Here is a 72,089-nt window from a genome sequence, read left to right on the forward strand (position 1 = left end):
AGAGTAGAAATCGGAGTCCGGAAGCCTTCGGAAGAGTTCAGGTATGGCTCTAGTAGCTCTTTTCTTTTCTTTTGTAAGCTTTGTACTTTATTTAGAATACTCTTGTTTATACATTTATGGTATTGAAATACTTTCTGAGTATATGAATGCCAACTTTACATTATGTTCGTGTTGTACTGATTATACTGCTAGCTTATTTGGGAGATGCTTTGGTGCGGGTATGATGTTTGCATATGCAACTACTCTATGTCATGACGATGATATTAGAGTAGTATTTGGTAGTTTAGGCGTGGTGTCTAGATTACGGGATATCATTATTTGGGGTTATATGTTGCGGATGAGAGGTGGGCCGCTGATGGTGACAGCTTAGTACGGGTATTCCTCCGCGCGTGTATATAGTCCTAAGTTATTTTCCTGGGGAGGGTACTCCTCCGTATTTAGCCCCGGTTGTTTGGTCATGACGGGCTGTCGTAAGGAACTCGGTAGTCAGGGGTGGCTTCTCGAAGTACCAGGAGGGCATCGGATAGAGGGTATTAGCTAGTATATCAGATAACTAGAATGTATGTATACTATGTATACTAGAAGTATAGGAATATATTCTCTTTCTCTTTTCTTTCCACTTAGCTTAGATATTTTAGTATGAGAATAGTAGCTTCCTGCTTGTGTGTCACTCTACCCTTGAATTATCTTAACCCCTGCTTGGACTATGATTATTACGAGTAACATATAAATTATTAGTCAAGTTCTCTCTACCATGATCTTCCCACGGGATTAAATAAATACGATACCCTTGGAATACTCTCGGGTGAAATGCTACAATGGTATATCTGTGCGCTTGCGGATGAACTCTGTAACCATAATATACCAGGAGTATTTCTGTGCCATTGCTGGGAATTATATTTCTAGTAATGTCGTTAAGAAATACCAACAATGGCTCCATGAAGAAGGGCTTCGAGGGCCTCGTGCGGGAGGAATCCTCCTTCGATTAAGAACTACCCTTCTATGGGGATTTTGTTAGTGACAACTAGGATTGGCAAGGGGAGGGTCAGGGGCAGGTTGGGCCAGAAAGCTCTCGCCCCCGCTCCCCAACTTCTCTCCCCGACCCGGCCCCGCAGAGATGGTCAGGTGAAAAACATCACCCGTCCCCGCCCACGCAGGGGACCCGGCGGGTGAGCGGGCCCCCTGTACCACCTGGCTAGGCCTCTGGGGTGACGATTGACGAGCGAGGACATCGCTACCATCGCCGCCGGTGCGCCGCGCCTTGCCGCCGATGACGGTGCACCCTCCCTGGCCGCCACAGCCACGAATGAACCATCGCCGCCGCGGATGCGCCACTGAGTGGCCACGCCACCGCCCGCGTGTGGTCGCCGCTATCCGTGCGTGGCTATCGTCATAGCTCGCGTGTGGCTGCGAGTGGAGTGATGGCTGGGTGGGGTAGGAAGGGAAATGAGGATAGGGGTAGGGAAGAATAGATGATGAATTAGGGTTAGTCTAGATGACCTTTTTAGGCTCGTAATATGATTGTATTAATAGTCTAATATACATCCTCTGAGGATCCGCAGGTGGCTATCCTCACCCGCCCCCACCCCCACTCATGACCAGGGCTCTGGCCCCGATTCCCCGTGGGTAGAAATCAGTCCCCACCCCTGCCCCCGTAGGGGTGGGTCCCCGGCCCCACAGGGGAAATTGGCACCCCTAGTGACAACGCTGAGGACCCTGACTGCTCGTCCTCATTGTGCAACTACTTCATCTCATTGTGCTCCCTTTTATGTTTTGCGTTGGAACTTCTCGTTTTTTTTTGGGAAAGGGAAATGTGCGGGAGTTCGTGATGTAGGACCTGTGAGTTCCATTTTTTTTTGGGAAAGGGAAATGTGCAGGAGTTCGTGATCTAGGACCTGTGAGTTCTTGTTGGATCGAAACATGGACTCTTGTGTGCAATGTAGCTAGCTTATTGTTGTTTATGTAGGGCCTCATATGTGATGAAGTTCTTGATTTGTTTTTCCATGAAATGTAATGGATGTTCTTGATTTTGTTGTTTTCTTCCATGGCTTCTTGATCTATGTCTTGGATGTGGATCTCCAGGGATGTTGGGCTTGAAACACTGGCTCCCTTTTTTTTCTCGTTGTAGGCCACATAGGTGCTAATTTTAAAACCGGCAAACAAAAACATGGCTCATTAGTGTTGCTTGTATGATGCCGGTTGCAGAAACAGGCACCTATATATACTTGCAGACTAGCATCTATCTATGTATTTGTAGTAGTGAAATGAGCTGGGAGTATTACACTATCAATCTAAAATAGGATGTGTCTTGTGGGGTTTTCTATTGTCCATGTTGGAGTTCAGGGGATTTGGCCTGAATTGGAGACGATGAATCTCGGCAGTTATCCTTATTGAAGAAGCAAGCATTTTAATAAATGGGGCACTCTCTGACCCAATTAAGCCAGCAAGGGGACTGAGGCAGGGTGATCCTTTATCGCCTTTGCTCTTCGTGTTAGTAATGGATCCCTGCAAGCCATGGTGAATCGAGCGAAGCAGGCAGGGTTGTCACCACTGAACGCAAGAAGGCAATTGCCCCCCATCTCGGTGTACGCTGACGATGCGGTCCTGTTCTTCAGGCCAACGGCCAGCGAAGCCAGCACGATTTAAGGACCGCTGACTCTGTTTGGTGAGGCAACGGGCCTCAAAACGAATTTCTGCAAGAGCGCGATCACACCGATACCGTGCAGCGATCAGCAACGGGCGATGGTTGAGTCTATCCTTTCTTGTCGACTAGGCCTAGGCCTCCCGCTAGAAACAAGGAAACCAACAAAAACTGAAGTATAGCCGATCCTTGACAAATTAGCAAAGAAAGTTGCTGGCTGCAACCAAAGATGTTATCCGTCGACGGCAGACTTTGTTTGATCAAATCAGTGCTCATGGCCCTACCTATTCACTACATGTCGGTCCTGCAATTGCCGAGATGGGCAATCAAAGACATAGAGCAAAAATGCCGTGGATATCTATGGAAGGGGCAGGAAGAGGTGAGTGGCGGACATTGTCTGGTCTCATGGCGGAAGGTGTGCTCTCCAGTGGAGAAAGGCGGTCTCGGTGTGAAGGACCTGAATTTCTTTGGTCAGGCCCTAAGGTTGAAGTGGCATGCTAAATGACTGGAACAGAAGGATAGGCCCTAGACGATGGCAACTTTCAGGACTGGGAATGATGTGGAGATCATCTTTCGCTTGGTGGCAGAGTACTTCATCGGTAATGGTGAGAACACTGACTCCTGGACAACAAACTGGACCGGGAAGGGATGCTTTGCTTGGCGGTGGCCGATCCTGCACTCTTATGAGGGGCACACTAGGCTTTCGGTCGCTAAAGCCCTATGCAACAATCGATGGGTCCGCGGGTTACAAGGGGCGTTCTCCAATGAGGATGGGCGAGTTTTTCCAACTATGGGATGAAATTCATGATGTGCCGCTGCTCCCCTCGGCGGATGAGATCAGGTGGAAACTGACGAATGACGGGCAGTTCTCGGTGGCGTTGGCCTACGACATGTTCTTCATGGCAACAGAGAATTGTCCCTACAGCGAGCTGCTATGGCGCTCCAGGGCCCCCTCGCGCGTCCGCTTCTTCACGTGGATCACGCTAAAGAATCAGTGCCTCACTGCTGACAACCTTGCCAAGCGGAACTGGCCACATGACGATCTTTGCCCGCTCTATCAGCGACAAGACGAGGACTGCCATCACCTGTTCGTTGGCTGCGATTACATGGTGGCGGTGTGGAGAATTATCAGGAGATGGTGCAGTGCTAGCTTCGCAATCCCGGCAGATGAGGAGAACACCCTGTCTGACTGGTGGCTGGCAACAAGACGTCGTTTTCGAACGAGCTACAGGACGGATTTTGACAGTGCATTCATGCTAATTTGTTGGTTGATTTGGAAGGAGCTTAACGCAAGAGTTTTTCAACACGTGTCCAAGTCACCGGAACAACTTGCGGAGGATATAAAACAGGAAATTGCTATTTGGAGGGTGGCTGGGATTTTCTTCCAATTTCACGAGTAATCGCCATGTCTGTCTGCGGGGTTTTGCCCTGCCTTCCTTTTTCGTTCTTGGCTGGCCGGAGATCTTCCTGGCCGCCAAGACATTGTAATGTCGTTGTAACATTTTACTGTATTTTTCTTCCCAAATTTTAGTGAAATTGGTGGTTTCACTCACACAAATACTGATATGGTTGTCCAACCAGAACTTTTGGATGAGTCCAGCTTGTCACTCTCCCCTCCCCTCCCCTCCCCTCCCTCTTCATCCTTCTTCCTCTGTGAGCTTCAGTGTTTTCTGTCCTTTCCAGGCTTCTTCGTCGTCCCTGATATCCATCTCCATTGCACATATTCTCATGAGCTAGGGCAATATGCCACTTTGTAAAAAAAAAAAAACTAACTTAACTCACGGTCAATATATGATTAGCTTGGAACACATAAATACCGTAGGATTTTGCAGGTGAATTAAAAAAAATACATATCCTATGTGTTCTTTCTTTTTTTTTTCAGAATGAAGAAGATAACTAGTTTGAAGATCATAATGTTCCAAATTTTTTAGAATTCCATTTGAAACAGTTCAAATATGAAATAAACGAAAAAAATAAATGCCTGAGAAAAGACATATTTTCTTTAAATTCATGGCTCATGTACAACACACGCACACACCGTGCATTACTAGAGGATTGATTTTTCTCGACGCCGTCCTCTTTTGTTTCCATGCGGTTCGTAAGTGGAACCGCACGGAAAAATAGGGGACCGGGCATCGGGCTATTGCCCACCGTGCGGTCCTCCTAAATGAACCGCACAGAAAAATTAACCGATTTTTCCGTGCGGGCCTATCAAGAGAGCCGCACACAGAAATAATCATCCCTCCTTTCTCTCCTACCCACTTCAAAATTTTCCTTTTTCCACGCCTCGGTCCCATCCCTCTCTTTTATTCGCTCAGTGCTCTCTCTCCTATTCTCTCCTCATGTGCGCCCCTCATATACTCTCCTCACTCCTCTCTCCTCTCTCCTCTCCTCCCGCGGCGACAGAGACAACGGCGCGCGGCGAATGTAGGCGAGGGTGGCGGCCCGCGGCGACGGCGACGGCGACGATGGCTGCCCACGGCGAAGACGACGACGACGGCGACGGCGGCGGGTGTAGGCAATAGCGGCGACCCGCGGCGACGGCGACGGTGGCTGCCCGCGGTGAAGGCGACAATGGCGTGTGGCGGGCGTAGGCGATGGCAGTGGCCCCCCGCGTGGATCCGGCGGCGGCGGCCACCCCCCGCGCGGATCCAGCGGTGCGACGGCGGCGGCCGCCGCCCCCCGCGTGGATCCGGCGGCGACGGCCACCCCCCGTGCGGATCTAGCGGCGGCCCTCCGACGATGGCGACGACGACAGGAAGGCGGTGACGACGACGGAAAGGCGACGGCGACTATGGGAAGACGACGGCGACGACGACGGGAAGGCAGCAGATCTGGCCACGGCGACTGCGACGACGACCAGAAGGCGGCGGATCTGGCCATGGCGACGGCGACGATGACGGGAAGGCGGCGACGGCTAGGGTTAGGGTTTTGTTTTTTCAATTTTTTTTTCGATTTTTTATTTTTGCGTGCGGGCGACATAAGCACCCGCATGCGAAAATCAGATTTTCGTGTGTGGTTGCGCCGCCCGCACGCACAAATAGCGCTTTTCGCAGACGAACTGCTCCAGACGGGCTGAAGCTCCGCACGCGAAAATCCGTTCGACCGCACGGGAAAATCTTCTGTGTATGAGTGGTGGCACACGCTCAAAATATTTGTCAGGGATAAATATACTCCCTCCATTTTTAAATATTTGACACCGTTAACTTTTTAGCACATGTTTGACCGTTCGTCTTATTCAAAAACTTTTGTGAAATATGTAAAACTATACATATACATATAAGTATATTTAACAATGAATTCGAACGGTCAAATATATTTTAAAAAAGTTAATAGCGTCAAATATTTAGAAACGGAGGGAGTATGAACCTCATAAAAATTTCTATGGAAGCACAGCTACATTTGTATAAACATGATCACCGACATCTATTATATAATTAAAAGAATAGAAAAAGAGCCTCCACGTTCGCTCTCATGGCCTAGAAATTCTCACATTAATCGGAGAAAAAGAAAAGGCAGAGTCCATATAGAAATACAATTTAGAAATAGCTGAAATTTGGAATTAAAAAACAACATATAGAAATACAATTTAGAAATAATTGAAATTCGGAATTAAAAAATAAAAAATATTAGAAGAGGAGAATAGAGTCCATATAGAAATACAATTAGGAAATAACTGAAATTCGAAATTTAAAATAAGGAATATTAGAAGTAGAGTATAGAGTCCATATAGAAATACAATTAAAAAAAATAGAAATTTGGAATTAAAAAATAAGGAGTATTAGAAGTAAAGTATAGAGTCCATATAGGAATTTAAAACTAACTAAAATTCGGAATAAACATAATAAAATTAAAAGTAGAGTTTTGAGTCCGTATAAAAATACAATTTACAAATAACTAAAATTCGAAATTAAGAAAAACATGGGAAGAAGAGTTTAAAGTCAATATAGGAATACAATTTAGAAGTAAATGAAATTAAAAATTAAAAATTAAAAAATATTGAAAGATGAGTTTAGAGTCCACATATAAATACAATTAGAAATAATAAAAATTCAGAAATAAAAATAAATAATATTGGAAGAAGAGCCTAGAGTCTATATAGAAATACAATTTACAGAAAATTCGAAATTAAAAAAAATATTAAAAGACGAGTCTAGAGTTCATATAGGAATATATATAATTTACAAATAACTAAAATTTGATATTAAAAATAATTAATAACTAACACGTATATAAAATATAATATGAATATTACACATTTGTAGTTTCGTAAAGTTATTGCAAAATTTAAAATTATGATGTTATTTTAATATATTTAAATAATATAATGAGAAAACATATATGCTATTATAAGAGAGAAAATATAACGATACTAGCCGCGCAATCTGCGTGGGCCACCACCATGCTAGTTACTACTTATTACAATAGCTTTGTGCTGTTGCTGTCTAAAGCTGACCAATTAATTTTGGAGCACACATAAATCTTGTAATTAAAGAATTTTCAGGTGTTTCAGTGAACAAGTGATCAAAAATATTTCCTCAATAGTTTTCCGAACTAATATTGTACGGACACCATAAATATGGACTTCATTACCATATCCACACGTAATCGAAACCGTCCGCATCTGACAGTGAAGGAAAGAGAACAGAGGCCATGGCGTCTCTCCCGGTGCCAAGCGTGCAGGCCATGGTGGCGGCCATCGGCATCGACCATGTTCCACCCAGATACCTCCGCCCCACGGACGCCGACGAGCCGGTCGCTTCTGACGGCGGCGAGGCGGAGATCCCCGTCGTCGACTTCTGGAGGCTGCAGCTCGGCGACGGCGACGAGCTGGCTCGCCTCCACATTGCCTGCCAGGACTGGGGCTTCTTCCAGGTTAATTTGATACTACTACCATTAGCATGCAGCTTCATTCTACACATTGACTTCATCCTGTGTTCTTTCCCCAGTTTTTCCCTGACTCACCTCTCTCGGTTTTTACGCGCACGCTTTTCAAACTGCTAAACGATGTATTTTTTGCAAAAGAATTTCTTCTAGGTTAATTTGATACTACCAGCATTAGCATGCGCAGCTTTATTCTCCCACATTGACTAATTAGATATGGTTAATTTTGTTTGCTTGCTGCAGCTGGTAAACCACAATGTTCCAGAGGATGTGGTGGAGGGGATGAAGGCCAGCATCAAGGGATTCTTCGAGCTGCCTGCGGAGACCAAGAAGCAGGTCGTTCAGGAGCCAGGGCAGCTGGAAGGCTACGGTCAGCTGTTCGTTGTGTCTGAAGATCAGAAGCTCGACTGGGCTGACATCCTCTACGTGAAAACGCAGCCGTTGCAGGACAGGAACCTCAGATTCTGGCCTGACCAACCTGCCGGCTTCAGGTATATATCTCTATCTCTATCTCTTCTATACTATTATAAAAATTAAAGATGTTTTTATCGGTATTTGGTACATCATCCGTATTTAAGTCAGTTTTTAAGTTCGTTCGCTTTTGAAAATACAGATCCGTACATGAGTCGGATTTTAAGTTTATTTGCTTTTAGAAATACAAAAGAAATCATATAAGAAATTTCTTTAAAAAAAACTTGCATGCTAACTTGAGATAAAAGTCGGACTCCTAATTGCAGCTTATGATTTTCTAAAAAAAAAATCCAAGCGAATTATTACAATGAATTTTATTCTAGCTAAACCGTATAACAATAATAAGATTAAAAAAAATAGTATTCACCCGTTGCAATGTACGGACATTTTTTTTTCTAGTATACCCATAATACCATAAACGTCTCGTCTCATGCTCTGATCGATTTTGCCATTTCTTGTTTTTGTTTACCTGCAAAACTGAACTGTATGCATACTGTGTGGCGTTGATCCTTCAGAATGGCACTGGACAGATACTGCGCGGCTGTGAAGATCACAGCGGATGGCCTTCTGGCTGCCATGGCGACCAACCTGGGAGTGGAGTCGGAGGTGATCGCAGAGAGATGGGTGGGTGGAGTCCAGTCGGTGAGGGTGCAGTACTACCCTCCGTGCGGTCAGGCGGACAAAGTAGTCGGCATCTCTCCTCACTCTGATGCTGATCTGGTGACCATTCTCCTCCAAGCGAACGAGGTGGATGGCCTGCAGATCAGGAGAGGCGGGGCTTGGCTTCCCGTCAGGCCTCTGGAGGGCGCTCTCATCGTCAACGTGGGAGACATTCGTCAGGTATGACTTTCTTTGGTCAGGCAGGCCCTAACATTACGGACTTTTGGAGACGCATGATGAGATTGAAGTAGATGCCTTTCGCAGATAAAAAAAGGCATGTTCCCTTTACTCTCAACTAGCTGGTGGCCCGCACAATTACGCGGCTAGCATCCACACAAATTATATATTTTTTTAATATATGATTTTACTTAAAATTTATTACATATCTATCTCGTTGTATTAAGACTTCGAAAGACCAAATTATATCATCCATATGTTTCTAATTTTATAGTTTTAAAAGTTACACCAATTGCTACCTCTTACTTTTATCATCTCTTTCTTTATTTGCTTGTTCGATCAACCACTGTTTTCTATTCATTCTCTTTGAAACCTTTAGAAATTGGATCTTATAGTTTTTAGAGTTTATTGTCTCGTTGGATTTCATTTTTATAATTTATAGAAGTCCTGTCAAAGACTACCATTATACTCCACTACGGCTCGTCCACTGCCTCTTCTCTTTATTATCGATGAGATTTTAAAAATCAAACATAATTATCGTTTGGGATCATACTTTCTTTTCTAGAAGTACGCCAAAACGTTAGCGGCTCTGCTACTATACTCATCTATGGCTGGTCTGCTACCTCTTTTTTTTTTATCATTGAGATTTTAAAATCGAATATGACTATCATTTTTTTTTACTTTATGAAAGTCTCGAACCTTTAAAAATTGCAACCTGTAGTTTTTAGAGTTTATTGTCTCGTTGGATTTCATTTTTTATAATTTCTAGAAGTCCCGTCAAACGCTTCATATACTCCTCTACGACCCATCCACCGTGTACTTTTTATTGTCATTGGGATTCTAAAAATTAAACATAACTATCGTTGGAATTCTTTTTTTACATGTCACACCATCCATCAGCGGCTTTGCAACTATAGTCATGTATGACCCGCCGACTGTCTCTCCTTTTTTTTGTTGTCATTGAGATTTTAAAAATCGAATAAGATTATCAATGGGGTTTATTTTTTTACTTTCTAGAAGTCTTGCCAACCACCTTGACCGGTTGCTTCGTGGCATGCCCGTCGTCCCTCATTTTAATAGTTATTAGAATTCTATTTGATGTTTTATTAATAGCTTTTAGATGTCCCATCAAACACCACCATTCTACTCTTTTATATACATGTTACTTAACTAATATTATCATGTGTTTTAGATGGTCTTTTCTTTCACTAGTCTTTATTTTTTTATTACCAATTTTAGTTATTTGTAAATTGTATTCCTAGTTGAAATCTTAATTTTCTTTTTCTAATTTTAGAATTTATTTTATTTTTTATTTCGAATTTTAATTAATATCGTATTGTGTTCTTTTATTTTTTTTATTTTTTATTTTAAATTTCAGTTGTTTCAAAATTGTATTCCTATTTGAACTCCTTTTATTTTGTCTAATTTCGTATTTTATTTTATTTTTACTCCTAGTTCTAATTTATTTCGTATTGGGTTCTTATATAGACTTTTCTTTCAATATTGCTTATTTTTAATTTCGAATTTCAGTTAATTTTAAATTGTATTCCCACGTGAATTCTTCTTTTATTTTTATTTTTCCTAATTTCTAATTTTATTTTATTTTTTATTCCGAATTTTAGTTAAACTCATATTGGGTTTTTATATCGACTCTTCTTTCCATATTGCTTAATTTTCATCCAGAATTTTAGTTATTTTTAAATTATATTTCTACTTGAACTCTTATTTTATTTTGTTTTTGTTAATTTTGGATTTTATTTTATTTTTTCTTCCGAATATTAATTAATCTCGTACCGAGTTCTTATATGTACTCTTCTTTAAATAATGCTTATTTTTAAATCCGAGTTTTAGTAATTTTTAAATTGTATTTCTACTTGGAATCTCCTTTTCTTTTTTTTCTGATTAACGTGGTAATTTCTAGCCCCCACAATGAACATGGTGCCTCCTTTTAAAGCTGTCTTAATAATATAATAGATAGATATATTTCAACCATTACTGCAAAATAGGTTTTTGCAAACGCTCAAAATGCATTTTCACAAGCGGTTGGGCGGGCCGCATGGAAGAAAAGGTCTACAAAAATCATGATTTCCGCTTGCGGCTTAAGCCGACCGCATGTGAAAAAGAATAATCACAAAAACAAATAAAATTTCTAAAAATTGAACAAATACACTACTGCCGCCGCCGTCCTCATCCTCCAGTAGCCACCGCCATCATCGGCGTCGTCCTCCACCCGTTGCTGCCGCCCTCGTCGTCATCCTCCTCCCTTCATTGGCAGCGGCGGATCGCAGCGGGGAGGGAAGCGGCCACTGAATAGGGGCAGGGGAGGGAAGCGGCCGGCTATTCGGGGCGGGGGAGGGAGGCGGCTAGCGGCTATTCGGGGCGGGGGAGGGAGGCGGCTAGCAGATCTGGGTGGGGGAGGGTGAAGGCCGCCAGATTGGGGTAGGGGAGGGTCGCCGCGTTGCCCACACCCGCCCACGCCGTAGCCCTCGCCAGCTGTCGCCGCTGGAGTCCGCGCCCACCGAGCCACGCGAGGCAGTGGCGGCAGCGCCCGTTCCCAGCACCTCTTCGTCGGCCATGCCACCCACCACCCAGCATGCCCACTCCTTTTCGGTGTGATAAAGAGAGGAGAGGAGAGGAGAGGAGAGAGAGGGTGAGAGGAGAGAAAGAGATAGAGGGAGAGGTGAAGTGGAAAAAAATGAAGTGTTGAGAGGGAAAAGAGAGAGCAGGGGAGAAAATATCTATGGAGAAGAGGATGGTATTTTCGTATGCGGACCACTTAAGTGGTCCGTTTGTAAAAATAGTTTTTTGCATGCGCCCCCCTTAAGAGGACGGTATTAGAAAATAGACTAATTTTTCAGCGGTGCCGGGGGAGGGAGCAGGCGGAGGAGGGATGGGCGGCCGTGGCGGCGCCGTGGCGGAGCTGAGCGGGAGGCTACGGGAGCGGACGCCGTTCTCTCCGTCGAAGTGGGATGGATTGGTCCGGCCAATTTTGGCGGACCGTTTCATCGCGGATCAAAGAGGAATATTCCTCTCCAGGGATCATCCCATCCCACTCACCTTCCAACCAAACACTCCTAAAATGGGTTCATCCCATCCTATCCCATCTCATCCTTGCAACCAAACACTACCTAAGTGGTCTGTCCACGAAAATAGCTTTTTGCATGCGGACCTTTTAATAAGCCCTATGCATAAATAGAGCTTGTTTTTTACAGACTGACTAGTTACAGCCTACTTGCAATCTATAGGGGTCATTGTATAGAAAAATCGTTTTTTATAGTGAACCCTACTAAATTTTTGTAAGGTAAACTAAATATTGGTAATTCTGAAAGTTTCCACTTAAAAATCCCCATCAAAAGTTGGTCGAAACATAACCAAAGCTATCAAAATTTGATAACGCCAAAATATGCCATAATTTGGCATTACTAAATTTGCTAAGGTTGATTTTGGTAACAATGTGAACAAGGCTATTTTTTTTCTTTTGGTTGCAAATATGAATCTAATATTTATTGCGTTGTAGAATAAAAGTATTGCAATTCAAAATCCATCCTACGAGTATCTTTACGGTGCTCTCTAGTGATAGTATTCTGCTACTAGCATTATGACCAGTAGAAATATTAACAAACTGGTGATTTATGAATTCTACTACCAATAATTGAGTTGGTTGTATAAATAAATATTATTATTAGAATAGAACATATAAATAATCTAGATTGATGGAACTAATACCAGTAGAGCACATTATATACTAATTTTTGTCATAAGTTTGGTAACAGAATAACAATATTTTCTAGACTACATATTGCAGTTGCACTACCAATACTATTAGGATTTAAATAATGAACAAAATCATCCTAATTAACTGTCTGATTTGATCCAACGTGAAACTGAAACTGACGTCCTTTCTATGTCGTCCATGGGGTCTGTCCATGTTTGCATGCACAGGTCTTCACTAATGGGAGGTACAAGAGCGTCGAGCACCGGGTTGTTGTGGATGGGAAGAAAGAGCGGCTGTCGATGGCGACCTTCCATTCTCCAAGCAAAAACGCCATTGTAGGTCCTCTGAGCGAGATGGTGGAGCATGAAGACGATGCTGCTTATACAAGCATGGACCATGACGAACTTCTGAAGCTCTTCTTCGCCAAGAAGCTGGAGGGGAAGAACTTCTTGAACCCGATAAAGAAGCTGAAGAACAGCGGCTGACCAAAGGAGTGGAAAGGAGACTTGCTCTGCTTGCAACATGTGTCTGTCCAAAACAGGACATGTCCTTCACTTTTTTAAACACGTAGTTATCAAATTGTTTGAAAAATTAAATAAGATTTGTACAGTATATATCTATTGTCCGAGTTGTTTTAGTAGACAGTCAAATGATTCTTTAAATACTCAATGTAATATTTGTGGTAGAGGTTGAGACTTTACTAAAATCAGTAGGATGTTGATATGTAACATGTGTTTCACTTATTGTTCGATGCAACATCTTCAAATAAGGAGTAAAATATAATTGTCTAAACAATTAGTTCCACATCCATGTAAAGACAGTGAAATATTAAAATACATGTAACATTTAAAACAAAGCTCGTGCAACATCCAAAACAAATTGTTCAACATTCCTAGTAAAGAGAGTAGCACAAGTGGGCGAGTTGTATATTTGTTTGAGCCTGCGACTGCGAAGGTGGTAAAAGGTCTGTAGATACTGATTTTAGCATTTCCGGTATATATAATGCTGTCCCTTTTGTGCATTTTATGTAGCAGTGTGACTTAATTGTAGGGAAATTTTGATTATTTAATTTGACATACCTTCAAAATTTTATTTCTACTTTTTCATTTTTTATGCCACTAATACCATGTCGGCAATTTAGTAAGATCCCATTAAACCCCATAATTTACTCTTACTTTTTAGGTACAGTTTTAGTTCCTTCTTAAGTGCACAGTATGTGCATTTTATGAAACCAATGAGACTAAATAATTAGTGCGGAAAATTTTGACATAAATTTTGAAAATAAAAAAAATACAATACATTAAAACTTTTATTTGAAATTTTAATAGACAATGGATTTTTTTTAACGAGAGCATTCATAAAAAAAATATCGTGAGCATTGCTAGTCCTATCTTTATATAAATGCTCCTTATTTTTTATGACTTTTTAAAAATAATAAAATAAATTCATATTTTTTATTTCATTATCTAAAAATAAATTATATCATAAATAATATATAGCACAACAAACCCATAACTATAATATTCTCACGCGACAAACTTTTACATTTTCAATAATGTAATTTATAAATTTCTATGTTCATCCGAAGAAGAGTAAAATGGTTATTTTTGTAGAAATTAGCATTCAACTGACGGGAGGGCCATGAAAGGGATCAAAATGAATTTTTTTTTGTGTGTGTGTGTGGGGGGTATACAAGAAACTAAACAAAATTTAGGGGTATATAAGCGATTTTTCTCTTTCTTTTATGTACCTTGTGTGTACTCTCCCTTTGATAAATGCAATATAAAGTAGTGTGTGCGAGTATACGTCTTCGATATAATCGAAAACAACAAAGTACTTTCTCCTTTTTTAAAAAATATATGATGCTAATGGTATTTGGACTTAAAAGATTAGTGTTAATATGAAAAATATAAGTCATGCATTACATTTGATGATAAAAACAAGACACAACGAAATAAATGATAGTTACACAGTTCTTGTAATAAGAGTAATGCACAAACATCATGTTCTTGCTAGATTTAATTGGGTAATTGGCCTATTTAAATTAAATTAAATAAATCCTAAGGCCCATTAAATACAAAGAAAAATGTGTGTGTAGTCCCACAAGGGAAATTAACAGCTAGATGAATCAATTGAACTGGTGAAAAAAGGTTTACACCAATTGTGAAGATGGAAAAAGACAAGAGGTAAGTCACATGCGCGCGCGACGCGCTGGGCGGCCTAGGCCTAGTTTTTCCGTTTAGTCTATATGGCTGTTGTTGGAGTAATCGAACTGCTTACAATTGATGGTTGGTTTTTGGAATAAATGACGAGCTAGGTTTTCATTGCACAACTATTAATTGTTGACGTAATCTTAAGTGACCCTTGCCCTTCGTCTTTGCTTGTTACCCAAATTGGAGTAAACATGGAGTGTAAATTGATCGTTGTTATGCGAGTAATAAATTGTCCATTGGTGTTCCTCTTCCTGGCTTTTCCTCTTCGTATTCTTGACTAATCCTAAAAAAGGATTGGTTACTCATCATGCTTACTCACCATGAGAGAGACACACGAATCTCTGAATCGAACTAGTATCATTGCTATGATCCTCCCATCCAAGCAAGTGTGTGCACACGTGCTGGGAGAACAGTCCTTCAGAACCCCCGCCTCCCTGATTTTGTAGCGACAGAAGGTGAATCAGATTTTTCGGAAGGGCATCATGCAACTGCTTGCTGGTGCCTTTGAACGACTACATCGACTACTTCCTCCTCATCATGGCAGGTTCGTGAGAACGGGAATGGGAACAACAACGATTCTAATGGCGGGAACGGCAACTGTAGCGGTTCTCCTTTCACTACAATTGCGGCACCTGATGTTATTCTCCTCTTATATTCCTTTTTGCTGATTCCGTTTTTTATGCACATAGGAGTTAGATATGCTTGTTTCTATGGTGTAAGCCTTATTATTGAGGGTAATCAGTTTATGCATTGTTAATGACATCATGGTTTATGTTTACGTCATCATGATTTATGTTGTTTATTTCCGAACTAAATATTATATTGACTATTTCTTTCAAAAGTTTTAATGTCAACAACGTTATATATTTAAAAACAAAATGCGATAACGGAGGTTGTATTTGCTAGTAAGATAGTATACACAGTAGGAAACTCACTTTCGATCCTTACAACGCTAAACTAATGGTCGACAACTTGGCATAGATCAGGGGCGGACCCTCCCTTGTGGCATGCTATGGCATTGGCCATAGCTAGATCACGGTGCGAATACCCCCGTACACCCCGCTGCTTCATGATCGTCCAGTGCTAGGGAGGCCATGGCTGCGTGCGCGAGGAGGCGACATGCAGCGGCGCGATTGGATGGGGGAAACGATGTTGGGCCGGATGGACTCAGCCCATCTATCCATTAGACATCAGGCATTTGTGGGCCATGAGTCATGACAGAGGTGAAAAGAAATATGATGCCCCAAATCCCAATTACTCTCTCCGTCCCAAAATATAAGAAGTTTTAGAGTTGGACACGGTTATTAACAAGTAGGTAGAAGTGAATGGTGAAGGGCTGTGATTGGATGAGTAGTGGAGGAAGGTGTAAAAGGTAAATGGTGGAGGGTTGTGATTGGTTGGGAAGAGAATATTAATTGATGAATAACTTGCTATATTTTGAGACAAATTCTGATGGCTAAAAGTTGTTATATTTTGGGACGGAGGGAGTATATTACACCTATGTACTGCTAATTTGCATTATTTGTAGTGAACTACTGGTTGATGGTCCAATTATTACTGTATTTTCTCTGTTTCCTACAAATAAGATCGGTGCAGTACGGATAAGGGTTATGGCTCATAAACATGTTCATGTTGTTTTGTGGTTAACAAATGGAAAAAGTATGAATTGCTCCACTGAACTATCAAGGTCGATCGAATTACCTATCTATACAAATCGGATAAATATCCCCCTCGGCTCAATCTGGAGTGGTTTTAGTTTTACATGGTATTCCAGTCATCAATTTTGTTAAAAAAATTGTGTGGGCCCAACATGTAAGGCTCTCCTCCCTCTCTCATTCCTCTCTAACCTCTCAATCTCTCTCTACTTTTATCTCTTCCTCAATCCCTATCCCGCCCTCTCTCTCCTTCATCCCCTTGATGCAGCGAGTGGTGGTGGTCGGCCGGCAAGGCGCGTATGGTGGCGCGCGGGGGCGGGCCGTGGGCGGCAACGCGAGATGCGGAGGCGGAGGCCGGAGCTGGGTGGCAAGTGGTGGCGAGCACGGCTGCGTGGCTCCGGCTGGCGCCGAGCGATTTTGAGCGCGACGAGGAGGGGAACTGGCAGAAACCGGCGAGGAGCATCACCATCGCCATTGCTCACTGCCTGCCACCACGCGCTGCCCGCCACCGCATGCCACCGTGCGCACCTGTGCCCAAGAGAGAGATTAGGAAGTGGTTAAGAGGAGGTATGACATGTGGGTCCCATCAATTTTTTAAAAAGAAAATGCTGACTGGATTGCCACGCATACGCCACATAGACCTAAACTGCTCTGGATTGGGTCGAGGGGGGTAATTCGTCTAACCTGGACCAGGAACCTTTTAATATAAAGATAATTGTTTTGCACTGAGTACTGAATATTCTGCAAGCATTATGCAGTTTCCTAAAACGAATCATCCGATAAACCAAAGCAGATGAAACAGTACCGCATTTATAGAGAAAAAATGTTTTCCCTATGTAGTCCTACCTGTCTTCCAGTTGTAGTAATCTATTCTGAGTGTAAGAAGGACCCAAACTTCAGCAAAATCACCCTTCTATTTGTATTCATGCCTTACAGTTATAAAAGGTTTTCTTATTTTCTTTTTTTTTACCAATGCTTTCATACTTAGCTTCATTATAAAATCATTTCTAACAAAGCCACTAAACATTATATACTTAGCTTCATTATAAAACCAAAAATCATTATGATAATTTTATGGAATTTGTAGACATGAATTTTGGACGTGGTAATTTTTGACTTAGTTATTTTAGACTTAGGAATTTTTAGACTTAGGCATTTAGGACTTTTTTAGATTTCTATGTGTTGATATATATATATACACATATATATATACACATATATATATATATATTTATATATATATATATATATATGTGTGTGTGTGTGTGTGTGTGTGGATGTGGATGTGGATGGGGTTGAGAAATTGATATTGTAAATTTGGATGTGGCTATGAATGTCAATGAATTTGTGTGAATGTGAATGAATGTGGCTATGAATTTGTATAAGTTGATGAATGTGAATGTGATTGTAGTTTCTATTATTGTGTGATTTGTATGTGAAATTGGTAGGTCCTGCTATTTTTTTTTCTTGCCAACATATACGTGCCGGTTTCTTGTTACAAACCGACACCTATAGTACTTGCCATATGTTCAAGCTATTCAACAACCGACACCTATATGATACTTATAAGCGCCGGTTGTTTTAAATAACTTTCACCTATAAGATCAGCCACGTGTCATGTTAGTTTACAATCGACACCTATAATTCTATATAGGTATCTGTTCTTGGTAAAAACTGATATTTCTTATAGGTGCTGGTTCAACAACCGACACAAGTGACCGAAGTCATTAGTACCGTCTACTGGGTGCTGGTTGAAAAATCCGACACCTAAGAGAGTTTCCTAGTAGTAGTGATACATACTCCCTCCATACTCATAAAAAAAGTCGTTTAGGACATTGACACGGTCTCCAAAACACAATTTTGACTTCTTGTTTCTATAAAAATATTTATTGAAAAATGATATATGTATACTTTTATGAAAGTATTTTTCAAGACAAATCTATTCATATAAGTTTTACATTTTCAAACTCAACAACTTGAGAGTTATTCATGATTTACATTCCCAAGGTTTGACTTAAACATTGTCCTAAACGACTTCCTTTACGAGTACGGAGGGAGTAACTAATAATTTACCACATCCCCTGGGTATTATAAAAAGGAAAAAATACGTATTACCCCCTAAACAATCACTGTCGTTCGAATTAGCCCTCTAAACTTCAATACTAGTTATTTTTAACCCTAAACTTTATAAACCAGATGAATTACCCACCTATGTCGATCGAGGGCAGTTTTGATCCCACGTGGATGCATACATGGCAATCTAGTCAGCAAAACAAATAAAAAAAGATATGGGCCCACTTGTCAGCCAAAACAAATAAAATATGGTGGGACCCACCTCTCTCTTACCCCTTTCCCTTCCTCTCAATCTCTCTCTCAGATGTCGCTGGGAGCGGCGACAAGGTGGCCGGCGATGGGCGCGGTGGGCGGCGGACGTGGTGGGGGTGCGGCGGGGGCGCAGCGGGCGGTGGGCGTGGCGGAGAGCGGGCGACGGGCGTGGCGGGGGCGGGCGTGGCGGGAGCGCAGCGTCACGGTGGAAGTTGTCGCACTCGAGGCGGAGGTCGTCGTGGCGGGAGCGAAGGGCGGCGAAGTGGCGAGGGTGTCGGCGGCTGCGTCCACAAAGGCGATGCACGAGATGGAGCTGCAACGGAGGGCCGCGAGCGCTGCTCACCCCTTTCCCCTTTCCTTTTCTTCCAACTCCCTCCCCTTTCCTGAAGTGCAGCGACGGTGGTCCGGTCAGCTGTATGTACATGAGGCAGGCGGAGAAGGCGGCAGCGTCGGCGGTGGTCCGGTCAGCTGTATGTGCATGAGGCAGGCAGGCAGGCAGCAGGTAAGGTGTTGATGAGAGAGAAGAAGAGCATATTGTGCAACTAGGAGTAGGTAGGAGGTGTAGCCGGCTGCTCCTCGTCTTTGTAGTAGTTGTAGGTGATGAAGATGCCGTCGTTGAAGCACTCGCGCGGGCGCAGCCGATCCTAGTGAAGTTGGGCCTAACCATGAAGGCGAAGTGGCCGCACTCGTGGAAGTCAACGCCGGCAGTGCAGTTGCCGATGTCTCTGTCGTACAAGTGCTCCTTGTCACCCCAGCATCGCACGGCGTCGGAAGCCCTGGCATTCCAGCCGTTCCTGCAGATGTAGAGGCTCTCAACGAACCTGCTGCCGATGGAGTGGCGGATCTGGCAGTCGCGGCGCATGGAGTTGGACCACCGCCTCTGCCGCCAGCCACGCGGGCGATCTCCGCCTCCGCAGACGGACTCCCGGGCGAGCTCCGCCTCCGCCTCCGGCCGTCCGAGCGTGTGCGCCTCCTCCGAAGCCGGCCGTCCGAGCGCGTGGGCGAGATGGCGAGAGAGAGAGAGAGAGGGGATTGGGTTGACGAAGGGATATGACAGGTGGGCCCCAGGGGTTATTTATTATTATTTTTGACTGGATTACCACGTTGGCGCCATGTGTACAAGTTGAAGTCAAAACCGGTCAAAACAGTGTTGAGGGGGGTGATATGTCCGGTATGAATAGTTGAGGGTGTAATATGTCTGGTTTTGTGGTTCAGGGGGTAATTCATACGGTCACAATTGTTCAGGGGGGTAATTCGTACTTTTCTCTTGTAAAAATATCTCAAGGGTTGTTGAGAAAATACGAATGCTAGTTAGAAGTAAGTGATGGCGTATCTAACATTCTTAGAAAGGTTTGTCCAAGGATGAGATTCTTCTACATACTTATAGAATGATTGGGATTTTACAACGTATTGTCTATGACTAAGATTGGTTACAAACTATATAAATCAGTTTTGTTGTAGTGTTGTAACTTTGTGAATGACTGCTTGGCAAAGCCCTGTCAGTAAGTTTAATAATAAGACATCCACAGAAAGAAAAAAAAAAGAAAGAAAGGGTCTTTTTGAATATGCATGCGGCATCCTATGCCTAAAACTTCAAAATTACTAACTGAAAGCAAACAAATTATTGCAAATGCACAAGATTGTCTTCAGGCTAACAGATTGACAGTTAGCAAATCCCCAATTAAAATTAGTTCCCCGGGTATTATTAATTTTGTCTTGCACAAGTGTAGATCTGTTCAGCGGAACAAGCAGATTAATTTTTGTGGGTATGTGTCTTCCGTGTGTGTGCGATTCTCCCCTTCTTGTTAATTTGGTTTTGAGCCGACGATTGTAGGTTCATTATTTGTCCGAGGTTACGTTTCTGAGGATATATAGTTTGTTCTTATATATATGCATATCGCAGCATATATGTACAACACAACGGCGTGCCACATGGATCAAGATTACATCAATCAAAGCTCGAAGATAGGGGAGCTAGAGTTCTTGCACTGATCTGATCAAGCAATAAACAGATTCATTACTCTCATAGGAAACATGAACGCACCTCAGCGAAGCAGTAACAATTATGGGCTTGCGAATGTAATATAAGTGCACTATGGGTAGTTGAGGGGTAACAACAAATATTAATTTCGTCTAAAAGTTCATGGATAGAGCAATGCTCCGGTGATACTACCAGTAGAACTAATCTGAACCGTTTATTTTTAAGGGTAGATTAGTAAAGTACTGAGGTAGATTTGGGATAAATTTAGCACTTAATTTATTTTTGTCGTGGATCGCTCGGATGTTTCTGGAAAAGCTGTGCTGCCACCGCTTCCTCATCCATCGCAATTGAGCGGAGGTGGAGAGAGCGACTCCTTCTGCCGCCGGCGCTTGTGCATCACGTTCCCTTCCGCCGGCGGCAATACTCTCCGGCGCCCCCTCTTGTTCAGTTCCCCTTCTCTGCCGGCGTCTACCCGCTTCCCCGCCGCAGGAGCTTCTGGTGCCACCCTGAAGACTTCCGACGTGCGCACAGGGGCAGCGGTGCAGAGGAGCCCTGCGTGGTTCCACCTCCTCTCGCACGACACCGCCGGCGGCGGCGGCAGCCGCGACGACGGCTACAGGCGTGTGTGGAGCCGGCTGTTGAGGAGGTTGGTGCAGGAGAGCATGAGCTTCTGTAGCCTCAGCATCAGCAGGCACGGTAATGTTAATTTTCGTGGATGACTTCACCAGAATCAAGAATCTGATTCTGAATCTGAATCAAGAATTTAATTTGGAGATGGACAGTATGCTCTATTGCTATACCAGAATCAAGAATCTGAATTTGCTATGAAAAGAAGTAGCTCAACTTCCGTGAGCCTGATCCATTAAATTTGTGCTTTGCTTCCTCTTTACCCAAGCTAATGTAATGTGAATAGACCCATCTTGTTGGAATTCTACGTGAAACCCATTCCAGCAATCCAGTCCACGAAGGCTTCCTCTTGCGAGTCATCACGGCGGCGAGCGGGTGGCGGTGGCGCCATGGATGGCCAGCAGGAGGAGCAGCACGCAGAGCGGCGGCGGCTAAAGCCCGGGAAAGACAAAAGTATCCCTCCGCAAATATTTTTTTTGGACAAAAATATCCCTCCACAATTCTACTACCATTAAGTGTGATGGTAGTAGAAATAGATCTGAACCCTATGATCAAATGAGATCAACGGTTCATATTATTTTCTACTACAATTAGAGGGCACCGGAGTGGGTATCTCATGGATAACATGCATGCACCCTTTATTATTGATTAAAATAAGATAAACGGGAACTTGCTGGTACAAATTTGGAAAGGAAAAAAAAGTAGGATAGAAACGTAGCAAAACAGGGTCTATGGGGTCTGCAGATCAATCTATGGTCTGCCGTTTCATTGACAACTTATTAATCTAGATAAAAGCATAAATAAATTGAAATGATTTCAGCGGTGACTTCCATCATGCATGAAGAAATGCCCACTGGTGATGAAGAAAAATTGCATAACACCCATAATGCAGTTTAAAATAATCATGGTCCAAGCTTCCATGAGTTACAACCATATGCACCAACCTGCGCAAGGCATAGCAAAACAAGAAATAGATAGTTTAATTAGTGCATGCTTAGTTTCACATCTGCTGCATGCGTCAGTCATCTATACATATATGTATATAAGAAATGAGATTGCAGTAAATTGTCTCCTTTGTATATGCAGATCAAGAAAATGCATATACTGAAAATAAAATATACATGGATCATAGCATTCATGTAAAACTACGTACACACAAATACATCGATCGATATAGGAAGCAACTTAATTATATTAATCAGACTTACCCCTGAGGATTGCATGGGAGTGTAGAATGCATGGATTTTAAGTTCATAAGTCCAAGCTCCACCGGCTTCCTGGATTACATTATGCTCGACGATACCCTGTGCAGCAACAAATTCTCCAGTACCTCCAATTATGCTCCACTCGCCATCCTGTGGAATCGTACCCATCACCTGGAGACTGGATCCGCTGAACCTGATACATACATATACACACAAAAATGATATGAATTCTTATATACTATGGTCGATAGAATATCGCATACAATTAATTGTTATACTACAATAGAATTTCTCATACAATCGGCGATTACCTCGTATCCTCGAAGATTAAATTCATGGATGTATACCACTTTTGGCTTGTTTGACCTGACTGGAAATGTAATCCTTGTGCACGTCCAACAGTATTTGCCCCATCAGTTATGGGCCAATCATTGATGACAGTAATACCAAATCCTTGAGGCTGGCTTGAAGTAATCACTACTAATTGGTTAGTACTCTGTCCAGCATACACTTGGTTTATGTATAGGTGCATGTAGAGCTCATTCTGGACGAGGGCACAGAGAATAGGAGCGATTGCGTAATAGGCCATATTATTCCCTGAGCTAGCTCAGTGTAATTCAGCTCAAATTAGCTAATTGCCTTTGGTGGTTGTGTGTTCGAAGCGCTGGTATTTATAGAATGCAAGAAGTAGGGTAAAATGCATGCTTCCTTGTGTGTGTATCAGTTGAGAGAATTGATTTTTAATTTTATTGTTTGGATCCGATCCTTTGGTTCAGTAGTGGTTGACATAGTGAAATAAAATAGATAATTAATTCTGCCAGGTTATTGGCAATAGAGGAGAATCACCGTATTAATTACATGTCATTGAGCACAAATTATTCTAATTGGGTCCAAGAAAGCTGGTAATAATTTAAAAGGATTCCACTACTTGCCTTGTATTATTACATATATTTTGCAGCATAGTACATACTTAAAAAAAATCATTTGTGATGCTGAACCGTTGACTGTTTAGACTTTACACATAGCATGTGACCTCACATGCATGCAGGATGGTGAATTCACATCACATGTACATGTGTTTTAAATTTGTCGCAGCTTCTCCGTGCTTAGTTAAATATTGATTAAACTTGACCTACATATTGTTCGAATTTGGAGGTCCTTATATATGTGTATAGTCTCAGTTAATTATGTGTTTATTGTCAACTAACATGCATTTGCATGCAGCTTATATTATCACATTTCCAGTGGACTACTATACGGAACATATCCTGTATAAACAAGTTTTGCATATACACACCATGCAAACCAATTAACAAATGTTAAAAAAAATCTAGAAAAAAATTTATGCATATATATATTGAAAATAGTATTAACCGACGTGTAAATTAATTCTTAACCTCAAATTCATCATGAGTAGTGCTTCTTTGCTCCTCAGAGAAAAAGACGCACAGATATTAAAATTCATGGGTGGTGTAGATTAAAAGCTGTTTAACAGAGTAAATATCATTAGCGAGGGCCTATTTTATCCTGAGGTAGGCGATGGGACGCACATCTCTGACACCCGATTCCTCCGCCAACCAACGCCGCCGCGTCGGCCCTTTAATTTCGTCCGCCATGCCACTTGCTCCCATCGCCAGCCCTGCCGCTTGCGTCCCCCCCCCCCCCCCCCCATGCCGGCGACTGTAAAAATGTACCTCTATGCCGTGTCGCCCCGCATTGCCTGCCTTCGTCTGCCGTGACGCCACACTCTATCCCCTTCCTCCGCCACGACGCACTCGGGCGGTGGTGTTAGAGACACATTTGTAATGAGTCGGTTTCCCTTATTATCTCCCGATTTATTTTTCTATAAGTCAGTTGTAAAGATAAAGATGCACCATCTTTATATGTACTCGTTTTTTATTAATATAACTAGAAAGATAGTCCAAGCAAATGCATGGGCATCTATCGTAAGTTGTATATGAGATACTTATAGAAGCATAATATTAAGTGGGTAACATCTGCATGCCATGCTTCAAAAGAACAATTTGTTTCATAAATTTTCTTTTTGTCATTGCTTAGATAATTTTTCTATCCTATTAGAGTTGTTCTAATTATCCAAGGCAATTATTATGCAATGGTTATTGCAATAGTCGTTTCAATTTAAGTGTATAGTAAGAAGCAAAATTTTCCTCCATTGGTTAAATTTACTAACTATTGATATTTTTCTATTTTCTATTTTATTTTATACAAGTCTTATTTTAAGTATAAAATTTGTGATATGATAAATAGTAGCATAGAAATTTATGAACTACTCCCTCCGTCCCATAATATAAGGGATTTTAAGTTTTTGTCTGTATTGTTTGACCACTCGTCTTATTAAAAAAATTTGTGCAAATATAAAAAATGAAAAGTTGTGCTTAAAGTACTTTGGATAATAAAGTAAGTCAAAAAAAATAATAATTCCAAAATTTTTTAAATAAGACGAGTGGTCAAATAATGCAAGCAAAAACTCAAAATCCCTTATATTATGGGACGGATGGAATACATTATTAAAAATGTAAAAGTTTGTCACATGAGACTATTATATTTATGAGTTTTTTGTACGATGCATTATTTATCACAAAATTTACTTTTAGATAATGAAATAAGAAATATATGTATTTATTTTTTAAAAAGTCATAAAAAATGAGGAGCATTATACAAAGATAGGACTACCAATGCTCATAATAATTTTTTTTATGAATGTTCCCGATAAAAAAAATCCACTGTCCTTTTTAAATATTTCAAATATATATTTTGATTTATTACATTTATTTTATTTTCAAAATTTGTCAATAATTATTTAGTCTCATTAGTTTCATAAAATGCACGTACCGTGTACTCAAACAAAATTTTCAATCGTTTTTCAAGTTTATATTCAAAACTAAAACATCAAGGGCAAAAAAGACATTTGCAACTAATCGTAATAGTGAAATGAAGGAAAATGTAACGGTAGAGACATGGAAGGGATCAAGTTGAAATTTCAGGAGTAAAGAAGGGATCGGATAAATTTCAGAAGTATAAAAGGGATTGAGTGAGGTTTTAGGGATAAACATGGAATTTACTCTATATTTATTGGGTTCACATGTGGAAGAAGTAGATGTAGTTGTTTGTATATGTATGTGAGTAATTGTTACCACTATTTGATGAGAAAAGGCATGATATTTCGTGTGAAATTTTTAATTAAAGTATTGTTAATAGTGGTGTTATTTTTTTTCTTTTATTATAGATAACATAGATGTCCCTTGTTTTAAATAGCCATATGGATCGTTTGTTTTTTCGATGGTAGATGCATATGTACGTACATCTTCTTTTTTTCCCGTGAATATTTGTACATATTTTCGTACGTACATGTTTTTTTCTTTGATTTTTTCTCTTGGGGCCACCGGTAGAGGTGGAGGATCATATATACCGTACCATATATGGGGGGGGGGGGGGGCGCTAATGAGTGATCGATCGCCCATCGATCGGTTTGCCCCGCCTCCCCCTATACTCCTCCCTCTTCTCCCCCTTCCTCCTCCCCTTCTTCTCTTTGTACTACAGTACACCACACAAATTTTTTAAAAAACAAAAGTTAGAAAAATTTACGTATAGAAATACTATATATAAAAAAAATTTGAATTCAAATTCAAATTTGAATCGGGTATATAAACTTTGGGTCTATAAACTTTAGGTGTATAAACTTTAGATGTATAGAAATACTATATATAGAAAATATTTGAATTCAAATTCAAATTGGAATCAGATATAATTCAAATTTAAATTTGAATCGGGTATATAAACTTTGTATCTATAAACTTTAGGTGTATAAACTTTAGATGTATAGAAATACTATATATAGAAAATATTTGAATTCAAATTCAAATTTGAATAAGATATAATTCAAATTCAAATTTGAAACGGGTATATAAACTTTTGACTTATAAACTTTAGGTGTATAAACTTTAGATGAATAGGAATACTATATATAAAAAAAATTTGAATTCAAATTCAAATTTGAATCGGATATATAAACTTTTGACTTATAAAGTTTTGGTCTCTAAACTTTAGATGTGTAAACTTGAGGTGTATAAACTTTAGGTCTCTAAACTTTAGATGTGTAAACTTGAGGTGTATAAACTTTAGGTGTATAAATTTACTAAAATAGGAAAGTAATGCGGTGCTAAAAAGGGAAACCAGGTGGAGGGGTGGAGGGAGGGAGGGTGGAGGGGATCGATCGATGATCCATCCCTAGGGCGATCGATTGCCGAACAGGATTTCCGCCATATATGGGCTAACGGGGTTGAGGAGAGAGATGATTATGTGGTTTTGATTTTTTTTAAAGATTAATCTAATAGTTAAAAGTAGTGGGTCCATCGATTTATTAGAGTGTGATACAATCTAATGGTCTAAAATAATGGGCCCACCATTTAAATGAAAATCTAGAGCTAGATGTTTCTAATATATTAGAATGCCACGTGGCGGCGTACGAGCATTTTTAGGAGTCCCATGTAGCGGCTTGAGAGCGTTTATAGGAAGTTTAATGGACTTTTAGTATATAATAGATAGATAGATAGATAGATAAGGATGAACCATCTTTATATGTACTCGATTTCGTTATTAATCTAATTATCGCATTGACTCTTATATACTTTCATGGAATCAAACAATATCTACTTCCGCCATAAACCCTAACCCTAACTCCTCCGCCGTATGGAATCAAACAATATCTACTTCCGCCATAAACCTTAACCCTAACTCCTCTGCCGTACGTCTGCCATTCTCTGCCACGTGCCGCGCCACTCTCTTCCCCACGCCATGGCCAATGATTCTCTCACCCATGTGGCTGCAGTCGATGCTACCTCCATCGCCGTTGCCGACGCCATGCGCAAGGCGTTCCAACTTTCCACCCGCTATGACGCGAATCTGTCTACGGCCACCAACATTGCCGACTCAGCGGCCACGATGGCCTCCAACGCCACAAGGAAGGCGTACTCATCGCCTTCAACGACAAGGTGTTGCTACCCATGTCTTCGCCGCTGGTCTCTTCAACTGCCTTGATGACGGTTGTCTCCACTTCTCCGGCAATGATCTCGTCTACGTTGGTGGCCACCACTTCTTCTAGGCTCTCCTCCACCATCGCCACTGGCACCACTCAAGTCCCTCCATCCTTGCCGATGCTACCTGATCGTACGACGGGACCTTCACTGTCCATGCCACTGGAGCTCGCAACCCTCTTTACCCCCGCTCGTTACTTCGGTGGCCCTACTGCTGCCCTTGGTGGATCTACTGCACCGCCACAACCGTCTCTGTTCCAGACGTTCGCCGGGCCTCTCCCCATGCATGGTTGGCCTTACTTGGGCTGGAACACGCAATCGCCTCCTCCGTCTCATGGTAGTTTCCTCCCCGGCGGCAGCGGTTCCCACACGAATGACCCCGACTGCGGAGCACTTCTACCATGTCGACCTTGACAATGACACCCCGACCAACCTCCATGCATAGGCAGTCGCTGTTCTGAACAACAAGGCCGTCGTGCCCATCACCCTGGACATCATCTCTGGGAACTACACTAGGTGGCGTGGGCTTCTCCTCGTCACCCTCGACAGGTACACCCTCGCTGACCACGTCCTCACCTACATCTATCGGCCGGATTGCTCTGACTGGATGTGCAGGGATAGCGTCGTCCTCTTCTAGTTGTACGGCACGATCTCCACCAACTTGCTGGAGTCTGTCATGACGCACACCACCATGGCTCGACTTGTGTGGTGCAGCCTTGAACATCAGTTCCTTGGCAATAGCGAAACTCACGCTCTTAATCCCAAAGCCGAGTTCTACAACTTTTACCAAGGTGATTTGTCCGTTACCGACTATTGCCACCGTCTAAAGTCCATGGCTGCCAATCTAGGACATGTGTCGCCAAACCTGTCGGCTAATGCACCCTCACTCTTGCTTCTATTTGAGGTTTTAATGAAAAATTTGCACATTTGCAATCCGTTTTCACCATGCAGAAACTATTTCCGACGTTCGCCGAAGTGTGATCGCAACTCCTATTGGATGAGCTCACCAAGGGTTGCTCCTGGGTGCCCGTTACCGCTCTTGTCGTCACCACTAGAGGACGGGGCTACCCATTCACTAGTACAGATGTGATTATGCTAGACGGCGGCTCATTTTGGTTCCAGGCGGGCCATAAGTGGCTCCGCCTGGAACCAAACGAATGCCGGGGTCGGGCAGATTATCCCGTGCGGCCCACAGTAGGCGACCACTTGCGATGGTCGGGGGGCATATAAGCCCCCAGCCCGACCGTTGCCATGCATGCCCGGCGTTTTCTCTCTCCTAAACATCCACAAATTAAGAAGGAAGGTTTTCGACCTCAAATCTTTGATTGGGTTCCATATAAAAGGTGTAGAGCTCGTTCTCCTCCTTCATTTGCTTCTATTTTTTTCAGTTTTCATTGGTGGAATACGAAGAAACTTGTAGTTTTATAAATGGAATAGTGTAGGCACCTTTTTTTTTTATTTTTTTTAGCAAATACATATTGCAATCTTTTACATGTTTATAAAAGTAATTAGCACCTACATTGAAACTTTGGGTTGCCTCTATTAAGTTTATTTTCATTCGGATGAAAAAGGACGAATATTTTCATTTTTTTAGAAATGGATAGACAGTATTCTATTAATGCTTAAAATTGCTGTGGGGCTGTTTAAATAGTCCGTTCAACTTTAAATTACTACGTGATTTAGTTCCCTCTAATTTAAATACATTCGTGTTTGAATCGGGCATGGATGTATTAATGGCAAGCTTTATTGTAGGTCATGGATCGGACATGGATGTATTAATGGCAAGCTTTATTGTAGGTCATGGATCGGACATGGATGTACAACACAAAAAGAGCTCATCCAACGTTCTTGAAGGAAGCAGGCAAATTTGTTGACCTCGCAAAGGCACATGCTGCGAGGGAGAATTTGAGGAGCATTTTTTGCCCATGCAAAGTATGTAAGAACGAGATCTTGCTGCAAGATCCGAATGAAGTATTGTCGCACATCGTAGAATGAGGATTTAAGAAAGGATACGAGATATGGACTTTTCATGGGGAAGTCGGTGGTCGTAACGAAGAGTTAGATGATTTCTGTTTTGATAATGCAGAAAATTTTATAATTGAAGACATGTCTTAGGGAAACATCCCGGAATACGGTGGCTCAGGTATAGAGAATGAAGGTATTGATTTTGATCTGGAAGATATGTTGCGGCACTTTGAACCAGAGGTCCTAACTGGTACAAGACGAGGGTTGGACAATTGGGAAGCGTTGGAAAAAGCAGCGAAGGAGCTTCTGTACGACGAAGCCAAAGGATGCGACAAGGACTATTCGGTCCTACGCTCGGTGCTCGAACTTCTCAGATTGAAGGCCAGACATGGATGGTCGGACACGAGCTTCAATGATTTGATGGATCTTTTGAGAGTTATGCTTCCTAAGCCGAACCTGCTACCGACGAACACATATGAAGTGAAGAAATTGATATGTCCATTGTCTCTAGGTGTTCAGAAGATCCATGCATGTGAAAATCATTGCCTACTGTACCGCAAGGAATTCGCGGATTTAGACTCTTGCCCAACATGTGGGACGAGTCGGTACAAGATGGACAACGGAGCCACCGATGGAGAGGTGGTCGACAAAGATGATGCACCGGTGGATGAGAACAAAAAGATTGCTAGGATGGTGATGTGGTACCTGCCAGTTAAAGATCGCCTGAAGCGGCTATATTCCAACCGAGACGACGCCGAGTTGATGAGATGGCACCAAGAGGGTAGGAAAATTGACGGTAAGATCCAACACCCCGCCGATGCTCGACAGTGGAAAAACTTTGACGCACTACACCCGGAATTTGCAAAGGACCCGAGAAATGTCAAGTTTGCATTGAGCACGGACGGAATGAACCCGTTCGGTGACCTAAGCAGCACACACAGCACCTGGCCAGTTCTTCTAACAATGTACAACTTGCCTACATGGATTTGCCAGAAGCGAAAGTACATTCTTTTGTCTATCCTTATACAAGGTCCAAGACAACCTGGGATTAACGTAGATGTGTTTCTCGAACCATTGATGGAGGACATGCAAGAACTGTGGGAGGAAGGGTTACGAATGTGGGACGAGTACCGTAGGGAACATTTCACTCTGCATGCCATCATATTCATTATGATCAACGACTTACTGGCAAACTTTTCGCTCTCGGGCCAGTTTAAGGGGAAGTTCGGATGCCTCATATGTATCGACAAGACATCGTACAAGTACCTCACCTCATTAACCAAGGGTTTTTACATGCGTCATCGTCAGTTCTTACCTCAGAGGCATAGGTGGCGTGCGAAGGCCAGATTATTCGACAATACAGTAGGGAACTTTCTAGCTCCTGAAACACGTACAGGTCGGTCTATCTTCGAGTTGACAAAGAACATTAAGGTTGTGTTCGGCAAGCCAAAGAAGAAGCCCGTCAAGAGGAAGAAACGTACGGATCAGGACACAACTGATGCACCTTTAGACGAAAGTAACCAGCCCTTCAAGAAGAACTCAATTTTTTTCAGGTATCTTGATTACTGAAAATACCTGGAGGTTCGGCATGCCATCGACGTAATGCACCTTGAGAAGAATGTGTTTGATAGCACCATTGGCACTTTACTGGACATCCCGAGTAAGACGAAAGATGGGTTGAAGTCCCGGACCGACCTCGTCAATTTGGACATAAGGCGTGGGCTTCACCCCAAAGAGCTGCCAAATGGGAAGATCGAAATTCCTCCGGCTTGCTACTCACTAACACCTGACGAGAAAAAATCTTTATGTAGATGCTTGCATAGTGTGAAAGTCCCGACCGGTTTCTCAGCGAACGTCAGAAAACTTGTATCTTTGAAAGATTTGACCATCTCTGGGTACAATGCTCATGATTGTCACAAGATGTTAACAGTCTTCCTACCAATTGCCATAAGAGCGGTCAAGCCAGTTCACACTCGGTTAGTGATAACAAAGTTGTGCTACTTTTTCAATCGAGTATCATAGAATGATTTTGATCCTGAAGAGTTAGGCCCCCTTCAATCTTTTGCAATCGAGACAGCGTGCCAGCTTGAGATGTTTTTCCCCCCAGCTTACTTCAACATGATGGAGCATCTTATTGTCCACATCGTACCTCAGATTATCGAGATTGGTCAACTATACCTAAACCAGATGTGGGCGTACAAGAGGTACATGTCCGTGCTGAAAGGGTATGTCCGTAACCGAGCTCATCCAGAAGGATCAATGATAGAGGGGTACACAACTAAGGAGGTGGTTGAATGCTGCATAGATTACATGAAGGACGCCGAACCCATCGGTGTGACCCTCCCTTTACACGAGGGCCGGTTAGCTGGGACGGGGATCGTAGGCAAGAAAAGGTTCTACGATGAGGACTTCAAAGATGTAGCGGAAGCACATAGCAGTATTTTGCAACAGCTCGCCATCGTCGAGCCGTACATTCAGGAACACATGAACGAGATAAGAGCCCGCAACCCTAGAATAACGGACATTTGGATTTGTAAAGAACAGAAACAGAAATTTCCTGAATGGTTGAAGGAGAAAGATCTGCCGTTGGGTGTTTCGCTGGAGGAAAAAACTTTGTGCAGGCTAGCAAATGGCCCAACTAGCCTTGTGATCTCATGGCAAGGGTACGACATCAGCGGAAATAGATTTTACACAATGTTCAAGGACAGGAAAAGCGCAGCTCAGAACAGCGGAGTTCGGGTTGAGGCGTTTGACACATCAGGTGAGAAGAAGTCTTACTACGGGATCATACAAGACATTTGGGAGCTGGACTATGGCCTTAACATACAGATCCTGGTGCTACGATGCCAATGGGTCAGAGACACAACAAACGTATTCATCGATGACTACGGCCTGACGGTTGTGGATCGTAGTAAGCTAGGACACAAGGATAATCCGTGGGTTCTTGCTGAGCGTGTTGCTCATGTTTTCTATGTCAGTGACCCTTCCGACGATAAGATGGCCATTGCTGTACCGGGAAAGCAAAACATTGTAGGCATTGATAGCATTGAAGACGCGTCAGATTACAACCAATACGACGACGTCCCTTTGTTCACAGATTTTCCTAACCGGATCAAGGAAGTTGAGACAAGCCTTGATGAAGATTTGTTTTCGTCCGCGCGGAAGGATGGTGTTTCCAAAATTGTCAAACATTAGTGAGATGTCGATCCTGTGTAATACCTATTTTGTAAACGATTACTGGATGAAACTTATTTTGCGAATGAGATGGGGTATCCATGTTTATCCGTACTATATGTCGTTTTGAATTTATTTTATGGTCCAGTATTTTATTCATATTAATCATATCGATGAATAATTAGATGCGAATACAATTCATGTCTGTTTTAATTCTTTGTTAATCTATTTTTGTATTTTGAATAATTCGTGGTTTAATTAATCCAAACTATTATTAATTTATTTTTTACCATGATATTAATAATTATACTTATTAATTAACTATAATTTAGATGGGAATATAAAAAATAATTAACTATATTGCATTTTGCTATAGCAAACATAATATACAATCCCATGAAAATTATGATTTTTTTTAAAAAAAGGACTTATTAACTAATAGGTATTTAATTTTGCTATATGAATTAAAATGAAATATAATTAATATAATAAACCCTAAACCCTGAATTATAATAACCGATACAATCCCATGGTTTTTTTTTAAAAAAAATTGTGTATTTTTTCTTCCCGTGCGGGCCACTTAAGCCGCCCGCATGGGATAAGCCTAGGTCACCCACACGCGATGTGCCGCTATAAGGGGTGGGCGGCTAGGCGAAATTTTCTAAGTCCCGGCGAAAATTTCACCGACGCCGCCAGGCTGCCAAAATTTCTCCTGCCACCGACGCCGCCAAAACCGATCCTCCCGCCTCCGCCGCCTCCTCTCCTCCTCTTCTCCTCCCCCCACGCTGCCGCCTCTTCTCCTCCTCCCTCCACCGACACCGCTGACCTCCTCCACCGCCGCCCAAAACCCCACAGCCCCGCCGCCTTTCCTCATCGTCTCCGGTCGCCGCCGGCCAGATCCAGGCCGCCGCCGCCTAACCTCCTCTTCTCCTCCCCCTCACCGCCGCCTCCTCTCCTCCTCCCCATCCATCCGCTGCCCCTCCTCTCCTCCTCCCCCTCGAATCTGCGCCGCCGACCAACTCGCCCCTCCGCCGGCAGCCCCAGATCTGGGCCGCGCGCCTCCTCTCCACCTCGCCCTTGCCGCCTTCTTCCCCGAGCTCCACCTCGCCCTCGCCACCACTGCCTCTTCTCCACCGCGCCCTCGCCGCCTTCTTCCCCGAGCTCCACCTCGCCCTCGCCGCCGTCGCCTCTTCTCCACCTCGCCCCTTTTCGCCGCCTCTTCTCCACCTCGCCCGTGCCGCCGCCGTCTTCTCTCGTCCACACCGACCGGCCTCCGTCGCCGACGCCTCCTCCCCGGTCTCCACCGACGCTGCCACTGCCTCCTCCGGCGCCGACGCCGCCACTGCCTCCTCCACCGCTAGCGAGATCCGGACCGCCGCCGGCCTCTTCTCCACGCCGTCAAGACCAATGCCGGCGTCAAGAGCACCGTCAAGCCGCCGGCCTCCCCGACCTCCCCCCCTCGGCGTCAAGAGCACCGTCAAGCCGCTGGCCTCTGCGACCAAGGACGCCGCAATCGTCCTCCCTAAGCCGGCGCCGTCGTCCTCCCCAAGCAGCCGCCGGCCACCTCGCCGCCAAGCCACGGCCGGCCACCTCGCCACAAATCCGCCGGCCGCCTCCTACCTCCTCCCCAAGCCTCCTCGATCCAGGTACCCCTCTCTTCGCCGCCCCTCCTTTTTTGGATGATGCAGTGGTAATGGATGGAATGATGCAGTGGAATGGATGAATGATGTAGTGGATGATGCATGCAGTAGATGCAATGTTGAATGAAATTTTTGAATGGATGAATGATATGTTGATTTGTGATGTTGAGATGATGATGATATTTGTGATAGATAGATGGCTATTTGTGATAGATAGATGATATTTGAGATGATGATGATATTTGTGATAGATAGATGGTTGTTTCTGATAGATAGATGATATTTGAGATGATGATGACATTTGTGATAGATAGATGGTTGTTTGTGATAGATAGATGATATTTGAGATGATGATGATTTTTGTGATAGATAGGACTTGTGCTCTCTGTGATAAATAGATATATGTCTATATGGGATAGATGGCTGTTTTATGTCACTGTGTGCTGTTTATTTTTGCTATTTACACTTGTATGTACTGTATATTTGGGGCTGTTTTATGCCTCACTGTGGTTGATACATGTGGGTGATTGTTGTGGGTGATATATGTGGTCTGATTTATATGTGGGTGATATGTGGGCTATTTTATACTTGTGGCTGATATATGTGGGCTGTTTTATGTTGGTGATAAATGGCCAATGATGAATGCTCAAGAACAGATCATCTTGTGAATTTTTTTTGGGGGCACTTCACTTGTTTATTTATGCTCAAGAACAGAACAACTACACTTGTGAATTTTTTTTGGGGCACTTCACTTGTTTATTTATGCTCAAGAACAGAACAACTACACTTGTGAATTTTTTTTGGGGGCATTTCACTTGTTTATTTATGCTCAAGAACAGAACAACTACACTTGTGAATTTTTTTTTTTGGGGGGGGGGGGGTCTGCACTTGTTTTTTTTTTGTTTGATAACAGAACAACTACACTTGTGAATTCTTTTGGGGGGCACTTCACTTGTTTTTTTTTTGCACATAAGAACAGACCATCTACACTTGTGGTAAATGATGAATAATTTCTGAGCAAAACTGAGGCCATATGCTTTCATGGTGTGCATAGTGATGAATATCCTTACCAATCTTGAAATCATTACCCATCTTACGTTCCTTACCGATCTTGCTTTCCTTACCAATCTCGTAAAATTAGATATAGGAGGTGTAGTTCGTACGTTATCATGCCGCTATAATACGAAGTGTTCTGGTTGCCAAGTTTTACTAGTCGGTTTAGTTCCTGGATGGAACCGACTAGTACAAATCGGAAAAACAGAACATTTCGTGAACATATGACATGCGTTGGTCATCCGTAAAATGTGCTAGCACATCTGTTGAAAGATAGACCTCTGATTCGTACATGCGTCGGCCTCGTGGATGGACCAGGAGCTCAACATTCCTTAAGGTTGTTCTTTCAAACCCATACAAGGTTCCACCGCCTGCATTGTTCCAAGAGTGTCTTGGATGAAAGTAGGAAGTGGAACCTTGTTAGGGTTGGAACGAACTGCCTTAAGGAAGTCGATGCTCCAGGTCCGTCCAGGAGGACGACTCAGCTAGGAGTTAGAGGTTTATCTTTGAACACACGAGCTAGCCATGTGATCAAAACATGTTATTACTTTGCTGTAAATATGATAGTTTAGTTTAGTGGTTATTATAGTTTGGTGGATTTGAACGAATATTAAATTGAGTTTTAAATTGTTCCATTGTAAGAATGCGCGTCGAAGATGTCGGGCAAGACAGCTCTGGCGGGCACAGAACCAACGGTCAATAAACCTGACGGGCAGGACAGCTCCGTCGGGCACAGAACCGATGTCACTAACAATCCCCAACACGAAAAAGATGTCGGGAAGGTACCGGAGTCGAGCGAGGAATCGTGGCGCACACTGAGCGACCCATTTGAGCTAGAACTAGCGCAATTGCAGTATGAAAGACCTGAGGATGACCCGGATTATATTCCTATCGAGCAGGCGGTAATAACTGAATCCTGTCGAAATATATATTTGGAATTAAACTTTCCCCGTCGTTGCGGTCTAATGACTTAACCGTGTAGATGGCTACCCGTCGTCAGTCAAAATGAAGTGCCATCAGGGTTGAACCTGATTCAGACACAGCGACCTCGGGACCACCGCGAACGGACACGACGACGAGCGGGGGAGCTTGTCCAAAGAAAAAAACGTGGCGAGAAGGGCAGGAACCTCATGTCGAAGGAGACGTACTACATTCTTGCTCTCGACGATGACGGCAAACCCGTCGAGCCGCAACATGTAAGGGCGAAGTTTAGCACCTCATGCGGTGCGCTGGCAAAGCTTCATGGGCCTCTCAACGTGGACAAATGGAAGCACGTTAGCATTCACATCAAGAACTTAATGTGGGAAGGTCTGCAGGAGCACCTTATTTATCCGCCTGGGTCGGAGGCACTTGGCCGGAAATTTGCACTGCAAACAATTGCCCATCGGTGGTGACAGTGAAAGTCGGACATGAACACCAATTATGTTCAGAAGAATAAGACTCCATTTGAAGAATTGGGCACCATTTTAGCAGCTGAGTGGGACAAGTTCGTGGCCAAGATGACAACTCCTCAAGCTCTAGAAAGGAGGAAGAAGATGTCGGACCTGGCGAAGAAGAACATATATCCACACGGGTTAGGGTCAAGTGGATACGCCGGTCACGAGAAGAAATGGCAAACTACGGAAGAAAAGTTTGCGGCCGAAGACAAACCTTTGATTGTGCAGCCCCTAAATAAGCAAACTAGAAATTGGGTGTGGGCAAGAACTTCGGGGCAAGTGACAGAAGAGGGTGAGATGCTGTTGGACTGTCCGGACATCCAGAACGTGACCACGTCTCTCCAACAAATCGTCCAGAAGGAAGACCGGTGAGTTCGTCCCTCGACAGCAGCATGATGAGCTGACTGAAGCTTTGGGAACTGCAGAACACTCCGGTAGGGTCAGAGGAAAGTCGTGCAGGATGAATTGGAACGTAGGGTTTCCACAGGAAGCCCAAAGTTACAAGAAGCGCGACGCCTACAAGGCCAAGATGCGCCAGGAAATCACAGATCAAGTCATACAACAAGTCACCCAACAATTCTACAGTCTTGCCGCACAACATCCTCAAGCCTTCCCTGACCTGGTTCCTCATGGTTCGCAGTCGACACAGATCCCAAGCTCTGTCGGGTCGGTAGAAAATACAACCTACCCGATAGATAGTATAACTGGTCCGACACCATGCAGCCTTGTCGTTCCGATAGGGAGAGCGGGAAAAACAAAGGAGGTTGCGTCTGGATTGGCGATACCGGGGAGACAGTTCCATAACAGCCCAATTCCGGCGGACTATGCAAGGGTTCAGGTCGCACGTGTTAATGGCGACCAGATGTCATTGGAGCTTGACATCCCAACACCAGAGGGGATTGAACTTCTCGGGGATGCGGTTAGCCAGTTAATACTCTAGCATCGTCGTGACATCATCCTCACTGGATAGTTCACGTTGACGACACCAGCTCCATCGGTGCCAATTACGGCTGCACCTCCTGCACCGCCGTCCCCTCCGATCTGCACTACCCCACCCGGATCTCCACTCCCACAGATATCACCACTTAGAGGTCCTTCTCCACCTCCACAACAAGTAGCACCTAACTCCCCAACTCCCCTACCTCGGCAGCCGTCTCCTGCTCCTCAGTCGTATCTTGCTCTACCCCTTGACGAACATGTGCCACCTCCACAGCCAGATACATCAAAGGAGCAGCCAAAAACCTGTGAAGCCCGCAAGCTCATACCCATTATGGTATCCGCATACAACAAGGAAAAAATGGTAGAGTATAAGACACGGATGGTTTTGCAATCTTTCAAGGGTCGAGGGGGTCCGCTAAAGCCAATTGGACCTTATCAGTATTCGGACGCACAGATGAGCGTTGTAGGTCTTACTGACAAAATGCAATCTTGGACCTCCGATGAAGTGCCTAAGGAGTATGAATATGGCAAGCCGTTTTTGCCGTTCAACTTGATGTGTGAACTCCCATGGCCAATGAGGTTGATGCATGAGTGGTACTTGAGGGCAAGTGAGTTAGGTCTCGGGATGATTACTGTGCATGTCCCGGAAGGCGCTTTCAAGGATGGACCTAACGCAAACTTCGCCTTCAGTTTCAAGGACCTCCACGCATTCTTTAAGATGGATAAAATGAATATCAATCTCGTCGGCGCATGGTGCCTGTTAGCATTCCATGTACTTCGTTATTGTACATAGTGTGCCAATATAAATGTTAGTTATTCTAACTTCCAAAATTCCATCAAGTCACAATGGGTAGACGCTGAAAGAACCGGGGCCTCAATCGGTTACGTAAATCCAACGATGGTTTGCGAGACGGCCCACACTGTGCGGATATCGGAGGATAGTGCGGTACTAAAGAATAAGACACCTCAGGAGAAAAATGATTACATCAAGCGTCTGCATAAGAGAAAGATGGCCGAGGTGGGAAATTACTTGGCCACCTCATTTCTCGCACATTCCGACAAACGAGTCATCATGGTCCCCTACCACTTTGGGTAAGCAACTTCGACATATTTCCGTTCATATATTAATAACAGCGCATGAAAATATGTCTTACGTAATTTCATAATCCGTGTTCACAGCGAGCACTACATACTATTCCTCGTCTATCCAATGGACCAAACCGTCGTAGTTCTTGATCCGGCGGACTATGACAAGGACGCGTACATGAAGTTCCTATGCTTGTTGAACTTCTATGCTTGTTGATCTTGTAAGTTCGAAACAATTTCCGTTAAGATTACAACTTTCCGTAAAGATCATTAAAGTAGATTTATCATAATTAATTAATTTATTTTTGTAGAGCACATGGCCGTTATAAGAAACATGGCGGGTACGTAAAGAATGCAAGTAGAGAGAAACTGTACATAAGGGGACATTGGCCGGTATGTCAGCATTTATTCGGTACGTACATCACGATTGTCACTTCTTACATCTGACGTGTCCACTTGTGTATGCAGTGTTATAAGCAACCTAGCTTGACGAACCTATACGGTTATTACGTGTGCGAGATGCTCAGGGTTAATGGGAGATACAGAACTGAGTTTACAGATGTAAGTCATTAAACTCTCCTTAGATGCTGCAAATAGTTCATTAAACTTGACTGTAACACAAATCATTTGTCTTTTAATTTCCATAGCTTCCGAGTATCCCTTATAGCACAAGCCGGTTCGATCAGAAAACGCTTATCAACTTGTGCGCGGACTTGTGCCGGTTCATTCGTCGCGACATCTGCAATCATCTAGGAGAGTTCCATGATCCTCATAGCGAACTTGCTACGGACCCCAAATTCAAGAATCTAAGAGAGTGGGAGAGGCAACATGCTGTGGACTAAATGGATGTATTTGTCGCGGGGGATACTTGTAATAAACACTATACTTTCTATGTAATATGATTTAATTTGATGTTTCGGCTAATTTTCCATCTATTGTCCCGTGAGGTCAAATTATACCGACCGCACGAGATAATAGGTTATCCCAGACGGCTAACATGTGCTAGCCGTCTGGGATAACCTATTATCCTGTGCGGGCCACTTAATTTGACCGCATGGGATAATCGATTATCCCGTACGGTCGGCCCGCCCGCACGCGAAAATAAAGATTTTCCCAGACGAGGAGCTGCAGGCGGGCCGGGCGACCGTACGGGATAATCTATCCAACCGTAGTAGTGATTCCAGGGAGGCAGCCGCCGGTTCCAACCCAGCGCATGCTATCGGCTTTGGCAACAGTGGCAACAACAGCGGTTGCCAAGCCGTCAACCGTGGCCGACATCGTAACAACTATAGCGGCATGCAACAGCCGCAACAGTTGGCTGCTTGGCAGCAGCGGACAGTCGCCCCTCCGCTCAACCCATGCAACGGTACCCTGCAAATGTGGCCAGTGTTATATTTTTTAATAACATTACTAGAAATATAATTCCTATAATTCTTAGCAATGACGTAGAAATATTCATGGTATATTTATGTTACAGATATGATCCGTAAGCGCACGGATATACCATTATAGCATTTCACCCGGAAGTATTCCAAGGTATTGTATTTATTTAGTCCCAAGGGAAGATATGATAACAGAGTTATATGCTAATAGTTTATATATTACTTGTATACATCAAGGTCTATACAGGGGTTAATTAATTCAAAGGATAGGATAAATATGACACACAAAAGAAAGAACTAAGATACTCTCAATAAAATATAATCTAGGCTAAATGGAGAAAGAATAAGAAAAGAATCATTACTATACTTCTAGTATACAAACATCTTTAGTTTACACTTGCTAGTATACAGTTATACAACCAATACCCCTAACAGTGCCCTCATGGTGTTTCGAGAGACCATCCTTGATTGCTGAGTTCCTTACGACAACTTTTCATGGTTATCCAACCGGGGCTAAATACAGAGGAGTACCCTTCCAGAAAAGTGTGTTAGAAATATATACTAACGTGGAGGAATACCCGTACTGATCACTGTCACCATCAGCAGCCCACCTCTACTATCCCGCAGCATTTATGCCCAGATAATGACACTTAATAATCTAAGCACCACGCTTGCATTACTAAATACTACTCAACATCCATGCATCCAACATAGAGCAACCGAACACTCGGACATTAAACCTACACCAATGCACCTCTCTTGTAAGCTAGCTACAAGAGGATAGGTGAATGATTGGATGAGAATTTAATTCAAAGACATCATTTATTGGATATATAGTTTCTATGTATAGTACTTATATGACATTGCAAGTATAGAAACTATTAGCTAGTTTCTAGGTTGGGGATGGCCTGAGTGTACGAGAGTTTTGGTCTTTTCGATGGGTATGGTTTTCAGTCTCCTGATGAAATTGCCCCTCACTAATGAGGATTGATCTGCTAATCAATGTTTAATCTAGATCATCCATGAGCTTTGATATCCGTGCCTGGTTTTTCCTTTTAGAAGCATAGAAACACATCAGGTCATCTCTGATCCCAACCCATTATATATTTTTCCACACTATCGAACTATTTGTTTAAGCGCTTTTAGTGAAATACATGTAGAACATAAAGGAAAAAAATTGACAAATCATGCTTAAAAATGTATACGCAAAGTGAGCATATATAGTTCAAACGTATGGGAAAAAATTGACAAACTATACTAGAAAATAAATACATAAAGTGAGCATAGCTCAACTTGCTAGTTTCCTTGTGATGGACCATGAATACTAGTTCGGGTTTAAGTACTATATTATATTTGATACAGATACAGATGTTCGTATTTACGATTAATTATTCTTTCACCAGTAGACGATGTTCGTGTTGACAACGAGATGCATGCCTGTAGAGATTTTTGTCATTTTCAAGATATACCGGCCTAATTTTCAAAGGTTCTTATATGGGTGCACGTGTGTGCTTTCATATGAGTGAGTGTGCGCGTGCTACGAGCGTATGTGTTTATACTGTGTTTCTAAAAAAAAACTTAATAAAAGTATGCATCACTTGCTGAAATTGAGGGACTAACAAAAAGTGGTACTGCCCTAGGGCATTGCAAAAATGTCGCTCGTTATATATTGCTTCCATTAAAATCTAAAAGGATTTTTCATATGAGATAGCTGAGTTGTTGTAAAAATTCTATGAAATTCATTTGTTCAAAACGAGGCCTTAGCTTTTGGCAGACTAGAAAACTTAACTCTTGGCCTTGATATTTAATTCACCTGATCTGTAGCTCAGTATTTGTTGACGAGTGATCTTCCTAGTGGAGTAATTGCCAGATGTACTTTAGTAATTAACTTAATTAGTTGCAGCTTGCCAGACGGATCATGTCTTCCAAATGGGCGAACGTGCGCCACTAGCGGATCTCACGAATAGGTAAGGGAACATATATTTCTTTCTTCGCAGGTACGCGTATTGTTCATCTCTTTCCTTTTTTTCCGTTTCACTGTTTTCGTTTTTTCCGTTTCCACTTTTAAGGTGATTAAGTTTCATTTTTTTTAGTTTCCTCTTTTACGTAACCCATAGTGTTTTTCTGTTTTTTTCACACCGTTTTTTTTCCAGATTACCTTTTTTATTTGAACTATTTTTTGGAAACTTTCTACATGTAGACTTTTTTATACCCTTATATATAGACTTTTTATATAAAATGTTTTTATATATAGACTTTATGCATATAAACTTTATGTATTTAAACTCTCTCTCTCTATATATTTTCTATAATATATATATATATATATATACATATATATATATATACACATATACATATATATACACATATACATATACATATACATATATATATATACATATACATATATATACATATATACCACAGAACCGCCGTTAACCATTGATCGTTGAGGAGGCGTATTCTCAAGGGACCCATATCTACAGCTGTGTTAATGGGGACGTGATTTGGTAATATGCCAATTTGGCCACTATTAGTAGATAAAATGATTTCTTTCACTTCACAATCCCAAATAATTCACTTAGGAGTCGGTAAATAAAGATTTAATTTCATTTCTTCAATTTGTTCTCGTCTTCAAAGTTTATAGCTTTCGTGCTAGCTTCATCGATGTTACCCACCAAATAAAAAGCCTGTTCGGGTAGGCCGTCTAATTCTCCGGAAAGGATTAGTTGAAATCCCCTAATAGTTTCTGCAAGACCAACATACTTTCCCGGAGAACCGGTAAAAACTTCTGCCACAAAAAACGGTTGTGATAAGAAGCGCTCAATTTTTCGTGCTCTTGCTACAGTTAAACGATCCTCCTCCGATAATTCATCCAACCTAAGAATTGCGATAATGTCCTGAAGTTCTTTGTAACGTTGTAAAGTTTGCTTAACTCTTTGCGCAGTTTCATAATGTTCGTTGCCAACGATCCAAGGTTGTAACATAGTTGAGGTTGAATCTGAAGGATCTACTGCAGGATAAATCCCTTTGGATGCTAATCCTCTGGAAAGTACGGTAGTAGCATACAAATGTGCAAATGTTGTAGCATGAGCAGGGTCGGTCAAATCATCCGCAGGTATATAAACTGCTTGGATCGAAGTTATAGATCCTTTTTAGTATAAGTAATTCTTTCTTGCAAAGAAACCATTTCTGTACTAAGAGTAAGTTGATAACCCACTGCAGAGGGCATTCTCCCTAATAAGGCAGATACCTCCGATCCTGCTTGAACAAAACGAAAGATATTATCGATGAATAGAAGCACGTCTTGCTTATTAACATCTCGGAAATATTCTGCCATAGTTAGGGCGGTCAAACCAACTCTCATACGAGCTCCTGGCGGTTCATTCATTTGGCCATAGACTAGAGCTACCTTTGATTCCTCAAGATTTTTTTCATTAATTACTCCAGATTCCTTCATTTCCATATAAAGATCATTTCCTTCACAAGTCCGTTCCCCTGCTCCGCCAAATACGGATACGCCCCCGTGAGCTTTAGCAATATTGTTGATTAATTCCATGATGAGTATTGTTTTACCTACTCCAGCTCCCCCAAATAGTCTGATTTTTCCTCCACGCCGATAAGGAGCTAAAAGATCGATCACCTTAATACCAGTTTCAAAGATGGATAATTTCGTATCTAACTCGATAAAGGCGGGCGCGGATCTATGAATAGGGAATGTTGCACTAGTATCTACAGGACCCAAATTGTCAACAGGCACCCCAAGAACGTTGAAAATTCGTCCAAGAGTAGCTCCACCGATAGGAACACTGAGAGGAGCTCCCGTGTCAATCACTTCCATTCCTCTCATCAACCTATCTGTAGCACTCATAGCTAGAGCTCTAACTCGATAATTTCCTAATAATTGTTGTACCTCACAAGTTACATTAATAATTGTTGTACCGTCAGTGTCTCGACTCTTGACTACCAAAGCATTATAAATATAAGGTAACTTGCCCGGGGGAAAAGTGACATCCAGCACGGGTCCAATAATTTGATTGATACGCCCTGTACTTTTTTCTTCAACTGTAGAAACCCCGGGATGAGAAGTAGTAGGATTGGTTCTCATAATTATCACATAATTTTCAAAAAAAAGGAATTTATCAAAATTTTGATTTTTTTTCTTGTTGAATAATGCCAAATCAACACCAAAAAAATATCCAAAAATCCAAAAGTCAAAAGGAAATGAATTAGTTAATTCAATAAGAGAGAAAAGGGGACCAGCACTTGATTTCGTTGCCCAAACGAATCCCATTCAATCATTTACTCATGGAATGAGTCCGTCGGAAAGTTCAATCAATCTTTTTTTCATATACATTTTGCCTTTTGTAAACGATTTGTGCCTACTCTACTTTCTTATCTAGGACTTCGATATACAAAATATATACTACTGTGAAGCGTAGATTGCTGTCAACAGAGAATTTTCGTAGTATTTAGGTATTTCCACTCAAAATAAGAAAAGGGGGTCTATTAAGAACTTAATAAGGATTAGAAGTTGATTTGGGGTTGCGCTATATCTATTAAACAGTATACAATAAAGATAGATTTGGTGAATCAAATCCATGGTTTAATAACGAAGCATGTTAACTTACCATAACAACAACTCAATTCTTATCGTATTCCTATAGTAGAATTCCTATAGCATAGAATGTACACAGGGTGTACCCATTATATATGAATGAAACATATTATATGAATGAAACATATTCATTAACTTAAGCATGCCCCCCATTTTCTTTAATGAGTTGATATTAATTGAATATCTTTTTTTTAAGATTTTTGCAAAGGTTTCATTTACGCCTAATCCATATCGAGTAGACCCTGTCGTTTTGAGAATTCTTAATTCATTAGTTGTAGGGAGGGACGTATGTCACCACAAACAGAAACTAAAGCAAGTGTTGGATTTAAAGCTGGTGTTAAGGATTATAAATTGACTTACTTTTTTTAGGTCAAGAGATTCGTTGCGAGGTCACGAATCATATTACAGGTCTTATGGTATATCTTAGTATAGAAGATGGAATGAGCGATATTTTTTTTTATAAACTCCCCCGGCGGGTGGTTAATCTCAGGAATGGCGATATTTGATACGATGCAAACGGTGACACCAAATATATATATAATATGCCTCGGAATAGCCGCGTCCATGGCGTCCTTCATTCTGCTTGGAGGAGAACCCACCAAGCGTATAGCATTCCCCCACGCGAGGATTATGCTTCACCAACCTGCTAGTGCTTATTATCGGGCAAGAACACCAGAATTTTTACTAGAAGTGGAATATATATTATGCAATTAGAAATTTTACTGGATATTTTCTAAAAAGAAAAGAGTCCAATGAAAACAAACTTGGAAAAAATAAAGCATTTACGGACAGAAACGACAAAACAGGTGCAAATGGTGATTAGGCGCGTGATTTACATGATTTAGTACGAAGAAAGGCTAACGGTTCGTGAGATTCGTCTCCCACGAACGTTCGTGTACTAGACCTCCCCCCAATGATATCTGAATCCTAAACTATAACCACCCTCCAATTAATTGTTTGGGGCTGGCAAAGCCCGGTGACTATGTATACGATCGATTTCTTCATGCATAAACCATACTAGGGCTGGGGATTAGGGTTGGTTAGTGCGTGTAGTTTTTCCTAAAAGCCCCTCAACTTTCAAGTTTTACAGAGCGGCCCTAATTAGCGATTTTTCTCTCTTCCGCATGGAATATTTGGTCTTTTGAAGGTCCGAAAAGTAAAATTATATCTCAGGGTACTGTTTGCAAGGGACCTAGATCGAATTACGCGTGAACCGGAGAACTTTTTCGCAAAATTCCACCACCCCGCGAACTCCCCTTTACTATTTCTATCCTATGTGGCGGGCCTCCTCGCTCGCCCCTTCTGCGGCGCTTAATAATTCCCCGATTAGTGACATGATCAGTTGCTAGCACATACGCCCAAAACTTTATCGTATATCCATACAACATACATATATAAATAAATAACATGTTCACATAGTTAGCGAGTGCAAAATATCATATACAATTGTTGGGCCGACTAGCCAATTATAAGAGTTTAAACACGATGGAATAAGAGTAGCAACATAAATAAATACTAATAAATAAGTTCTATGGTATGTCTCATTAGCCAAACCACGTTTGCCCTATGAGTCAGCAAAGAAATCGCAGAAATCTCTGATACATGGCACAAAAGAATTCATCGTTCGATTTACCATCTTTTCCTGGATTTGCATTTTACTAGATTTCTTTGGAGATCTATATAATTCACGTTTGGATTATACCCTTCATATAGTATAATCTCATATGTTTAGGAATTAGTTTATGGGTGTTAATAAAAGAGTAAAGTGCATTGGCGGTTCTTAATCTTGTAAGGCTGTGTCATAAGTCCATAAACTCTCAAAATACATATCCAGGTCCCAGAACTTGTCAAAGTATATCATCTAAGTCCCAAATCGACACATCCCCTCTAGGATCCTACGTGGCGCTGATGTGGCATGTCACATGGACGTGACATGTCATTTTCTTTTTTTTCTTTTTTTATTTTTCTTTTTCTTTTCCGTTTTCTTCTCATTCTTCCTTTTCTCCTTTCTTCTGCTCGGGTCACAGAGAAAGGAGAATAAAGTGGGAAAAGACAAGAAAAAATGAAAAAGGAAAAATTTTAAATGGGTCCCATTTGTCAGTCAAAATAATGCCACGTTATGTCTGTGTGGCATGCCACATCAATGCCACGTAGGATCCTGAAGGGGTTGTGCTGATTTGAGACCTAGATGACACACTATGATAAGTTTTGGGACTTAGATATGCATTTTGAGAGTTTAGGGACCTAGATGACACACCCCTACGAGTTTAAGTTTAAGGACTGCCCGTACACTTTACTCTTAATAAAAAGATCAAGGAACTTAACACTACTAGAAAAAGTATTTTTGCAGGCCGCCAAAAGTAATTTTTTCAGGCGAAGGGGAGGATTGCCTGCAGCCCAACGACTGCGAAAATTGATGATTGTTGCCGTTGGGGCAATGGCCAGCCTGCGAAAATGTGTTGAAAACGCAAAAAAAAAAAAAAAATCGCGGGCACCGCCGCTGCTGCCGCCACACGCCTTGCCGCCGCTGCCCTCCCCCGGCCGGAGCCGCGCGGGGTGTCATCGTCGTCGCTGCCGCCGCCGCCCCCGCCGGCCTCCCCCTCCCTCTTCCGACCAGATCTGGGAGGGAGGGGGGAGGGGAGCCGCCACCGCTCTTCCCCAGCCGGAGCCGCGCCGGGCGTCGTCGTCGTCGCCACCGCAGCCGCCCCACGCCGTCGTCATCGCCGCCGTCCCTGCCGACCTCCCCCTCCCTCCTCCGGCCAGATCTGGGAGGGAGGAGGGAGGGGAGCCGCCGCCGCCGCCCCTGCCGGCCTCCCCCCTCCCTCCTCCGGCCGGATCTGGGAGGGAGGGGGAGGGGAGCCGCCACCGCCCCACGCCACCGTCGTCGTCGCCGCCGCCCCTGCCAGCCTCTCCCCTCCCTCCTCTGGCCGAATCTGGGAGGGAGGGGGGATTGGTGCCGCCGTCGCCGAGCCATCGTCGTCGCCGCCCCGCTTCGCCATCGTCGTTGCCGCCGTCCCTGCCAGCCTCCCCCCTCCCTCCTCCGGCCGAATCTGGGAGGGAGGGGGGTTGGAGCCGCCGTCGCCGAGCTATCGTCGTCGCCGCCCCGCGCAGCCGTCGTCGTCGCCGCCGCCCCGCGCGCATTGTCGCTGCCGCCGCCGCCGCCGGTAGAGGGAGGGAGGGGAGGGGGACGACGCCCAGACGCGCGTTGAGGGGAGGGGAGGGGAGGGGAGGGGAAAGTGTTTGAGGGAGAGAGAGAGCTGAGTGAGGGAAATGAGTGGTGGGGAGGGGTGGAGGAGAAGATAAGACTTATAAATATTTGTGGTAGGTACCATTTTCGCAGGCGCGGTTTGAGTGGTCCGCCTGCGAAAGCGTCGCTTAAGTGGTCCGCCTGCGAAAATCAACTTCACCCTGATTTATATTTTTGTAGACGGTCATTTGGCTTCAAGGGTTATGTCCGCCTGTGAAAATCAGACCCCTATGTTGGGAAAAATGCATTTTGTAGTAGTGTATTCTTGTTGGAGCTTGCGCTGTATATTGGGCTCTCTGACTTATTATAATTGAAATGGTTTGTGATAGATCACCTTTAAAATTTTACTTGCAGGTTCTTTTCAGGTTATCATATTGGCTCCGGGAATGGGCTCAACTATAAAGGCATAATGATCATATCAAGTTAGCTAATAAAATATGTGTGTCGTAAACTTGAGTCGACAATCATGAAGCTCTTTGTCAACTTCAGGTGGAGATTCACCAATAGAATTCAGTAGTTGTGGGGCCTTTACCTTACTTGGTTTTTATTAGTTTGCTTTTACTTTTGGTTTTGTTATTTTGGATACTTACTCACTGTGTGTGTTTGCTTTTTGTATGAACCTTGTGATAATTGGCTGTAACTCATGAGCAAAGCCCGGAATGTTTTATTTCATTATTAAAAAAACAAAGAATTCATCATACACCTCATCTCCATCTAAATTTAGAAGCAACACCTTAGACTGCGTACACCCTCACAAGTGTAGAGGCCAGGTTTTTTATAATCCATTATCTAAAAAAAATTTAGAAACAACACCCACAGTAGATGTGTCTTTGTGCGGGGTTGACGGGGCGGGGGGGGGGGCGTGTGATGACTGCGCAACGCGCACTAACGCGGTTGTCTTAACCGGGAACGTATCCTATGCACACAGGCCCTCGCGTGTACACACCGTGTACACCAACTAAAAATTATCACAAAAAATTCTAGAAAAATTCATACATGTACTTTCAATAGTATTGCATCTACGTGCAAAGTCGCATCTTCAAATTCATTCTACATAGAGAATAACAAAAAAGATAAAATTCTGACAAAATTGCAACCTTAAAACTGTCAGATTTTTTGTTTTTTTTTGTTACGGCTAACATATAATGAATTTGACGTTAAGATTTTAACCCTAAGTGTAATACAATTGAAAATATGTGTATGATTTTTTCTAGATTTTTTGGTGACATGTTTTAGTTGGTGTACATGTGTGTACACGTGAGGGCCTATGTGCATAGGATATATTGCCGTCTAAACCAGCCACCGCAACGTTGCAAAAAGATAGTGCCGCCACTTACCACAACATTTTTCTTTTCCCAAAAATAGAATCATGCTACGCATGCACCACCTGTAATAAACACAATCACACGCAAATTTTACCCTTATCACATCAAGAGAAAAATGGTTAATTGGATCATACCACTGCAATTTTATAAAATTAAAAAAATACCGCTAATATTCGTCATATCGGCTATATGCCACTGAAAATTTCTAAAATTAAAATCATGCTACTCCTGTCCTTTTTTCATCTCCTCTCAAACGCCGTCCCTGTTTCTGTTTCCCTCTTTGTTCGCCCTTCTTCGTTATCCCCGTTTCCGACGTCGAGCACAGCAAGGGCGGTGGCGGCGCCCGTCCATCACGGCTCCGTGGAACGTGCTGACCGGCAACTTCGCGCCTGTGGATGAGCTGCCGCATGTGGGTATCGCCACTAATCCCTCTCAGTGATTAAAAAAAATTAACTAATCTCATCAACGTAGGGGATACTATAAGGGTGCGTTCCTTCCTGGGGGATTGGGTGAGAAAGCCCATCATATTCCACGCGCACGCTTCCCAAACTAGTAAACGGTATATTTTTTACAAAACTTTTTTTTATAGAAAAGTTGCTTTAAAAAATCATATTAATCCATTTTAAAATTTAAAATAGTTAATACTCAATTAATTATGCGCTAATAGCTCATCTTGTTTTACGTATCTTTTCAAGTTTCTCAATCCCCTTCTTCTGACACTCACCCTAAGTGCAGCATGCTGTGTAGGTGTCCGGCGAGGAAGCATGTGGAGCGCGACCCCGCCGACCCGTCGATGCTCATCGTCACCTTGGAGGGCTAGCACAGCCACAGCCTCGCCGTTGGCTAGGACCCGCTGGCAGGACCCATGTGGCGGAGGAGTCAGGGGATTTAGCAATTTCGTTGTCTCGAAGTCAGGATTTCGACCGGGTGTTGACGGTCGTTAGCGATCAGTTTCGACCGTCACTATTACTAAAATAGAGGAAAACTAGTTATACTTGCAATGCATATCTATGTTATAATAATAATATTCCACTAGTATTGGGCTCACTAATCTTTTGCAGAGAATAACCATAAAGTGGAGGAGAATCGACATCGAATCAGACGATAAATCAATCGGATGGAGTCGAGAATCAGACGAATGAGACAAGAACTCAGAATTGACACGATGAACTGTACCAAAATTCACAAGTCTGCACAAAGTAGCAACAGAAGAGACCACCTCTCGAGTTTGGGCCAGGTGGACCCAGCCCATGGGTTAGTATAACATTATGTTTATGTTATACTGATTGTGCTGCTAGCTTATCTGGGAGATGCTTTGGTACAGGTATAGTATTTACTTATGCAATTACTCTATGTCATGACGATGATATTAGAGTAGCATCTGTTAGTTTAGGCGTGGTGTCTAGATTACGGGATATCATTATTTGGGGTTATATGTTGCGCATGAGAGGTGGGTCGCTGATGGTGACAGCTCAGTACGGGTATTCCTCCGCGCGTGTATATAGTCCTTAGTTAATTTCCTGGTGAGGGTATTCCTCCGTATTTAGCCCCAGTTGTATGGTCATGATGGGCTGTCGTAAGGAACTCGGCAATAAGGGGTGGCTTCTCGAAGTACCAGGAGGGCATCGGATAGAGGGTATTAGCTAGTATGTCAGATAACTAGGATGTATGTATACTATGTATACTAGAAGTATATGAATAGATTCTCTTTCTATTTTTGTTTCCACTTAGCTTGGATATTTTAGTATGAGAATGAGTAGCTTCCTGCTTGTATGTCAATCTATCCTTGGATTAACTTAACCCCTGCTTAGACTATGATTATTACAAGTAACATGTAAATTATTAGTCAGGTTCTCTCTACTATGATCTTCCCATGGGATTAAATAAATACGATACCCTTGGAATACTCTCGGGTGAAATGCTACAATGGTATATCCGTGCGCTTGCGGATTAACTCTGTGACCATGATATACCAGGAGTATTTCTGCACCATTGCTGAGAATTATATTTCTAGTAATGTCGTTAAAAAATACCAACACCGGGGTCAAATGGGGAAGAAGACGGGCTGCCGTGGCGGCGGCGGCGGCGGCCGGCGACCGCTCGCCATTCAACCCCGTCGTGGTTCGAGGTGCCGGTCTTCAACATCATGCACTTGGTGAACGCGTGGGAGGAGGCCGGCGGCGAGGAGCTGGTGCCGGTGGCGTCGTCCATCTCCATCACTGCGCTCCCCGGCGCTCCCTCGACGACCTCCCCGCCGACGCGCATCCTCACCGTCGTCCACCGCGCGCTCCCGCACCTCCGCGACCTCCTCCACTCCCTCAACCACTTCCCCGCTGGCGTCGCCGTCTTCCTCTCCGACCTCCTTAGCCGCGGCCACCGTGACCTCCTCAGCTCGCTGGCGCTCACCGGAGATGAGGAAGGAGGGATGGGATGTGGATGGAAACGGGTGTCGCCGCTGCCGCCGTCCTTGCCGTGCTCGACGCCGAGCAAACTCGGCAACCAGAAGAAGGGAGAATGAAGAGGGAGATGGAGATGGAAGATGGAGATGGCGTTTGAGAGGAGACGGAAAATGGGGGAAAATGGGATGAGAGTGGTATGGTTCCATTTTTAGAAATTTTTAGTGGCATGTAGCCCGATATAATGAATATTAGTGACATTTTTTTAATTTCTGAAAATTGCAGTGGTATGGATCCAATTAACCCAAAGAAAAAACACATTCAACTGAAACAAAAAAATCTAGGTTTCATACAGAAGAAATAAAAAAATCAATAAAAACCATGTAGAATAGTTATTTTAATTTTTTAAAGAGTTGCTTCTATTTTTTAAAGAGTTACTTTGTTCTCATACATAATTTCCTCTAAATTTTATTCTCATTCTTAAATCAGTACGGTAGATATTTCTAGAAGAGTTACTTCTATTTTTCAGAGTTTACTTAGGGCTTCAACTCCAAAATTTAGCTACAGGAGTTGGTTCTGGAGTAGAGTTATGGAGCTTCCTAAACTCAGCTCTACCTCTCTAGTTTATTTTGTGAGAGAGCTCTACCCAGCTCCGCTCCCCTTTTAGGTAAAGCTGAAACTGTTTGGCTGAGCTCCAGCTCCAGGAGGAGAGATAGGGTCTGTTTGGTAGAGCTCAACTCCCAGATCCTAGTAGCTCTAAACTCCAACTTTGGTGGGAGCTAGCTCCTACAGGAGTTCAAGGTGGCCCTCAAAGTTTTTGTCTAGCTTCGTCAACTCCAGAAATCATGAAAGAGAGAATATTGGGGAGATGACAATACTACCCTTGTGGTTTTGCTGTTTACTTATTGCTGATGTACGATTAATATCAATTGATTATAAGGCATAAATATGATTTTCAAATTTCTCACCAATATATCAATGCCAATTTTCTGTAACAATTTTCAACACCACAAGTATGTAAAGCAAAAAAGAATGTACACGTTACTAGTATATGCTCTGTCACGATCCGTTGATATTTCAGCAGCAGAACGTTGAGAGGTCTTTTGTTTGCAATATACAATTAGCTGCTAGCTGGGTATCTTTAGGCAACAAAAGGTTCTTCCAGATAGAGGATGACATAAATTATTTTCTGTTGTCCTGTGCAATTGGCATGACTTTGCTGCATGAAAAACAAGCAACACTCTAAATAAGTGGTGAATGAATCCAATAGAAAAAAGAACCTGCGGTGTCAAACTAAAATACAAATACATCTATTGGTCTGGGATGAAAGCAGGGGAGTTGAATGACTAGCCATCAAGTGGAGCTCAAATATTCTCTAATCTTTTGAAGACATTCTAGTGGCAAACAACTCATAACTTACGTTTTTACTGACTTGACTGCATATGTTTTACTTATGAACATATAAACAGTCCAACCAAATTCAGACTTCAATCAATTCATCCTAGAGATCTATCTGACATTTGACAACCTTTATTGGTCAATCTCATGCTAGAGATCTGTAATAGAGGTTCATTGCAAGCATAACATATGGCATATCACAGATCCAAAACTGAAAGGCAACACATTCGTCATTTTCAATCAGAAACTGAAACTGAAATACATTTTGAAATTGAAACACAAATACATTCTGAATAGAGGTTACTAGTTCTCGGATGATACATTCAGACACTCACATCACACTTGCGCTTATATATATGCAGCACGCATGGTTACATCCATATATGCATCACAATGAACTTTAGACAACTGTATGCATCCATATATACATCCATAGTTATCGTATGATTAAGTACATCCAAACATCCATATATGCATCCATAGTTAATTTTCTTGTTTCATTTTCTACCGTACATATCTGGAAACCTTGCACACAGATTTGGAAACATTCACACCGATGTGAGAACCTTGCAAGTATGCACAATCAATCCACAGAGTAGTAAACCAAATCACTAGGGTTTAGAAAATACCTTGCACACAGATCTGTAACCTTGCAAGCCACCGCCGTCGTCGTGCTCTGATTCCACCGCGGTCGCCATGCTGCGTCACCCCGCTGCCGTTGGAATGAAAACAAACAGCGTTGGTTAAAAATAAAGTCAAGACTTCCTTGGAAAAAAATCAACAATTCAACACGGTCTACATTCTAAGTAGGACTCTAAAACCAGAGTAAATACAAAATATATAGAGACACAAAAGCTCAAAATGTGAAAACAAAACAGTGCCACACCGGCGTCAGTCACACTATATCACATACAATTGTCGGTGCCACGCTAGAATTTGTCAATCGAATCTGATAAAAATTGAAAATCTAAGAGCTCTCCAACAAAAGTTTCTAATTTATTAAAAGCTACAAACATTTTTTTTTACTAAACATGAATTCCTCTACTACTTAAAAAGAAAAAAAATGTTTTCGCCGTTCGATAATCCGAGCGACACCCAGATCGTTCGTGCGCTCCCCATTCTTTTTGCCGTCCCGTGTAAGCTGCGTTCATATATCGATTTAGATTATGTTTGCACGGCAAGGTGAGACTGCGCAGATTTTTCCCCTATATAATAATGCATGCACCCGCCGGCGACACTTGTTCGCAGATCGATTGATTGACCGTGAAGAAGATCAGATCATGATGATGGGTAAAGCGGCGGCGGCGGCGGCGACAACAACGATGATCAGTGGAGTGGTGGTGTAAGTATTGGTGGAGTCGGATGGACGTTGACACTCTGCAGCTATGACAGCATGATGGCTTTATCATGTTGCAGATTTGTTGCTTTATTTATCCAAAACCACCTTCGGGGTAGTATGAACGATTTTACAAAGTTCAAGGGGTTAGAAGTCCGGTTTTAAAGTTTAGGATGCTAGATAGACTTTGATCCAAAGTTTAGGGGGGTATTTGGACTTTTTCCTTTGTAATAATACACCTTTGGACTTCCAAGATTCGACACAACAATTGGTTGATCCGTTATAAAAAAAATGCTGGTAAGTTAATGCAGGTTCTAAAAATCAAAATAAACTAAAAGTTGCAGTACGTTTGTACTAGAGTTTGAATTTTTCTACCTTGTGTAAGTTTAGTCTATGCGTTGTGCTTGTACACATCTTACATAGTGAAAACAACAAGCTTTCTTACATAAGAACGTGCCACATCATCAAAAACATATCCACCGTTGAATAAAGAGTTTAGATAAATAATAACAATGGCGCTAGAATAAAGAGTTTCATAATTAGCTTACCACTAGAGTAAATGTTCTACACATTGATTTTAGCTCATCAGATCCTTGCACGGATCCAGCAACCTCAGGTCCTTGGATTGACGACGGCGATGGGGTCACGGCGGGAGAGCTTCGGCGTGGATCATGGGGTGAGGATCACCGATAGTGTGCCCCCGCCCTCCCAGGTCTGGTGGCAGCAGTTCCGGGTGGTGGGCCTTGGAGCGGTGGATCCGAATCTGGTGACGAAGGCAGCCGGGTCACGGCCCACCGCTGGGAGAGCTCTGGTGCGGGCTGCGGGTGAAGGATCCATCAATGGAGCTTGGGGGAGAGGGGCAAGCTGTGGCGAGGCTAGGTATGGATGGCAAAGTTCCTCCCACAGCCGCCGGTAGGCTTTGGATGGCGCTCGTCAGCCTCGCTGCGCCTACGCACTAGTTTTCGTCCACCTCGTCATTGTCGCGCCCGGAAAAATACCTTTTCCAGGACGCTAGTGTATTAATCCCCGTCACAGGAAAAGCCGGGGTACACCACATAAACATGATATAAAAGACACATCTTTATTATATCGATAATATTTACATTATTACAAAGGCACTTCAGGCCTAACAAACAAAAATAAACAGCAGCGGACTAACGGGCCTATGGCTCCATCTTCACAGGCGCTCAACTAGGGTATAAGCCAGGAAAAGATTTCTTCAAAGATTAAGCAAGAATGAGTACGACCACAGTACTCAGCAAGCCATACCGGCAGATGAATGATTAATGCAAGGGGGTACAAGGGGATAATAATAGGGGTTAAGTTTTGCAGTAAACAGCACTTAAAAGTCACTTAGTTGTCCAAAGCTATTTTGTAAAGACGATTCTAGAGCTACACAATGTTATTATTCAAGGCCGTGAACCCACACGAACCTGCCTTAACTCAAGGCCTACGATGATTTAGACCGAACTGGCAACCAGACCTAGGTCCCAGCTCGTCCCAAGCCAACCCAAGCCAACCATTCCACATTTTAGTTGTTAAGCAGGTTTTAAGAATTAAAACACTAACTTGGGTACATTGCTAGGCTTGCCCATAACCGAGGATGCGGCTATTCGAATAGATTATACTCTGATCAGAGGTGTACATATTTATCCACAAGACACGTCTTCCTCACGTGTAACCACGTGCCACATACCACCACGGCATACGGACGGAAGACGTGACATAGTTCCCAACCCATCCTAGCCATAAACAAGAGTACCGACCCAACCCCGCCTACGACCGGAACCCCCGAGACAGGTAGGCAGAATTGAGCCCCTAGCAGCAGAACACCGGCCCTGTGCCATGACATCTCGACTACCGAGCCGCAGCTCGTGTAGCCTTCATTTGTCCTAAAGATGTCCATCGAGCCCCGACTTCGTCCATCTCCATCCGTGTACCTTTGTTTATGACCAGACTGAGCCACAAACTACGCTTTACCCACTAGACATGTGGAAGTACGGTAGTGCTTTGCAACAGAGGCCCGAGCTTAATCCTTATAGTACCCGAAGTGCGACTAACAAAACCCAACCACGCACGTCGAGCCCAGCCTAAAACCGTTTTGAGGGTTTTGAATAGTGGGGGACGTGTGTCCAATTCCAACATAAGCCAACCATTCCATAGTGTCCAAATGATATGAGAATTCCCAAAGTCTAAAGTTATAAAACCACCTAATGTTGCCTAATTAACCAGCGAAGCATCTACCTAAGTTCATACTAGTGGAACCATGAATAGAGTACCCACTAGTTGAAGTTTTATTTTTCTAGGGTGAACAAGGTAATAATAACAATAGCAATAATAATAAGGTCATAACAAAGGTAAATAGGCATGGCTAAATAAAACAGTGATAACGCGGGAATTTAAATAAAGCGGTAATGCAATAATTTAAACCAAAATAATTTTATAAATTAGGATTCAATATGCTCAAGGATGATGCGACTTGCCTTGCTCAAAGAGAACGGCCTTCCGAACCTTCGGCGACGACCGCGAACCACGCTTCGGGAACCTTCAGAACGACAGAAGCTACGCGAAGCACACAAGCAAAGCTACAAGCCTATAAAGAAGCAATAACAATACATAAAAAGAAAACACAGGGTTCTTTAAGTTATAATAGAAATTAAGAGACTTGAACAGGTTGATTCGGAGTTCATATGACCAGGATATGATCATCTGAAGTTTAATGTTGTTATATGGAGATTTGTGGATTATTATAATTAGGTTTTGCAACTATAAAACATGTGTAAGCGCTAACTTGGAAAAGACAGGAAAGCTACGCTGTTGACATGCAGACCCCACATGTCAACCTAATGGACCACGGTAGACCGAGTATACAGAGATGGTCCATGGGTTGACGGAAGCGGACCCCGTGTGTCAACCGAGGCGAGTGGCCGACAAACGGACTCCACTGGACACCACGCGGGCTACACATGTGAAACCACGCGGCTACCGAGCGGGCACACAAACATGGTCACCACACACACAAGTGAACGACTACCGACACCGGTACACGGGTACCGGGGTCGACCACCGCACAATAGGGATGGGGCGACACCGAAAGGACGAGGACGGGGGCAGCGAAGGAGAGATCCTTACCATCACGCGACGAGGCATGGGAATGATGACAACGAACGGGCGCGGCTGAGACGAACGACGAGGGGACGACTTCGGCAGTGATCCTTGCACGAAGGCGAGACGCGGCCGGCGCAACGCTTGATGACGCGGAGCCGAGGACGAAGACGACGACGGGGCTGCAGCGGCTCACTTGACGGAACGCGGACGACGGACGAGAACGGCTTGATGGAGCGACGAACGCCACGACGACCGGGAACGATGAGAGGACGACGACGACCGGGGCCGGCGGGGAGGCGACGAGGGCAGCCGGCAGCAGCTGCACGGAGGCGAGGACGGCGCGGAACACGCCGCTGCGATGCCGACGACGATGACGGCGCAGCGAGACGACGAGCCGGACGACCGACGGGACGTCGACGACGAGGACGAACGGTGACGACGACGACGGACCGCGGAGGGGTTCGGATGGAGGGGAGGCGATGCCGAGGACGGCGTCGCCGGCTCGCCGCTGCGATGCCGGAGGTGGTGGCGACGTCGGCCGGCGCACAGGAGGAGACGCGGCAGAGGCAGCCGGAGGCGGAACAGTGGCGTCAACGCCACTGTTGCCGGCGGGGATGCACTTCTGAAGGTCTCTGCGGGAAACGGAGGTCTGGCCGGGGAAGGGGAGGCGACGGCACGGGCGGCCGGAGTGCTGACGCAGCGGCAGGGGCAGCTGGAGTCGGCCGGCGGCATGGGAGAGAGAGGAGGACGGCGGGGAGAGGTGATGAGGCCACGGGAGTGCGCGGGAGGGGGCAAAAAATAGAAAACGGACCGAGGGGGTTCCATTTTATAGGATAGGGGAGGGAGCCGGGCACGGGAGAGGTGGGAACGGCGGCGGAATTTGTGTCCGGCGGCCATGGAAGGCGGCCGGGGAAGACGCGTCCGTTCCCGACGATTGGGGGCGCCATTCAATGGGGAAAATAGGGGAAATCAAAGAGGATTGATTAGGGAATAAAAGCCCCCAATCAATTTGGAGTTAAAGCCCTTGATTCGAGCGGATTTGGAGGAGGAAGAGGGATAGATTTGAACGGGAGAGATGAGAGGAGGCCGGCGGCTGGAGGTGGGAGACGGGTCCGACAGGCGGGACCCGCCTGCCATGCGCGGTCAACGCGCGTGGGCGCGCGCGTGACAGGCTCGTGCGGCGCGGCCTGGGGAGGCTCGGCTGGGCCGGGACACGGCCCAGGTGGAAGGGGGCAGGGCAGGGCAGTCCGGGAGGGGAGGGAGGATTGGAAGGAGTGGGCCGGGAGGAGGAGGGGAGGACCGGGAGAGGAGGGAAAGAGAGGGAGGAGAGGGAGACTTCGGGCTGGGCTCGGCCCAAAGGAGGAAGGAGGGATTATTTTTAGTTTTTCTTTTTAGTAAACTTTGTTAATTGTTGTTGTTGCTTAATAAATAATTCCGTTGCTCTGAAAATTTCAAGTAAAATTTGAGGCCTCCTTTTAGACCAAGGAGAATTTAACCAAAATTCTCCGGGCCACATTCGAATTTTTCTTGTACGCATTTTAATATTTGCCAATTTCTTTTCAAATTTTAATTAATTCTATTATTCCTTTTAGAGAATGATTTTTAATTCGGGATGAATTTATCAGGACGTGACAGTCATCTTCGCCAGTTTGTTGATTTGTTGCTTTCAACTTGTATTGTGGATTTGTTGTGTATGAGCTTGGGAATTTACAATCTATGAATTTGTATTGAAGATGAAATGGTTGATTTTGTGCATAGGCTTGGGAATCTATCGATTTGTGATCCAATCCCGGAATTTAATGAATTGGAAGCTGTGATTTGTGTTTGTTTTTTCTCTTTTTTTTTCTTCTGAAAAAAGGTTATCACTGGCAAGTCTCTAAGGCTAACACCTGTGATAATCAGATCTTCACTGGTGGTGCCTCTAAAGAGACCGCCTGCCAAAATCCTTTTTCTTTTCTAGCGGGCATGTTCCGGCTACGAAAATCATTGATTGCTAGCGGTTGGCATTGCCGTCAGAGAAAATCGATTTTGGCTGCCAGGAAAAATGGTTTTTGTATTAGTGGATATTATGATTTTGTTTTGCTACATATCGTTGTTAATATTTCTTACTATCACAGATAAGTCCGCGAGCCCATGGAATACCGCTGTAGCACTTTCCCTTAGAGTATACCCTTTCCCTTAGAGTATTCCAAGGGTATTGAATATGAGGAACATGTGTATATTATCTATGACCAGGATTTCATGCAAGGACACTAACCTAAGATAAATTGGCTAGAGAGGATTTCTATGTCTTTTAGTTAGTTAATTAAGTTAAAGGTAAAACTCTATCGTATGTTTTGGGCACCAGCATGCCCCTGGTTTGCCAGGCTAAGTTTGGCTTTGAGCTCTATGATGTACCCGAATGTGTTGAAATACGAAGGACAGACATAGTTCTCACCACCTGCCGCCTACCTCACTTTCCGTGGAGCACACAACAAACGAAGGTAATTTCTAACCTAGACACCACGCCTAAGTTATTAATTACTACTTTACTCCTTCTTTATCCAGAGTCCTAGTACTAGAGCACTCAGTTGCACACTAAGCGACAAACCCGCACAGATGAGAATATATCTCACTTAAATAAACTAATTAAAGAACATATAGAAACTCGAACACTTACTTTGATAAAGGAAGCATCTGCCGAGTTACAAGCGAGAGAAGAAGGCCGACAGTCCCAGCTTTCTCCAAAACTCCATTGGAAGAATGCTAACACTCCGGCACTCTACCATAAAATTCTAGGAGGAACTCTAATATTTCGGAACTCCTTCCGGAGCTTTCCTTCACTCTGTACCAAACTAACAAACTAAATATGAAACTATAAGTGACTTTGTACTCTACTTGAGCTCAAAGTTGTGTGTGTTGAAGTGTGGATGGAGACCTCCTTTTGTAGCTACTAATGACGGTTGGAATGGCGGTTAACCCCTCACAACCGTCATTGGGAGTCCATCACGACCCTTCATGTGTAAGGTGGAGATGAGGTGGGCCAGGAGTGGTTCGCCGAACTAGGGGTTTGGCTGACCCTTGGGCCCCACCTTTCTCCACTGGCTTTCTCTAGTAGCTTACATGTGAGCCCTTATGGCAAGGATGGTTTGGCCCCATTTTAAGTTGGTTTCGGTTGACTTGTGAGCCTTCCAATCCTTGTACTTGCGCATGATTGGCTAGAGGTTCATTTTCGTCTCATGTCGGGGGAATTTCTTCCTTAAATAACCTGCATACATATATTAACCAAAGTTAGTGGAAGTGGTTAGTAGTAAACTCCTACCACTAAGTTTTGATAGTACATTTGATATGTTTTATGCAGGAGTTGATGGTTAAAGTTTGCACTTAGCGACCATCAACAATCGCATTTATCATACTTGTACATAAATTTGATACATTTTTTGCTGCTTCAAAGCTATTTGCTCTTTTGGTATACACTCAGATTGCAATTTTTTTAATTATACGGCAGACGCACACGCAGCACACCACTACCCCCGCAACACCACTCTCACACACTCGCAAATGCGCCCATAACATATGCTCAAAGAGACGGAAACCAGGGGCATATCCCTAATCTTGATTGCACATTTTTGCATGAACTACTCTTGATAAAGGGAAAGGGACATATCCTGCCTATTTTCTAAATACGCGTTATTCAAATGCTAATAAAGCAACATGGATCATATAAATGTTTTTTACCTTAATTTTGAGGATCTATGAAAACAACATCCAGTAGAGAAAATAAGAATCTCTCCTCTATTTCTACGTGTTGATGGAACATCGAAGTATCGAACACTACATCACCAACAAATACTACATCCAGTAGAGGTGAATCTGCACTGTGGAGCTGAGCGGCAGAGCACAAAGCAGGGGTCCAAATCCAAGGAACTCCGAACGATTCTGCCCCAGCCAACATGATTGCCATAGTTTGTAGCCGTGTACCCAACCAACATTGGTGTCCCAGTATTATCTAAAAAAAACATTGGTGTCCCAGTGTCTCCCATGCCCAGTCAGGCGCCATGGAATACTTGCTGCTCATGTTCTCACGGTATCAACTAAACTATACAAGAATAAGCTCATGAAATGCTCATCCTGGCTTACATATATATATACATATACGTATACATACATACATCTTTGTGTCACTCATGTCATGTCCCTAGAGAACTGCAAGAATTTTCTGCTTGTTTTCACCTAAGCGTACCGTCGCAGCTTGGCAGTGATGTGCTTTTAACCCTTTCTTTTGTTTCAAGATCTTACTGAACTGATCATTAGTGTGGTGGTGGTGGGGGGGGGGGGGAGGTGGGGGTGCGGCGGTAAAATATCGTACTGGAAAAAGAAGAGGATTTATCATGCATGTGGGTCTGAAAGCAATGGATGGTTTTAAATTAGAAAAGATCGATTCATATATATTATTGGGTGTAAGAGCGTCACCAATAGTATCTTAATATCACACTACTAAAAAAATATTTTTTCATGGAGGCCAAAATAAGTTTTCATAAGAGACCAGCGGCACTGCCAATGATAATACAATATTTCCGGTATCGTTTGCCAACTAGCTGCAAGAACCACCGGATTGAGAAATAAAAGAAGGGGGAGGAGGGGAAGCGGAAGGGAGGATGGACGGGGGAGGGGGGGTGGTGTGCGCACTTCGTTGACGATGACGACACTGCCGCCGCTACAAGAAGTGTCACCCCTTCCGCCTCCGCCGCGTCCTCCTCTGCCTCCGCGCCGAGCCGCTGCACCGCCGCCGCCGCCGCCACCACGAACCGCCAGGAAGCCGAGCCTAGAGGGAGAGTGAAGGGAGGAAGTCTGGATAAGGGCGAGAGAGGATATATTTAAATAAACCTAATAGGTGGCGATTCTAACCCTAATAGATGCCGGTTTAGGGTTCAAAACCGTCATCTATCTCCCTCCCCCATGTAATTTTGTACTCTCTTTATTAAATTTCTTTCTTAAATTTTTTACATTTTATTTCTTAAATTTGCATTTGTCTATAAAATAAGCCTATTGCTTAATATATATACCTTCTCCTATATTTTTAAACAAAAGTATAAAGGGCAAAAATAAATAAATAATAGAGCGCACATAATATGTTTCAAATTTTGATGATTTAAATCAAACAGTAATTGCACAAATCAGTACATTAATTTACAAATTAATTGAAACCATAACTAGTAGCCCTTCTTGATGATCGGTCCGTACATACAAGGCTTCTTTATCTTCTTGATATGTTTCCTCGCTTTCCGATTCGACATCAGTTGTGCGTGGCGGTTGCTCGTCGGGTTGATCATAGTCTTCTTCATCAACAATATTATCCATTCCAATAATATTCCGTTGCCTAAGAATACAACATGACATGGCCTGGTAGATTTCGCAAATGATGGGTGCTGGTATTTCTTAACGACATTACTAGAAATATAATTCCCAGCAATGGCGCAGAAACACTCTTGGTATATAATGGTTACAAAGTTCATCCGCAAGCGCACGGATATACCATTGTAGCATTTCACCCGAGAGTATTCCAAGGATATCGCATTTATTTAATCCCGTGGGAAGATCATGGTAGAGAGAATTTGACTAATAATTTATATGTTATTTGTAATAATTATAGTCTAATCAGGGGTTAAGATAATTCAAGGGTAGAGTGACACATAAGCAGGAAGCTACTCATTCTCATATAAAATATCTAAGCTAAGTGGAAAGAAAAGAGAAAGAGAATTATTCCTATACTTCTAGTATACATAGTGTACATACATTCTAGTTATCTGATATACTAGCTAATACCCTCTATCCGATGCCCTCTTGGTACTTCGAGAAGCCACCCTTGGTTGCCGAGTTCGTTACGACAGCCCGTCATGACCATACAACCGGGGCTAAATACAGAGAAATACCCTCCCCAGGAAATTAACTTAGGACTATATACACGCGCGGAGGAATACCCGTACTAAGCTGTCACCATCAGCGGCCCACCTCTCATCCGCAGCATATAACCCCAAATAATGATATCCCGTAATCTAGACACTATGCCTAAACTTCCAGATACTACTCTAATATCATTGTCATTATATAGAGTAATTGCATAAGCAAACATTATACCCACACCAAAGCATCTCCCAGATAAGCTAGTAGTATAATCTGTATAACATGAACATAATATAAAGTTGGTACTTATATACTCAGAAAGTATTTCAATACCATAAATGTATAAAGAAGAATATTCTAAAGAAAATACAAAGCTTACAAAAGAGGAAAGGAAAGCTACTAGAGCCATACTCGAACTCTTCCGAAGGTTTTCGGACTCCGATTTCTACTCTATTCCTATTCCAATAGCTTAAGACTACTAAACTAACTTGAGAGAATATGAGAGAGCTCTTGCTTGAGGTGTGTGTTGAAGTGAAGAGAGTGAACTCCTTTTATAGGTAGGTAATGACGGTTGTGACGGTTTAAATGGTCGGTAATACCCTCCAACCTTCATTAGGGATCAATCCCAGCCGTCCATCAAAACCTTGCATCCATCGGCGCTGCGGGAGGTTCGGCCAAACCCCCTAGTTTGGCCGAACTAGGGGCTGGCCCAACCAGCCCAAGTTTCGGCTGGTGGCCTCCTCCATTGCTTCACATCGTAGACTTGTGAATTTTGGCCCAATTCATCGTGTCAATTCTGAGTTCTTGACCCATTTATACATAAGTCTGATTCTCAACATCGTCTGATTGATCGATCGTCTGATTCGATGTCGATTCTCCTCTATTTAATGATCATTCTCTGCAAAAGGTTAGTGAACCAAAGACTAGTGGAATATTATTATTCTAACATGTATATGCACTGCAAGCATAACTAGTTCTCCTCTATTTTGGTAATATTGACGGTCGAAACTGATCTCTAACGACCGTCAACAATGGGTCCTTGACATAGAATATCTACTTAAGAGATTTCGCTAGCACGAATGGCTCATCTTCATAGCCAACATCATTCAGGTCAACGATGATCATCCCATGCTTATCATCCTTCATCCCTCTAGGAATTCTTACCCACTTGCATTTGAATAGAGGGACTTTGAGGGCTCCGTAATCTAGTTCCTAGATTGACTCCATGAAACTGTAATATGTCTGCTTGTTGCCGCCGTCATGGTAGGCATTGATATGTACGCCAATGTTCTGATTTGTACTCTTGTTGTCCTAGGCCTTGGTGTAAAAAGTATACCCATTCGTGTCATAGCCTTGGTACGTGTGGATTGTGTTGGAGTTGGTCACTATCGTTGTCTACAGTTGTCAGGTACTCCATCAACCTTTTCCCAATTGGAAGTTTATGCTTCTTCGTGAACCATGCCTCGCATTTCCTAGGATTGTCTATGCGGATTTCATCCAAGTGCATGTCCACGTATGGAGCCACCAAAGCCGATTGCCATAACACCGCAAAATGGGCTTGTCTTATGTTTTCTCGCTTGGGGGCGACAATTATTTTGTGGCCTAATGTTCCTTTTCCAAACGTCTTGCCCTCGTGATGGTGCATAGCTACACCGATGGGTTGCAAATCCGTGTAATCTATACAGAATTCAATGACCTACTCTGTTCCATAACCCTTACGATGTTGCCTTCTGGTCTCGATCTGTTCCGGACATATTTCTTTGTGATGCTCATAAACCTCTCGAAAGCCCACATGCTATGCAGTTACTGTCACGACCGGAAATAACCCAACGGGCGTTCCTTACGTGCGTGCATTATTCCTTGTCCCAGGAGGCAAGGTACACCAAAAGTTGATACAATTCAGAGTTTAACAAGCGGAAGCATAATTAATTAATTTATTACATGGGCGGCGAAGGCCCAGCACACAAGAAGACAAACGAAAAACAGCGGAAGACTAGGGCGACGACCACAGGCGCTTGACGGCAGGCACGAGCTAGACACCAAAGCCTTCATCTTCCAGGAACTCCTCTTCTGGGTTTGGGAAAAATTGAGCAAGACTGAGTACAACTACCGTACTCAACAAGACACACCCACAAGTGAAGAATAAATGCAAGGGAGTACAAGGGAGCCATAATATAGGGAGTTAGGGTTTGCAGTAAACAGCATTAAAAGACACTTAGTTGCTCAAAGCTATTTTGCAAACACGGTCCTAGAGCTATACAATATTATTAATCAAGGCCGTGAACCCACACGAACCTGCTTTAACCCAAGGCCTACGATGATTCAGACCGAACTGGCAACCCGACCCTGGGTCCCAGCTCGTCCCAAGCCAACCCAGGCCAACCATTCCACATTTTAGTTGTTGAGCAGGTTTTAAGAATTAAAACACTAACTTGGGTACATTGCTCGTCTTGCCCATAACCGAGGGCGCGGCTATTCGAATAGATTATACTCTGATTAGAGGTGTACATCTTTACCCACAAGACACATCTTCCTCACGTGTAACCACGTGCCACATACCACCACGGTATACGGACGGAAGACATGACATAGTTTCCAACCCATCCTAGTCATAAACAAGAGTACCGACCCAACCCCACCTACGGCCGGAACCCCTGGGACAGGTAGGCAGGACTGAGCCCCTAGCAGCAGGACACCGGCCCTGTGCCATGACATCTCGACTACCAGGCCGCAGCTCGTGTAGCCTTCATTTGCCCTAGAGATGTCCATCGACCCCCGACTTCGTCCATCTCTATCCGTGTACTTTTGTTTATAACCAAACTGAGCCACAAACTAAGCCTTACCCACTAGACATGTGGAAGTACGGTAGTGCTTTGCAACAGAGGCTCGAAGACCGGTCCTTATATGGCCGAGGTGCTACTATCAAAACCATGCACCCCAAGCCCAGCCTAAAACCATTTTGAGGATTTTGAATAGAGGGGGAGGTGTGAATCCAATTCCACAATAATCCAACCATTCCATAGTGTCCAGGTGATATAAATATCCCAAAGTCTAGAGTTGTAAAACCACCTAATGTTGCCTAATTAACCAGCGAAGCATCCACCTAAAATCATACTAGTGGTACCATGAGTAGAGTGTCCACTAGTTGGGGTTTTGTTTAATCTAGGGTGAACAAGGTAATAATAACAATAACAATAATAAGGTCATAACAAAGGTAAATAGGCATGGCTAGATAAAACAGTGATAACGCGGGAATTTAAGTAAAGCGATAATGCAATAATTTAAATCAAAATAATTTTATAAACTGGGATTCAATATGCTCAAGGATGATGTGTCTTGCCTTGCTCGCTTTCCCAAACGTCGGCTTCAACCTCCACGAAGAGCGGATCTTCCGAAGCTGCAGCGTCTACAAGACCAACGGAAAGGAAAAAGCTTTTACTCTAATAAACTCCATATAACAAGCAGGAACAAAGCACAAAAATGGGTTCTTGACTTCTTAAGGAAAAATTAGAGACTTGAACGGTCCAATTCCGAGTTCAAATGGCCAAGTTATGGCTATTTGAAGTTCATATGCTCTTTAAATGAATATTTGCGAATTTCTTCATTTAAATTTTAATTTAAAATGGGGTTTATTGCGTCAGCCCAGGGGGGAAGGGCGCGCGGACCGGGTCCACGGGAGTGGGGCCCACGTGGCAGCCTCACGGTCCACGGTGGACCGGGCGCACCCGGGCTCGCACCGGCCAGCGCCGTGGGCCCCACGCGTCAGCCGCACCCGAGGGCGCGGGCGGCTGACGGCCGGGCCCCACGCGGCGGCCACTCGGCGCGCCCGAAGGCGGCCACTCGGCGCGGCCGGCGGAAGGCGGCGCCCGTGCCTCTATGGTCGCCGGCGGCGGCCATAGGCACGGCGGAGCGGCGGCCGAGAGAGGGGAAAGGAATGGGGAAAAGAGGCGGCGGTCCACGGCTCACCCTAGGTCGACGGCGACGACGAAAAAGGCGGCCGGAGCGGAGGAAGGCGGCGGCACGGCTCGGGTCGACGGGGTCGGCGGCGCTCCGGCGGTCGGCAACCGAAACGGACAGGTGGATGAGGTCGGCGAGGATGCGGCGAAGCCGAAGGAGGCGGCGCCGAGGTGGGAGGCGGTCCGGGGCGACGGCGGCGGCGGACCGGAGCTCGGCGGCGACGGCGGAGAGAGAGAGCGACGTCGCGAGCTCACATCCGGCGAGGAGGAAGGGCGGCGAGAGGCGGAAACGGACGGAGGAGGTGCGGGGAGGGTTTAAATAGGGTTGGAAGGGGGAGAGAGCGGTCGGAGGGGAAGGAAACCGGCGCGGCGCTCTCGGGCTCCATCAATGGCGCCGGCGGGATTAGGGGAGGGTTTCCAAACGAATCCAAGGGAGAGAGGGAGGGAAAATTGGGGGGAAAGGGAGAGGGGATCACGGGGAGTGATTCCCCCCACTTTATTGCACGCGGGGACGACGGGAGGCGGCGGGATTCGCGGCGGCGGCGGCACTAGGGCGCGGGGGAGGCGGCGGGAGCGGCGGGAGGAAGGGGATGACGGGTGGGCCCCACCCGTCAGCGAGGGTGGCGGGCGGGCCCGCACGTCAGCGGCGCGCGCGCGGGGAGGGAGGCCGAATGGGTCGCGGGGGAGAGGAGAGAGAGATGGGGAGGGAGATGGGCCGAATTCGGCCCATTAGAAAGAATGAGGGATTTTAGGGTTTTTCTTTTTATAAAATCATTTTAACTTTGTTTATTTCTTAATAATTATTATTTGTGCTCTGAAAATTCCACTAAAATTTATTTACACATTTTAGGCTTTTAGGAAATATACAAAAATCATCTAAGCCTTATTTGACTTTTAACTTTGCACATTTTAATTGTTGGAGGCTTTCACACGGATTTTAATTATTCTAGGCATAATTTAGAGGATATATTTTAGGGTCGTTTTGGGACGTGACAGTTACATTGGCCCTAGGATCTTTACTTGTTCCACAAGATGAGCAATGAGATGCACCATGATATCAAAAAATGAGAGAAGGAACAACATGTCAAGATGGCAAAGAGTGAGAATCACGTCCTCCTGAACCTTGTCCAATGAAGCTGGATCGATAACCTTTTGGTTAATCGCTTTGAAGAACTGGCACAACTTGATGATTGGGTCTCCGACCTTATTTGGAAGGATACCTCTGATTACTACCGGTAGCAGTTGCGTCGTAAGCACATGGCAGTCATTTGACTTCATTCTAACCAACCTCTTATTTTTTATGTTAACCAATTTCTTAATGTTCGCACAGTAATCAGATGAGACTTTGACACCCTACAGACATTCCAACATACTCGTTTTTTCTGCACCACTAAGAGTGTAGCATGCTGGAGGGAGGTAGTAGCGGCCATTTCCTTTATCCTGAGGATGCAGCTCTTTCATGATATTCATATCTTGAAGATCTCCCTGTGCTTGCAAGGTGTCCTTCATCTTGCCCGGTGTGTTCAACAATATCCCGAGCATGCTTTCGCACACATTCTTCTCCACGTGCATCACATCAATCGCATGATGAATATTTAAGTTTTCCCAATATGGCAGGTCCCAAAAAACATACTTCTTTTTCCAAAGAGGGGTCTCACTGCTTTGATGTGGATCCACTTGTGCTTCCACTCCCTTTACCAGATACAACTTTGAGATCCTTCACCTCTGCCAAGACGTCACTGCCGGTTGTGAACTTTAGATGTGCTTCCTCTTCCCCCCTGCCAACGAAAGCTCAGTATAGGTAATCCTGCTTGAGGAACCTTCTATGGTGCAGGTACACGGTCTTCTGGCAGTGTTCAGCCACTTGCCTCCTATTTTAGCGATGCACCTAACACATGCTTTCATGCCCTTCACCGTCTGGCCCGACGTGTTTCCAAGTGTTGGGTAGTCTTGTATTGTCCCCAACAGAATCGCCCGACATGTGAAGTATTGTCGTCCATAGTGTCACAAATCCTCTACCAGCGGCTTGAAGTACACATTGATATCTTTGCTAGGTTGTTTAGGATCTTAAATAAGAAGTGGCATCATGATGTACTTACGCTTCAAACAGAGCCAGGAAGGGAAGTTGTAAATAATAACAACCATTGGCCATGCGCAACGACGACTGCTCATGTTACCAAAAGGGTTCGTGCCGTCTATGCTGAGCGCAATCCTCACATTCCTGATGTCATATGAAAATTTACCTCTGTACTTCCTGTCTATCTTTCTCCATTGAGACCCATCCGCTGGGTGTCGTATCATTCCATCTGTTTTACAGTCTTCGTGGTGCCAACGCATCAGCTTGCCATGTTTCCTGTTGGCGTACATACGTTCCAAACGAGGAATGACTGGAAAATACTATACAACCTTCATCGGCACTCTTTTCTTCTTCGTTGTACCATTGCTTCTACAATCATCATCCCCGTATCCATATTTTATATCGAGAAGCCTTGCATACCGGACATTGATCAAGATCTGCAAAATCACCCCGGTAAAGAATGCAATCATTTCGACAAGCGTGAATTTTTTGTATCTCAAGACCAAGGGGACATATAACTTTTTTCGCTTGGTATGTTGTTTCAGGCAAGACATTGTCCGTAGGAAGAATTTCTTTCAGTAGCTCTAGCAACTCAGTGAAGCTCTTATCGGACCATCCATTGCTTGTCTTCATGTGAAGTAGAGATAGGACCACCTGGAGCTTGGTGTGCTCCGCCTTACATCCATTGTAAAGTGGAGTTTTTGAGTCCTCCACCATGGTTTTGAACTTGCGATATTCCCTATCATCAATGTCAGCCCTCTCCCTGCCGCGCAACATCTGATCTAGCTCAGCTTCACCGTGATCGACAAATGTTTGGTCCTCCTGTTCACAGCCGACATCCTCATTTGGCGCGTCAAAGTAGCCTGCACTTCCCTCGCCTTGCTCCTCTATGCCATGGAAGTTGTCCATAAAACCTCTTGTGAGAAGATGTGCATGACCTCGTTGCACCGGAAGTTGCAATCAAAGCATGGACACCATAGATAATCCGACACATCAACTGAGTTTGTGCTCGTCGCCACGGCAACCAGGGTCGTTACTCCCCTGATATACTCGATAGAGTCATGATCCACTGTACTTATCCATCCTAGATCCATTACAAATGCAGATGGGTACCTACGAATATTACTTAATGTCAATTAGTCTGGATCATACAAAGAAAAGATAAGCAACATCTACGGCACCAAAGATACAGCTTGAGATGGGTCAAGGTGGCTCCGACAGCAGCGACACTTGGTGACCGCGGGGGAGCTCAAGGTGTCTCTAGCTTAGTAAGATGATAAAAGAAGAGGAGGAAAAAGAAAAGGAAGAAAAGGAAAAAAAATTCCATGTCATTGTACACGTGGCGTGCCGTGTAGGCAAGACCACAGTTAAACGAGGCTTTAGACCGGGATGATACAATAAACTAAGTTTAGGGATCTCGATGTGCGCTTTACAAGTTCGTGTACCTAAGTGAAACCTCATGACAAGTTTAAGGACCGCTGGTGCATTTTACTCTAATATAAAACAAAGAGAATAATAATTTATCATTTATTACAAACCGCGCAGAAAAAAAAAGATGATTTCATAATGTACATGCACATTGGAATAAATACAATAAGGAATGACCATTTTACCCCTAAGATAAAATTGAGAATTTTTGGCACAAACCTATGCCACATTAAATATTTCTACTTTTTATCAATGCGAAAAAATATCGAATATATCATGCCATGACTACACATTTAATTTCCATAGTGGTAAAATTAATATGGCATAGATGGAAGAAAACATTAATTCAAATTTAGCATGGCATATGATAAATCTAAACATAAAAAGAATTTTCCCTAAAACACACTTAATTGTTTTGTAGCACATGGTAATACAAATCAACAAGCAAGATTGAATCGGGTGACAAATAATGAATATTTACCTTCTAGACTTCAATCTTCAACCAAAACCAAAAAAAAAAAGAACAAAGCCGCTGCTCTCCTCTAGCTGATCGGGCAAGAATGAGAGGCGCCGCTCTTTTCTGGCTCGATCACCTCAAGTGGGATGGGTGGTTATATGCACTCGGCTAATAGGTTCCGGTTGGGGAGCAAAAACCGGCACCAATGTCTGCTAAAGACAGGTGCCGTTTTTCCATGTGGGCCCTGCCAACGGCTAGTTATTTTAAAGGTGCCGGTTTCGAATGAGAACCGGCATCTATTTCTTTTGTCCATAAAGATGCCGGTTATAGAGTGGGCCCCGTAGTTGGGATGGGAACTAAAAAGATGCCGGTTTTAGTTCTATATCTGACAAGGGTAACAGGTGCCGGTTTTGTTTAAAAACCGTCACCTTTTAGGTGATAAAGGTGACGGTTCTTTTGGTTTTGGCAGGCTGGTGGGGGGGGGTGAGAGCGGGCGTGTGGGTGGGAAAGCGACTATAGATGGCTGTTTTACCACTTCCGCCGTCTATGATACCGACTTATATTAGCATTTCTG

At 43.6% G+C, this 72,089-nt stretch overlaps 3 protein-coding genes across 4 annotated transcripts; 2 read left to right on the forward strand and 1 right to left on the reverse strand.

The window, feature by feature from the left end:
• The first annotated feature begins 7,235 nt into the window (after window positions 1-7,235).
• Window positions 7,236-13,340, forward strand: LOC4326482 (2-oxoglutarate-dependent dioxygenase 11-like). 2 transcript variants are annotated; one of them, XM_015786793.3, is made up of 4 exons: window positions 7,236-7,516; window positions 7,769-8,016; window positions 8,512-8,836; window positions 12,776-13,340. In XM_015786793.3, exons 1-4 carry the CDS (start codon window positions 7,295-7,297, stop codon window positions 13,031-13,033), a joined length of 1,053 nt encoding a protein of 350 aa, XP_015642279.1. In that variant the 5' UTR covers window positions 7,236-7,294; the 3' UTR covers window positions 13,034-13,340. The 2 variants fall into 2 exon arrangements, with proteins under 2 accessions (XP_015642279.1, XP_015642285.1); XM_015786799.3 differs by having other exon boundaries at window positions 8,527-8,836.
• An 8,623-nt stretch (window positions 13,341-21,963) lies between these two features.
• Window positions 21,964-23,210, reverse strand: LOC107278107 (dirigent protein 11). The gene is made up of 3 exons (XM_015786770.3): window positions 22,866-23,210; window positions 22,558-22,747; window positions 21,964-22,293 (listed from the first exon to the last, which is right to left on the reverse strand). Exons 1-3 carry the CDS (start codon window positions 23,141-23,143, stop codon window positions 22,252-22,254), a joined length of 510 nt encoding a protein of 169 aa, XP_015642256.1. The 5' UTR covers window positions 23,144-23,210; the 3' UTR covers window positions 21,964-22,251.
• A 6,198-nt stretch (window positions 23,211-29,408) lies between these two features.
• Window positions 29,409-32,768, forward strand: LOC107280842 (uncharacterized). The gene is made up of 4 exons (XM_015782192.1): window positions 29,409-29,540; window positions 29,724-31,126; window positions 31,385-31,502; window positions 31,596-32,768. The coding sequence occupies exons 1-4, from the start codon at window positions 29,409-29,411 to the stop codon at window positions 32,766-32,768; spliced, it is 2,826 nt and encodes a 941-aa protein (XP_015637678.1).
• The last annotated feature ends 39,321 nt before the right edge of the window (window positions 32,769-72,089 follow it).

This window comes from Oryza sativa, chromosome 1 (assembly GCF_034140825.1).
Source record: "Oryza sativa Japonica Group chromosome 1, ASM3414082v1".
NCBI classification, from domain to species: Eukaryota; Viridiplantae; Streptophyta; class Magnoliopsida; order Poales; family Poaceae; genus Oryza; species Oryza sativa.

Excerpts from the sequence above, each read along its gene's own strand:
- LOC107278107 (XM_015786770.3), bottom strand. The coding sequence starts at position 23,143 with ATGGCCTATTACGCAATCGCTCCTATTCTCTGTGCCCTCGTCCAGAAT. Across the intron at positions 22,748-22,865 it reads TTAATCTTCGAGGATACGAG|GTTCAGCGGATCCAGTCTCC; the intron begins GTAATCGCCGAT and ends TGTATGTATCAG. Across the intron at positions 22,294-22,557 it reads CTCCCATGCAATCCTCAGGG|GTTGGTGCATATGGTTGTAA; the intron begins GTAAGTCTGATT and ends TGCCTTGCGCAG.
- LOC107280842 (XM_015782192.1), top strand. The coding sequence starts at position 29,409 with ATGGATCGGACATGGATGTACAACACAAAAAGAGCTCATCCAACGTTC. Across the intron at positions 31,127-31,384 it reads AAGAACTCAATTTTTTTCAG|ATGCTTGCATAGTGTGAAAG; the intron begins GTATCTTGATTA and ends ATCTTTATGTAG. Across the intron at positions 31,503-31,595 it reads ATTGTCACAAGATGTTAACA|AATGATTTTGATCCTGAAGA; the intron begins GTCTTCCTACCA and ends CGAGTATCATAG.
- LOC4326482 (XM_015786793.3), top strand. The coding sequence starts at position 7,295 with ATGGCGTCTCTCCCGGTGCCAAGCGTGCAGGCCATGGTGGCGGCCATC. Across the intron at positions 7,517-7,768 it reads AGGACTGGGGCTTCTTCCAG|CTGGTAAACCACAATGTTCC; the intron begins GTTAATTTGATA and ends TGCTTGCTGCAG. Across the intron at positions 8,017-8,511 it reads GACCAACCTGCCGGCTTCAG|AATGGCACTGGACAGATACT; the intron begins GTATATATCTCT and ends TTGATCCTTCAG.